This window comes from Leucopleurus acutus (genome assembly GCF_964270905.1).
Source record: "Leucopleurus acutus genome assembly, chromosome: 3".
NCBI classification, from domain to species: domain Eukaryota; kingdom Metazoa; phylum Chordata; class Mammalia; order Artiodactyla; family Delphinidae; genus Leucopleurus; species Leucopleurus acutus.
The window spans coordinates 3,681,786-3,752,022 of NC_139145.1; the positions used below are offsets into that span (position 1 = coordinate 3,681,786).

Here is a 70,237-nt window from a genome sequence, read left to right on the forward strand (position 1 = left end):
ACACATCACCCGCGGCTGCTTTTGAACTGCAAGGGCTAGAGTTGAGCGGTTGCAACAGAGACTGCCTGGCCTACAAAGCCTGAAATATTTACTATCTGGCCCTTGACAAAGTCTGTTGATTTATACGAAAAGCCCAGAATAATCTATGTTATCCCTTGATAGGCGCCTGGCAAAATAAATTGTGGCACATTCACAGGGCAGAACAGAGGGCAGGTATTAAAAAGAGAGACTGGGGAGGGGTTACCTCTCGGGAGGGAGGGCGTATTTTTCCTCTATATTCTTTTGTACTAGTTTGTTTTATTCTTTAAGCCATTAAAAAAAAACTGGACTTTCCGAAAGGATGGAGTGGCTGATGGCACAGGGAGAGGCCACCGTGCTGTTAGAAACTCAAGTACCAAGAGTGCCCTCTGCGCAGGCATGGTCTCTGGTCTCCTAGTCTCTCAGCTGTTAGGACAGACATGAAGAGGGGCACGGCCTGCCGTCCCTTGTCGGTGTGTCCTGACCCCCAACCGCTGAGTCAAGTCTCTGGACAAGGAGAGGTGCAAAAAGAAGTAAGGGCCAGGCACCTCGGAGGCACCCACGGGCTGCCTCAGGACTCTGGGACTGTCCTTACTGGGCCAGTTGGCGCCCCACCCCCCCACTTCACGCCAGGGCAGCACCGCTGAGCAAGCAGCGCCCCCATCCTTCGACTGCAAGGACCGCCTTGCCCTTGGCTAAGCCTCCTCCCAGGACCCCCGCCCACTCAGGGAGCCCCCATCACCAGCCCCAGGGGTTCAGAAGGCACCTCAGGCAGGCGGCGACGCTTCCATCTGGAATCGTTTAATGAGTCTACTTCTTACACGCATAATTATAAAAGAATAAGAATCGACAAAAATATTTTCTTTTCATAATGTGTAGAGGTGGTTCGTCTCTGGTGGGGTGTTTTTTTGTTTTGTTTTTTTGTTTTTTTCCTACCCGCCCCTGGCAGAACTCTCGGCGGGAGGGAAAGGAAGGAGTAAGGATAACCCTGAGGCGGGGAGGGTTCCACTCCCAGCCCTGGAACCCCGGTCTGGGCTGGCGGGCCAGGCAGAAACGTGTGGTGGAGGGCTGGGCTGGGGAGAACGGGGCCGGGTGCGCTTCAGAGCCTGCCTGAAAGCCGGGCCGGAAGGCTGCCCCGCTTCCCTGCACACCGCTCACGGCCTGCCGGGCACGACTCCTGCTGTGGGCTTCGGGTGCCGGCTGGGGTGAACCCTGTGGCCCAGCGGCAGACCCTGAATCTAGATTTAGGCACCCCTTGCTATCTTTCTTTTAAATAATTCATAAAAATGCCCACCCCCAAAAAGAAAAAACGAAACACAAATATGAAGTGGGCGGGTGGGGAGGAAAGGCAACCGCATGCTTCTGCGCCGGTGGCCGGGCTGGGCCTGGGGGTCCCCGGGGCAAAGGCTGGCTCCTCCGAGTCTCTTCTGGCCTCCAGTGCCCAGCGGAGTTGAGGCTCCCGCTCCTGGATGACAGGGAGAGGAGGGATGGCTTGAGGAAGTGCCTCGTGGACGTTGGCTTCATCTCTCCATCCTGGCCACGAAGAAGCAGCAGGCTGAAACCCCAGGAGCGTTAACGAAAACAGTAAAAGGCGTTGGGGCGAAGGCGGCAGCTCCTGGGGCGGGCGGTCTGGCGGGGCCGGTGGGAGGAGGCGCTGCACAGGGCCTGCAGGGCCGCTCAGTCCCTCCGGCAACGGCGGCAGCGAAGCCACTTGTGCTCTGACTGTGCAGGCCCGCACGCGGCGGACCGCGGGCTCAGAGGTATTCCTGTAGAAAGTGCAGCAGTGTGACTTCATAGTGCTCGCCGGACTCGGGGCAGCGGATGCTGTGTCTCTCGTTGGGGTATATCTGGGTGGACAGAGAAGGCAAGGCTGGTGGCACCGAGGCACCCCTGCACCCTGTGCCCTGCTACCCCCGAACCCCTCCACCCCCGGGCTCAGAGTGTCTCTCCTCAGGGCCTCGGTCCCACCCCCGCCCCCCAACCCCCGGGAGGGTGCAGGAAGGGAAGAGGTCTTGCTCCGGCACTGAGGGACCCAGGTTCGAATCCCCCCTCCACGGCCAGCTTGCTGTGTTAATTCTGGGCAAGTGACAGCCTGCCTGACGGCAGCCCCCCATAAAAGCTGAGCGAAGAATTCAGACCCTGTAGGGTCTTTGTGGCCTGGGCAAGCGAAGGTCTCAAACACAGAGGACTTGCACATACGAAAGCCTTAAGAAACTGTGCTGCTGCTCTGTCCCCCAAACCCAGAGAGCTGCAAGGAACCCAGCTCCGTGAGTGGCTGGGGCTTCATGTCTCACAGATGTTTGGTGCCTCCAACTGAGCCACGTTCATTTCGCCAACAGGCCCCATTGGGGATTATACATGCTAAGGCCCCAGGACAGCCTCTCTACCCCAGGCTGTGCCAGGTGTTTTCCTGGGTCTGCTCACCACCTGAGGGGGGTCATCCCCAGAGAGAAACGGCAGCATGCTGGTGCCAAGGGCCATGCCCAAGGAATCACCCAGTCCCTGAGGCCTGGCTGAGCGCATGTCCAGGCTCTTGGGTAGATGGTGACAGGGACGCAGGTCTTGCCTCTGGCTATGAAATGAGGGCTCCTGCACCCCAGCAGTTCTCAGAGGAGCCCTAAGGGCTCATGGGGTAGGCGTGAAACCTGCTCCAGACCCTAGGAATGCACCGAACTGCCCAGAAATCTCCCCTCCTCCACCCTCGCCTTGATGAATCCTTCCTGGATGAATCACAAGTCTGATCATATGGTCCCCAGCTCAGAGGTCCACAAGGACTTGCCAGCCTGAGATCAAGACCTGGACTCCTGGGTCCTGCTGCCCCTACAGCCTCACGGGCCCCACTCCTTCCAGGCCCGGGGCAGCGGCACTGCCTGGGACAGACCCCGCTGCACCCACCCCTTCATGCCACCCTGGGTCTGGTTACTTCTTCCTCCTTCTGGGCTGTGAGGGCAGGAAGAGGGTCCATCTGGCTCCCCACTGTGCTCCCAGCCCCCAGGCCTGACATCTGACAACAAACGTGATGCACCAACAAGCTGGGGCTGTCAGCCTCCAGGCCAACTGCTGCCCGGTGTTTGAAGAGGAAGGTGGGCGTGCTCCATCTCCCCCACTCGCAGCCCCCAAGGGAGTGTCTTGTCTCACCTTCACAAGCCTCTGGGACCCCCTTGTGTGCCAAATGCTTTTCCTGAGAGAACTCATTTGACCCTCACAAGCTCTGGGAGGCAGGGGTTATCACGCCCATTTCACAGATGAGGAGACAAGGCCCAAGGTTAAAGGACCTGCCACCAACGGCCGCATGGGAAGGGAGTGGCTATCCCAGCAGCGAGGCTCAGGGCTTCAGGCTCAGAAGGGACAGGTGAGGATCCATCCTGGCCCCGCCTGACTCCTTTGCTCTGATGTGCAGCTGCCTCTGGCCTGTGTTTGGAGAGCATGTGCAGCTGGGGGGGGGGACTGCCAAGCAACGCCCAACCCAGCTCTTCACCCACAGGGAGCCCCGCCTCCCTCCTGTCCTGTCTGGCAAGCGCATGCCCAGCCACAGGTCCCTGCGGCCTGTCCCTCCTGCCCAGTGACCCTCAGTTTCCCCATTTGTTGAATGGCAACATGTCTTCCCCTGACACCTCAGAGCGCATGGAGGCGTCCAGGAAGCGGAAAGACTGCAGGGCAGCAGCAGGTAATAAAATCTGTCCCTCTCGCCTCCAGCACACCCACCCCCCACTCCTCCGAATCCACCAGACCTCTCGCTCCCCACTCCCGCCCCCTTTCCTTCCGGGACAACTGACTGTGGTTCATGTCCCACTGGCCCCCATGGGCCTCTGTCTACAGGGCTGCCAGAGGGAGGCCTGACACCTCGCCTCACCCTTCGGAACAAAACACAGCCCTCCCCTGAGGCCCACCCCTTACCGCTGAAGCCCCGCCCTCTCACAAGGTTCCGCCCCTTACTGCTGAAGTCCCGCCCATCAGCGGAGGCGTCAGGCGGCTTGCCATGCCGGTCACCACATCCTGCTCCCAGCTGTTCTCCTGCTGGCTCCAGCTACCCTGGTCTCCCGTCCTGGAGCTGCTCCCTCCTACTAATTTCCTGTCTGGTGTCTTCCACAGCCGCCCCCAAGGCCTAGATGAGTCCCCACTTACTCTTTAGCACCCTTAAATGTCACCTCTTCGGGGAATTATTTTCTGACCCCCGTCAAGGGACACCCCCCCCGCCCCGCCCCCAGATGCTTTCAGTATTCTGTACAGTTCCTTCAAAGCAAGGTTCCTGGCGCGCATGCGCAATCATTTCGGTAACATCAGCCTCCCTCCACCGGGCCCAGTTCCCAGGTGTCGCCAGCAGAAGGTGGCGCGGACCCGGAGCGATCAGCGCACGACTGCTGAATGGTGGTCGGGACCCAGGGAGCCGGCTAAGTGTGGAGCCAGGCAGTCAGGTGTGAGGATGGGGGCGCGGCCACGGGTGCCCCAACCCACTGCTGCCCACGCAGCGGGCTCCTGGGAGGAGCCACCCACCTGGAGCTGGTAAGGCTTTCCTGCTCGGATCAGTTGAGAGACGAGGAAGTTTGTGTGGAAAAAGTGCACGTTCTCATCCAGGAAGCCGTGCAGGATGAGCAGGCGGTTGGGCCTGGAAGACAAGGTGGGCGTGAGGGTCTGGGGCGAGACCCCCTTCTCCCGCCCATAGGCAGTCACACCACAGTCCACGCTCAGCCAGGGCTGGGGGCCCAGGGTCCCGTCCCAGCCCCAGGACAGCGAGGGCGGAAGCAGCAGCTCATCAGCAGAACGTGGCGGAACTCAAATCCCGTGCACAGTGCACAACTGGCGGGTCTGGGAGACCCCTCACTTCCTTCCAGGCGAGGAGGGGAGGGGTGGGCGCAGAGGCTGTGCCTGGAATGCCCTGAGCTCGGGGAAGCTTCTGGAGCAGTGCTGCCCACAGGCACTCTGAGACGATGGAACGTTCTAGACCTGCGCCACCCATCGCCACCAGGTGGCTACTGAGTGCCTGACATGTGGCAAGGGTGGTCGAGGAACCTTACTTTTTAAAAATTTGATTTATAAATAAAAATAACTTATTGACGTGACGCACAACCTAAAATTTACTAATTTTAAAGGGATTTCGGGGCATTTGGTGCAGTCACAGTGTCGTGCAGCCATCATGTCTATCCTGAGCTGCAGAGCACTTCCACCACTCTGGAGCAAACCCCTGTGCCCATGAGCAGGCACTCCCCACCCTGGGCAACGACTGGTCATCTGTCTCCACGGTTTTACTGTTCTAGTGAATTGGGATGAATGTGAACGTCAATCGGAGTGGCCATGGAGCAGTGGGTTCTGAGCTTGGCTGCATGACAGCACGCCACTGTGGAGCCCAGGCCACCCTCCAGACTAGAGAGCAGCCTTGCGGGGAGAGGGGCCCTGGCGGGGTCAGCCTGTGACGAGAACCCTGGCACTAAAGGTGGGGCCCAGGTTCACCAGACAGAGCCACACCAGAAACTGGCCACGCCAGTTTCTTTTCAATCGGCGAATCAGAAGCCAATGCCCAAAGCATTGACGTGGGACATCAGAGCTGTTCCAACACACCTACATGTTAGAACCACTGTGGACCTGTGTTCTGAACTACGGTGTCAAAACCCACAAGACAGAGGCCGTTCAGGTTCAAAACTGACTCAGGGGGTCCATGGTGGGCCGCATGTTTGGGGGATGAGGGGAGCCAGCACGTGCAAGGTGTGACTCTAGACCTTCCCTTCTATCTTTCTGGGAGCAGGGCTGGGGGGCTTCCCTCCCTCCTCGCTCCAAGAGAACCCAGGCACCTGCTTTCAGTGAGGAGCGGTGAGGAGGGAGGGCTGCGGGAGCAGAGGGGACCAAGGGGCAGGCACAGTGGGAGGTGCGGAAGCCACGCCCAGCCGGCCACAGGTGGGCCAGCCCTGGCGACCCTGAAGTCAGGGCAGGTGGGGGTCTTACTCATTGGGCAGCTTCTCCACGTGCAGGGCCACGGAACCCGCCTCGTAGCCAAGCTGGTTGTTTTCTGGGACATCCATGTAGCGTTCTGTGTACCCTGTGTCGTAGGCCATCCAGACTGTGACCGGAGCACCTGCGATGGCCACCTGAGGGCCACAGTGGATGGAGCGGGGGGAGAGAGAGAGAAAGAAAGAGAGAGACACATACACACAAAGGTCAGGTCCTGGGAGCCTGCGCTTGGCCGGCTGTCCCGGGGCCTCCCCCAGAGGACGTGAGGAGCGGGCATGCACACGGGGGCTGGCAGGGGAGGGGCCCTCAGACGTGTCTCCCCCGTGGACCGTGCATTGTCTCGGGAGGGTGGGTGAGCTGAATGAGCACGCCGGGGCCGGGATCGGCCCCTCCCTGGGCCCACTGCCTTCCTGCCGCCTCCGCCTCCTCATCGCCGCCCCGCGGTGCCCTGACAGTGCCGCCGGCCTGGGGGCCCCTCCCCCGACGCTCTTCACACCATGCCCCACCTCTGCCCATCCGAGGCCGGGGTCCCGGGCTCAGCCTCCCACAGAGAGCTGCTGGCGGGGTTTTGTGCAGCCGGACGCCATCCTGGGGTCAGCAGTGGCGGGCAATGAGGAGGGGGGCTCGGCCCCATGGGGCTGCTGCGGGGAGAAACAGCCACGTGGCAAGGCCCCTGCCAAGATGCCTCCCCCGGGGGGGCGGGCTCCAAGGGGCACGGGTGGGCGCTGGCAGACAGGAGGGAGGAGGTGGGGACAGGACCCACCTTGAACACCTGGGGCTTGTGGATCAGCCCCATGAGCGAGAGGAAGCCTCCATAGGACCAGCCGTGGATGGCAACCCGGCTCAGGTCAATGAAGCCGTACTTCTCGGCCACGAAGTGCAAGCCCTCCACCTGGTCCTCGATCTCCACCTGGCCCTGGGGGATGAGGCCAGGCACCTCTCAGTGGCCTCCTCCCAGGCACGCGCCCTGCTGTCCCACCTCTTCCCTTGCAGGGAGCCCTCTTCCTCTTGGATCAAAAGCAGCTCTCTGGAAGCTACCCCTCTCTCCAGGCCCCATGCAAATCTGCTGTCTGGGGTGGCGGTCAGACAGGCCTGGCACCAACCCTGCCCCGCCATCCCCTGGCTGACTCTGAGAAAGTCATGTCCCTTCTCTGGGCCTCAGTTTCCTCATCCCCAAAACGAGGACGTCAACATGAATAGGACCGAGTCTACAGTGGGTGTGAGGATGAAACGAGATGCCGAGTGTCCTGTACTCTGAGGCCTGGCGTATGCTGAGGCTTGATGAACAGCTGGTGTCATCACCGTCATCACCACCGCCAGCACCATCCTCATCACCACCACCACCATCATCATCCTCATCACCGTCCTCATCCTCATCACCATCTCCACCTTCATCACCATTATCCTCAGAATCACCACCACCATCACCATCCGCATCACGATCACCATCGTTATTATCACCACCACCACCATCACCACCATCAGCACCACTTCCACAGCCACCAGTGCCTGTCTTGCCCAACCCTTGGGACTTCCTGCTGATCAGGCCTATAATGACGTGTCTGGCTGCATCTGGGTTTTAGGCACCAGGTGGGGCGTGTGTCTACCTGTCTCCCCATAGGCCCAACTCAGAGCTGAGCAACAGAGTGGATGTTCCCTCTGGTTCCAAAGGCCGCCCCACTTATGACTGACATCCTGGCCAGGACCATCTTTGATGAAGGTGCCCCAGGGCCACCCCCAAGCCCCAGGTCCCCCTTCACCACACAGGAAGGGACTGAGAAGAGATGTTACCATTTGGTTTTTCAGGGCCCCTTCAAATCGGAGCCCTCGCTGACAGGAGCCCCTGCCGTCAATCACGACCACGGCGTAGCCCAGAGACGCCAGAGTGTTAAGCCGCAAATACTTGATTCCTTTGAAGGAGTTATTGACCAGCTGCACCTGTGGGGAAGGCGAGATGAGGCGAGTGTGAGAAATACAAGTAAAACACCGGCAGGATGGGCTAGACAGGCGAGACGCCAGCGGGATGGGACGGGGGCTTACAGCCTGAAGACGGGGCCTGTGCTCTATCGTGAAGGCTATGGATGGCCCTGGGCAGGTTGTGGAAGTGGTGGGGAGGGGAAGGTCAGACGGGGGCCCACTGTGCACCAGGCCTTGTGCTTGGGATGTGCTACAGAGAGGAAGGCCCCGGCCAGGCTCCCTTCTCGGCCAGGGACTCTGCCCCAGGCCCTCCATGGAATTACTCCCTTATTTCTTCAGCCTCTTTCTTTTCTACCCTTCAGTTATCTCTAAAAACAGACACAAAAACTGCTGCGGGTGGCGGGCACTGTGTTCCCCAAGTGACGTCACTTACGCTAGTCCCTTATTTGGCACGATGAATGTTTGGGGCCTTATCGTCCTCTGCGGGTAGGGGCATCCCGCTGACTGTAGGGTGTTGACAGCATCCGAGGCCTCTACCCACTAGATGCCAGGAGCATCCCCCACCCTAGCTGCGACAACTACAAACGTCCCCAGACATCACCAAGTACCACCTGGGGGACAGACCACCTCCAGCAGAGAACCGCTCTCTTAGATGGACCTGCTTGCCAACCTGCCTGCCTGGCCTGTCCCCTTCACAGAGAGCTGGGCCCAGGGCCCTTGGCCACCTCTGTCCCCAAGCTGGTGACCAGGGGTGAGAGTGGGTCACTGCTGGGCAGGTGGCCCAGACACACACGCCGGGTTTAGGGGGGCTTCCCAGAGGGACACGGGAGTATCAGCAGGTGAAAGGGTGGCTGTGCCGGAGAGTGCGGTGTGCGGAGAGCCAGGGGCCCCCAAGGACCCCGCGTGGCCAGTGGGGATGGGGAGGGGCACTGGGGGAGGGGGGAGGGTGTGGGGAGCAGGGCAGCGCCCACCTGCGGGCCTCCGTACACAAAGAGGACAGTGGGGTGCTTCTTCCCTGGCTGCACGGCGTGCGGCTTGTAGATCATGCCATAGAGCTGCACATCCGAGCGCGTGTGGAAATGGAAGATTTCCGGGGGCACGTAATCCGGGGGACAGCCTGCGGAGACAGAGTGGCTGTGGCTCCGAGGGCCGGGCTGGGCCGGGGCGGGCCCGGGAAGCCCACCTCGAAGCAGGGCCCATGTCTGGCCGATGCCCACACTCCCCCAGCCCCGGAGGGTGGACCGGAGGCACCCCATCTCCTGTGCTGCCCGACAGTTAAAATCAGAGGCTGAGGGCGGAAGTGACCCTGCACCCTGTGAGCCAGCTCGGGTCAGGCCACAGTCTGGCCGGGACCAACTCCAGAGCCCCGACACTGGCTCATCTAGTACGGAGGTGATGACAACGCTGGGATCTGATTAATGGACAGTTTCATGGCGGGGAGGGGGCTCTCTCTGATTTTCATGGTTACCTGTGTCTTTGCAAAGCAACACTGGTTTTCCAATCCAGTGGTGAAGACAACTCTTCCTTTAAGTTCATTTAGGTTAAACAGAGTGTCCATTTAAGAGGAAAATAAGTAAATAGCGATGTAGGTCAGGGGTCTGCAAATATTTACTGTAAAAAGCTAAGTAGTAAGTATTTTTGGCTTTACACGCAGAACAGCCGTCGTGTGTCTCTGGGTTGTAACCACGCTCGTCGCTCTGTATCCTCAGGGGATTGGCTCTAGGGCGCTCCTCAGATACCCAAACCTGCCAGTGCTCAAGCCCCTCATGTGAAATAGCACCGTATCTGCATATAACCTATGCAAACCTTCCCACGTGCTTTAGCTTTAAGTCACCTCTAGGTTACTTGTAATGCCCGATACCAAACGTTATGTAAATACGATGCAAGCGCTATGTGAACAGCTGCCACGCACAACTCAAGTTTTTCTCTTTGGAATGCTCTGTGGTTGGCTGCGTCCGTGTGGCTGTGGCTAGGGAGGGGCTGACTATACTTGACTCTGCTGCTGCTGCAGCCCCAAAGTCACCACGGGTGATGCCAAAATGACTGGACGTGGCCGGAGTTGGCCCACGGGCCAGCTTGTCAGCTTCTCACAGATGTGGTGAGACTGGACTTTTGGGGCAGCGGTGCCCCCGTCTGCCTGCCTGCACGCCGGGGGCTGGGGATCGGGACACCCGCACCCCCAGTGCTGCCCCACTGGCTGTGCTGGGTGCCTTGGCAGGCCCCTCCCTTCCCTGTTTCCTCTTCTGTGAACCAGGGCCAGAGTTCCCACGCTGTCACGTCCATGGTGACATGGGGAGAGTCAGGGCCTGAGCTGTCAGATGGAGGGGGCTGCTTACTTATTCAGCTTTCGGGGGCAGTGATGTGACAAACTGTTTTCCAGCCCATAAAACCCACCCCAAACTCCAGGGATTCCTATTTCCTACAATGTTCTAGAAATCTGCAAGTGGCAGGGCTGGGCTCAGGAAAGGGCGTCCTCTTTGGTGAGCGCTTCCTATGAGCTAGGCGCTACGTGAGCGCTTGGTTTACATCCCATGGGGGGCCACTGGACCGTTCAGAGGATAAGCAAACATTTCAGCGAGATGAGCTGACTTGCCTTCGCTTCCGCAGCCAGCATTGGAACATGGGGTCAACCGGGCAGAGTCCTGGCACCCCGGAGGCTCCTGGGCAAACTGACAAGCTGCCTCGTGCTCCCCGAGGCCCCTCACGACCTACTCCCAGCTCCTTCCACAAATGAAGGCTCTGGAGCGTCTGCTCTGCACAGGCGCCCTTGGAGACGGCCGCCCCTGAGGACGAGGATGGCCCGTGTAGGGACCCCATCCATCTGGCAGAGTTGGCTCCTGCACCGAGTATGTGCTCCATCCATAACAGCAGCACAGAAACCAGAGACTGTCTCGGGGGGCCCACAGGACAGGTCGGGGCCTGTGGTTATGCTCGACCCGCTCTCGGGGCCGCGCCGCTCAATGCCTTGTGCTCGCCCAGATGGCCCCCTCTCACCTGCCTTATTTACCAGGCCTGCGACGAGCAAGCTGGGGCTCCCCAGGGGAAGGACTCGCTCAGGAGCCCGGGGGCCTGGGGCTACTCACTGGCCGCCTCCATCATGCTGGCCCAGAACCGGGGCTGCTTGTGCAGGGGGTCGTCGTCGGGGCCGCTCAGCTTGTAGACATGCACGCAGGGTGGCGTGCCCACGCTGCTGTAGTGGCTGATGAACATGTCGAAGTTCTGCAGGCGGGACGGGGTGCTGAGACCGCGGGGCGCCTCCCCCTCCCCCTCCCTGCTCGCCCGCCACCTGCATCAACCACATGCCATCTTCACCCCGTGTGGTGTGTTCCCCTGCCTAACTCTGCTGCTGTTACCACCAGCCCTGCCTTGCACATAAGCAGACTGAGGTGAGAGGAGCCTGTCCCCTGGCCAGGGGACCCCAGGCGGAGGCCGCTGGACCCAGCGGGGGTGGGGGTCAGAGCCAGACCTGCCCGATGCCAGAGTGTGCCTATCTTGCTGGTTCTGCAGCCAGCAAACAGCCACTGGCTGCTTGTCCGGGATGGGGGTAGCCCTGTGCTCACGTTCCAGAATGCTGCCTGATCTTCCAGAATGTTCCAAGGGAGAGAGCATCAGGGAGGTGCCCACCTGGCTCATGGAGCAGCTGTGGGAGAAGCCGGGCGTGGTGAGGCGCACGATCTCGCCGGCTGACTCGTAGCTGACCACGTAGAGGTGGTGCTCCAGGGGCGTGTCCTTCGTGCCTTGGAAGTACACCAGCTTCGTCTCCTCGTTGACCCAGATCTGCGGGGGCACGGGGGCTCTTGGTGACAGGGCCGCCCTCCCCACCCCCAGGGAGGGCCCAGCGTTCTGTGGACAGGGGACCCGTTCTCTCCGAGCTGGCTTGAGCCCACAGGCTGGAGAGCTGTCTGGGAGACTTCACAGACCCCGTGGGGCAGGAGCAGACCCCACTAGGGCTGGGCTAACTGCGTGTTCTCCGGTCTGACTTGCAATCAGAACTCCGGGTCTGGACAGCTCCTTCCAGGCAGATCCAGATCAGCCGCTGAGGGGGGCTGAGGCCCCAGTGCTGGGACAGAGGCTGAGGGAGGGCCTGTCCTGGGCCTGCCAGTCCCCGGCCCTGGTCCCCAGTGGGGACAGCCCACCTCTCTGACCCAGGTGCTCAGGGTTAAGAAGTGGTAATTCCCTGCCCCACCGGTTTCCTGGGGGAACGCCCATCAGACCCCTGGCATGGTTCTTAGGCACTGTCCTCAGGAGGTGCAGGAAGGAACCTTGCTCTGGGGCCGGGAACAGGCACTGCCTTGCTGGGGCTGACCACGCAGCACAGATGCTTAAAGAGGCACTTCAAAAAGGCACATCCTCCGAACCGGCAATTACACCCCTGGGAATTGCTCCTGAGGACTCCACCAGAGAGGTGAGTTCAAAACGAAGGCACAAAGGTGCTCCAAGTGGTCTTCAGACTAAAGAGAGGTGACACCCTGAATGCCCAAAAGACGGACTGGCTCCGTAATTACGGCACAGTTCTCCGTGGCCACATAAAGCTGTACTGTCTAAAAAAACCCTACAAATCCTCTAAAATTATGATGCTCCTGTGGAGATGTGTGAAAATAGGAAAGATTTGCAGTGATTTCCCCCCGTGGTCACCTCTGAGGCAGAGTGGGGAGGTCACAGGGGTCTGGGGTGAGGATGGAAGGGGATTATTTAGAACGATTCAATTTTTACAACAAACACTGATGTGTTCGCTGTCACGGTACTTGAAAAATAAATGCTGGTTTTCTAGAAATGGAGGATGTCGTGGGAAAACCCCACACCACAGGTAGTTAAGTCGTGTGCTGCTGTCGTCACAAGGACCGTGTTAGAAGATATGCAGGCAGGAAGGATCTCCAGGTGGGGGACCCACCGAGGCCCGGGGCCATGGCACAGGCCACGTGGAGCACGCGGCCGTGGCGGTGGCAGAGGGCTCTCTTTCCCTTTTTAATTCTTAAAATGCCTTTTTTTTAAAGAAAATTTCTGGGTAAAAAGATAAGGCATGCAGAAGGTAAAACTTTCACGTTAAAGAAAGGTTTGGGGTTTTTTTTTTTTTTTGGCCGCACTACATGGCTTGTGGGATCTTAGTTCCCTGAGCAGGGACTGAACCCAGGCCCTCGGCAGTGAAAGCGCCGAGTCCTAACTACTCGACCGCCAGGGAAGTCCTTAGAGAAAGGACTGTCTTGTGTGTCTGCCAGATGCTGCGCTGAGGGCGTCCAAGTATTTTAAAGCAGGGTCCTCACCCAGGGCTGTTCTGCCCCCCAGGGACGTTTGGCAGCCTCTGGACACATCTGTGGTTGTCATCCCCACGGTGGGGGCCAGGGAGGCTGTTCCACACCCACAGTGCCCATCTCTGGCCCCGAGTGTCCATGGCGCCAAGGGAGAAACTGCTGTGGAGAGGACCAGCGCTATCTGATGGTCCCATCTCACAGGTGAGGAAACTGAGTCTTAGCACCCAGCTAGTGAGGGGCTGAGCGAGGCTATGAGCACAGGGGCCTCCAGTGAGCTTCAACCACAGCAGAGCGACTGAGTAGGGCCAGGTGTGGTCATACGGGAACGGACACAGTTACCTACAGAACCGGAACTCAGCAATAACACTTTTCTCTTGCTCGAGCGTTTTCTAACCACTATTTCCCACTGTATGAAGAGCACAGCAATGCACACTTGCACGTTAACCTCTCGAGTGTGCCCTGGGGTGGCCTCGTAAGGTCCACGCCTAGACCTGGGGCTGCCGGGTCAGGTGAGACATAGGTTGACGCTGTAATAGATGCCGCCTCTGCACCCCAGAAAGGCCGAGCCACGTCCCCTGGCTGCGCTGCCCAGGGGTGCCTGGCCCCCTTCTCTTGGCAGCCCTGGGCAGCACACAGGCAGCCCACCTCTCAACTTTAAAAGGGTTGGCCACAACTCCTCCTGGTTATTTGTATGGTTTAGTTTTTTCCATCTAAGTCTTTGGTCCAGGAGGCCTTTATGCTGGTGTGAGGCAGGGATCCAGGAGGTCTGATTAAGGGGTCTCTTTGGAAAATCTGGAATTCTGTAGACCTGGACCCCGGTGAAGATACTCTGGTCACATTTTTTTTTTTTTGCGGTACGCGGGCCTCTCACTGCTGTGGCCTCTCCTGCTGCGGAGCACAGGCTCCGGACGCGCAGCCTCAGCGGCCATGGCTCATGGGCCCACCCGCTCCGTGGCATGTGGGATCTTCCCAGACCGGGGCACGAACCCGTGTCCCCTGCATCGGCAGGTGAACTCTCAACCACTGCGCCACCAGGGAAGCCCTGGTCTTTATGATGGAGCATCGGTCGGGGAGTGGAAGGTGCACCTCTCAGCCCTGCAGCTGCATCTTTTGTTCCCAAACCTCCCGGGGCAGGCATGGGGGTGGGCCCCCGTTGGAAGCTGCAGGACAGTTCTACGGTGGGCACCACCAGTGTCCCACAGACTCACAGACTGCTGTCCTGGGGACAGGTGGCTTCATGGAGTGGATGGAGGCTACGTGAATGCTCCAGGTGGCACTGAGAATGGGCTGGGCCTCACCCACTAGGATCCAACAAAGGATGCTCAGGACAGCCTGCTTCCTGGACCCAGGGTCTCCAGCGGGTGGGAAGCACAACCCCCGTGGCCCTCGGCGTGCAGAGCAGGAGGGAGTGGCCGGGTGGGGGGGGCGGAGAGAGAAGCCACAGGCCCGGGGGGTCTGGAGGGGGCGGGAGCGCGTGTGCATTGTGTCTGTGCACATATGCGTGTACAAGCATGCATGGAGACTCGGGTACCTTGGAGCCGTGCCTTGCCAAAACCTCCCATTCGCCGCTGGTCAGTGTGATCTCCTCCTTGATGGGGCATTTAAATTCATCTGGAAGAAAGGAAAAGAGGTGAAGGGAGCCCGGGAAGCTATGATGGGGACTCAAAGCACACAACGAATTCTCCACGGAGCCCAGGCAGCCAGGTGATGGGCAGGTACACCGGCTGGGCCCCAGGGATGGTACAAGGACCCGGCACACCACGGCCCAGGGAGCGAGGTGCGAGGTTCCCACCATGTGGATGGGGCGCCAGCATTTCCCCAGAAAAACCAGGGATCTGCATTTTTATCAAAAGCACCCAATCTTCAGGACTTCTCTGGTGGTCCAGTGGTAAAGACTCTGCACTTCCTCTGCAGGGGGCGCAGGTTCAATGGCTGGCTGGGGAACTAAGATCCCATAGGCCATGTGGCCAAAAAAAAAAAAAAAAAAAAGCACCCAATTTTAGAATCCTGCAGGTCAAACCGCGACCTTCCATGCTTGGACCTGTGACTGCTTAGGCCACGTAACCAGATCTTGATTAAACTCTGGGGCTGAGCAAAGGCTCAGTGGAGTTACAGGAGGTTTTTTGGTGGGTAGGCCTCGCTGTTGAATTTTCACCAGGTACATAACAATACGGAATGTGTCTTGCCACATGTTAGAAATTATTAAGACAGTTTATGAGCACTGGCTAAAATTGTTTTCTTTCCTTTTCTTTTTTTTTTTAAATATTTATTTATTTATTGGCCACACTGGGTCTTCGTTGCTGCACATGGGCTTTCTCTACTTGCCGCAAGCAGGGGCTACTCTTCGTTGCAGTGCGCAGGCTTCTCATTGCGGTGGCTTCTCTTTGTTGTGGAGCACGCGCTGTAGGTGCGCGGGCTCAGTAGTTGTGGCACACGGACTTAGCTGCTCCGTGGCACGTGGGACCTTCCCGGACCAGGGCTCGAACCCGTGTCCCCTGCATTGGCAGACAGATCCTTAACCACTGTGCCACCAGGTAAGTCCCTAAAATTGTTTTCTATCCTCTTGGATCTGAAGCAAACTACTGACCACGTCACCTAGGGAGGGACAGATGTCCCCGCACAGATCCACAGGGCTGCACAGTCAGGAACTTCCAGTGCAGAGACCTGGGCCGGGTGACTTGTCACAAGGAGACCCGGGAGGGAGGGCTGTTCCTCCGCCCCTCACTCACCAGGGGCCGGATGTGCCACTTCCTGCCCACTCACGCCTTTGCTGACACCCACTCTGCTGGGCCCAGGTAGGGAGCCCAGTCGCACAGGCCTCCTCTGGGGCCGGCCCTGCCGACACGCCTGCTCCCAGTCCAGTCGCTGTGCCCTCAATTCTCCTGCTGCCCCCAGGAGGCCCCCAGGAGGCCTGGACGATGGCTCAACCTGCTGGTCCCCCTGCCTTGCTCCCACTCGCTCTGACTGCCCTCAGTCGTCTTCTGGGCTCAAGCCCACGCTGCTCACGGCCCAGAGGGTCCCGCAGACCATGCCAGGCTCCTCCCTCCTCCCTTCCCGGCCCCTCGCTGGGGAGCCACCTGTGTCACCTGGACACACTCCTCCTGACCGGGTCCCCCAGCCTCCTGACCGCCCTCCCACTCGGCCGGGACGCCCTTAAGGAACCCACTCCTTTGGCCTCGCCTTCTGGACCGCTCAGTCGCCTGCAGCAGGCGGAGGCCTTGAGGCAGGGCGGTGGGGAGGATGCAGTCGGGGCGCCAAAGGGCGGAGGGGAAACCAGCAGGGCCCACCTCAAAGGCAGGGGTCCCCCGGGGGCACCTGCCATGAGCCCCACTCAACAACCACCAGGCAGAACGAGAGCTCTTGGCTGCCCATTTCAAGAGGGAGGATGAGGATTTCTCCAGTGAGATCTCCAAGGCGAGGGGGTTTCCAAACAGGAAAGCAAATGCTGACGAGTGTCTCTGAGACGGCTCAGCTGGCCTGTGACGGCCGCGCTCAACCCTGAAGGACAACAACGCCCAGACGGTGGTCACTCCTTGGTCCCCATCTCACCTGACGCCCCGGCAGCTTGTGGCTTAGTCTGTTCCTGACCCTCGGGCTCCTGCGGCGCCTGAGCCCCCCGGATACCCCCTCCCTTGGGTGACCGTCTTCACACCGTGGCGGCCTCAGTCTCCTTAGCGGGCATGGCCTTGAAGCCCTGTGGCTCATCCAGGACAGTCCCACCCCCAGGGGACACTGGGTGGTGTCTGGGTTCATCTGTGGTTGTCACAACAGGGGTGCTCCTGGCATCGAGTGGGTGGCGGCAGGGATGCTGCTCCACAGGGCCCCGACACCCCCCAGAGAGTGACTCGGCCCTGATGTCCGCAGTGCCGGGGAGACCCTGCTCCAAGCTCTGAGAGCCCTGTTTGGCACTCAGACCACACCCTACCTACCCAGGCTCCGCCCTTGGTGCCCCAGCCTGTCCCCAGGCTGAGATGCCATCCGTGTGTGAGGACACCCACATTCCCACCGTGGATCCACCCTGGTCCCCAGAACCTGCACGGAGCTTCAACTTGAACACGTCCAAAACCCAGCTCAACAGTTCTCTCCTAAACTGTCCCCTCAGAGTCTTTCTGTCTCAGACTGGAACTCCAAAACCCTTTCAGACGTCCACGCCGTCCCTCCCTCTCTTTCTCTCAGACCCCAGTGCAATCCACCGTGTCAGCTCAGCAGTCAAGTACATCCAGAATCGGGCCCACCTGGATCTAGAGCAGAGTCAGCTCAGCCCCACTGCCTGACCCCAACTTTGTCACCTCCCCCCTCCCTCAGGCTCTGCTCCATGAACAGCCACAAGAATCATTCTAAACCGGCCGAAGGTCAATGGTAAAAGCCCAGGTCCTCCCCGCGGCCCACGAGGCCCTGCGCCACCTGCCCCTTCCCCTCCCTGCCCTCCCCTCCTCCCTGTCTCCCCCTCGCTCACTCTGCTCCAGCCACACGGGCCTCCTGGCTGTCCCTCCAACACGCCAGGCCCAGCCCTGCCCTGCCGCAGGGCCTTTGCACGGGCTGACCCTCGGCCTGGAGCGCCGTGTTGTGGCTGCTTCTGCCTCCACCCGCTCTCTGCTCTGTGGCACGTTATCCACTGCTGTGCCCCTGGCCTCTCACTGTATGTGGATGATGCCTGCCTCCTCCACCAGAGCAGAGGTCTTCGCTTTTCTCTTCCTACAGTGATACCCGCCCCCCCACCCTGACCCCGCACCTAGGGCGGGGCAGCTTTTCCTATAAAGAGCCAGACAGCACAGACTTGGTGTGCAAAGGCCCTAGCATGTAGTCGGCGCTCAATAGATACTGCCGCCTGACTAAGCCGGGAGCCGGCTGTGAGAACCCTGCCAGACCAGGACTGGCACTGGGAAAGGCCGGCCTCTTAGTCACTGGCACCCACTCCCTCTGGGGCAGGACCAGGGAGCAAACCACAGGCTTGAACCACAGGCGATGAGCAAGGTGTTAGTTAGGGTCGCTCACCTTCCCCGGGGCTGAAGGGCTGGGTCCAGTCGTAGCCACGGGGCTTCAAAACAGCGGTGACTTTGTACAAGTGGCAGAAGCCGGTCTTGCACTCGTTGGCGCGGATGAAGCAGAGTTCGTCCTCTCCCTCTGGTTGGGGGAAGGGATAGAAGATGTCGTGAACCTGTCCGGGCAGAGAGAGAGAGAGAGAGGATGTGTCAGAGGCGGGGGCGGGGGTGGTGGGGGGACACATCCCTTTGAGAAAGGGGAGGCGCCGACTGCCTGGCTAGAGGTCAGACCCCACCGACTCTCCCTCCGGAGCTGGCTTCTCCACATCGCCAGCCCCCGTCCCGCTGGGGAGCTGGGGGCGGGGATGCGGGACCCCGGCCCGGGCGGGGCACACACCCCTGCCCTTACGTTGATCCACACGTCGGTGACCTCCTCGTACACCACGTGCGGCTGGGCGCTCCTGGGCACGGCTCTGGCGAAGGCTGCCCGCTGCTCCTCGTTCTCGGCGGTGGGGATGAACAGGGCCGGGGGCAGGAGGACGAGCTGAAGCCGCTGCTGTGGCCGGTCCAGGAACATGGCCCAGGCACTGGGGGGCGAGGCAAGAGAGGACCGGCACCTCAGGGGCCAGCGGAGGCCAGCCAGGGCCCAATGGCCCCCTTTCCACACTTGTGTTTGATCAGAACGGCACCTCCTTTGCCGACCTCACTGACACCTGAGCAGGTGACCCTGCAGCACGCAAAGGGTCCGTAGCCGGCACGTCCGCTCAAGGGGAGACGGGGGTGCTGACAGAACCGTGCAATCCAGCTTGTTCTGAAAACACCTCACATCATTTGTAAACTTGGCCGACTTCTGCCAAATCCTCAGCCTTTATTTATCCTTTGTTTCATATTCTACTCTAAGTGGACAGTTTCTTTTTTTTTTCCCCCCCCAGTCGTGCTGCGTGGCCTGTGGGACCTTAGTTCCCTGACCAGGGATCGAACCCGCACTCCCTGCAGTGGAAGCACAGCGACCTCACCACTGCACCACCAGGGAAGCCCCCAAAATACTCTTCTTTGGATCTCCCCCTGCATCACTGAAAAACGGACAAGCCATTCTTGGCTTGTGGGCTGTATGGTAATGGGCAGCGGGCTGGATTTGGCCCCCGGGTGGCGGTTTGGGGCCCTGGTTTAGAGGTGTCTGCCCCAACTTGGACAGGAGAGGTAGAAAGTGACTGCGAAGGGACACCTTCTGCCTAGTGAGGGAGACGCTCACTATTTGCCGTCGCGTGTCCAGCCGGCCCTGGCGATGTACTCCACCTTCGGGAAGAGCGTGCTGAAGGGTTGCACCAGCTCCTTCTCTTGCGTCGACACAATCTAAAGGCAAAGCAGACTCGGGTCACAGTCCGGCCTGCCCATGTGCTGCCCAGGAGGAGACAGCCACTGTTGGGGGGCACTGTGTCCCCCCCGGCTCCACATGTTGGAGCCCTAACTCCTGGTACCTCAGAAGGGGGCCTTATTTGGAAACAGGGTGGTCGCAGGTGTGACTAGTTCAGATGAGGTCGTACTGGGGTGGGGGGCCCAACCTAACAGGACGGGTGTCCTTATAAAAAGGGACAGAGGCACCACTCAGGCAGAGAACGTCTTGTGACGAGACATAGGGAGCAGGCGGCTGTCTCCAAGCCAAGGGGGGCTGCCTGGAACAGATCTTCCCTCAAGGCCTCGGAAGGAGCCAGCCCTGTCAACACCTTGATTTTGGACCTTTAGCCTCCAGAACCGGGAGATGATGAACTTCAGTGGCTTAAACCTCCCAGTGGTACTTTGCTATGACAGCCTGTTGCCTGGAAACCAAGGGCTCTGGCCTGGGCTGTCACTGAAGAGCCGGGTGGCCTTGGGTAAGACACAGCCTCTGGCTGCTGCAGCTTCCTGGAGGTGACACGGGGCTGGCAGGGCATCTCCCCGGGAGGGGTGACAGGAGAGGCGGGCAGGGCCTCAGCACGGCCCACACCCAGGCTCGCCACCAACCCCCGCCTGCCCCACCTGCCTGTTCAGTGGGCAAAACCCACGCCCGGCTCGGGACCTTGCCTATCCGACGCAGCCAGGAACCATTTACAACAGCTGGTGGGGGCTCAGCAAAGCCACTTAGGACAGATCCCTGTAGAATCTGCCGTAATGTTCTCGTCAAGAGTGCAGAAGGGGTTTGGTTAGGGCCTAATCATGCCCAAACCCAAAACCACCCCCCCAATCATGAAAATAGGTGTATTTAATCTCACGCCTCTTTTATGAAACATTACATGGGAAGCCATTTTGGCAAAAATATGCAGGGGCTTCCCGGCTCGTCCGCCTGCTCCAACCTCTACTGCGAGGGGCGTCGCCCTCTGACATCCCCACGTGGGGCTGGGCATCCCTACAGCCCTTCTCCCCTTAGCCTCCTCTGCCCTCCTGGCTGTGGGGTCCTGAGGAACGACTCCCTGGGCGATGAGGACCCTTGTCTGCGACGACGACCAGCTGACAGAGGGAAGGATGCAGAACAGATGGGGGCCGGTGAAGTGATACGTGAGGAGCTGCTCAGAGGCTGGGGTGGGGCACCCCTGGCCTGAGGTCGGGGTGCTCCAGGCAACTGCTCCCCACCCCTCTGAGCTCCCTGTTCTGGAAGCTCTGCGAGCCACCGCCCTCGCATGCCCGGGCGTCCCCTCCCCACGCCTCGGGGCCACCTGGAGGCAGGTGGGGCTGGGCTCACCACTCCCCGTCTCGGAGTCCAGGTTCAGAGTGATGGGCGGCAGGGCCCAGCCTGGAAGCCGGGGCTCCGGGCAGAAACTCTTCAGGTTCAGTTGGCCAAGAGAAGCACCTGCCATGCAATGGGGGCGAGCCGCCTCCGGACCCGTCTCCCAGCGCATACCCCGGCCCTCCTCTCCTCATCCAGAAGCTTCTCCCGGGCGCCCAGACCCCTCTTACCTTGCCCTGACTGTCGGTCTGAAACTCAGCCAGTTTCAAGGCGATCTTGGGATTCTTGCTGCCTGCAGAAACGAAAGCGAGGTGGATCTGGCAGGTGTCGCCAAGAGGGCTCAGAGCAGGTGTTGGGGGCAGTGGCTGGGGTGGGGGGTGATCCTCACAGGCAGTGACATGGCCGGCGTGGGGGGAGGGGAGGAAGGCGCCAGGTGGCCAAAGGTCTCTCTGTAGGTGCGTCACCCTCTCTGGCCCAGGCACAAAGTCCCCCAGGCAGGACTGTCTGACTTTGGGCCTGGACCTTAGTCCCGACAGTGACGTGGCAACGTCTCTGCTGTTTAAGAACATAGGTCAGGCCTGGGCTGGTGGGAGGGCCGTGAGGGGGACACAAACACGAGGAAGATGCCTCTCTGCCTCTGGAGAGCTTGAATGCTGGCTGCAAAGACAGCACACGCCCGTAACAAAAGCACCAATGATGCAAAAAGGTGGCCCACGTCCCAGTGACACAGCCAGTCTTCAGCTGTCGGGAGGCAGGTGGCCTATAGGCTGGGGTGACCGAGACATGCCCTCCAGGGTGGGATTTGGTTCAGGCCCCTGTTATTCCTACGACGGATCTCAACTCTGGCCCCCGTGGCTCTAGCACCCCAGCAGGTAATGTCTCGGTGCCTCTGTTTCCTCGTCTCTCCAACAGGGGAAGGGAAGGACCGACTTCCCCGTTCACACCAGGGACTGGAAGTTTCCGTAGGAAGGCTCTGCCTAGCACGGCCCACAGTTAGCAAGAACGAGTCTGTCGTAGGCTTCCACGGAGGTCCCAAAGATGCTGAACCTGGCCTGCACGTGTATTTTGTGTGGCTAAGTCTTTTTTTTTTTTTTAAATTGGCCGTGCCACGTGCGGCATGCAGGATCTTAGTTCCCCGACCAGAGATCGAACCCGTGCCCCCTGCAGTGGAAGCGTGGAGTCTTAACCACTGGACCGCTAGGGAAGTCCTGCTAAGTATTTTTAAATGATTCGAGCCACATTTAAGAATTGGTAGATTTCTGGGACTTCCATGTATTTCTGGGCAAACCCTGTATTCTCACAAGGCAGTGAGTGTCTGATGCGCCCCCGGAGGGGGCCCACACCTCCCACTGCCTCCCCAGGGCTCCTACTGTCTCCTGGGCCCCGAGGCAGGACACCAGTCACCACTGACGGTGGCGCTGGCCTGGCTGTTGTTCCCAAGTGCAGCCTGCTTCTCCGGGGCCATCCCTGTCTGGGTCTTGTGGGCCCATCCTGGCTGGTGTCTCACCGTGTTCTATGAGGCTTCAGAGCCGAGCCGCCCTCATGTGTCCTGGGCCCTCACCTGTCCTGGGGTACCGGTAGGAGTCCGTCTTCCTCTCCTCTAGCGCGGGAGAGGGCACGTGAATGATCTCCACCTCGGACTCGTCCACTTCCTCGTACAGGATCCGCAGCGTCTTGCAGCCTTCTGAACCTGGGAGGGGGCAGGGCAGCTGCTGAGGGTGCCGGGTGTCCCCTCTGCCGCCCCGCACCCCCCTGCCCACACGGGGACTCTGCTCTACCATGGCAGGGCCCAGACAAGAATGGTCCCTGGGGCCGGAAACCCAGCTCTGCCGTGTACTAGGCCTGAAGCCAGTCACATGTCCTCCTGGGGCCTCGATTTCCTTCCCTGTAAAACCAGAGCAAGAACGGCGCTCTTCCCAGCACGGGGAGGCAAGGGAGATGGCCACGTGGGGACTTACGGGCTGAACCACACGCCCACCCAACTCCTACATTCAAGTCTCAACCCCTGGACCTCAGATCGGGACTGTATTTGGAGATCGGGGTCTTCAAAGAGGTGATTCGGTTAAAATGCAGCCCTGAGGGTGGCCCTGATACAGTATGACTGCTGTTGCTACAGAAAGAGGTTAGGACACAGACACGCAGAGGGGAGACCACGTGAGGACAGGGGGAGACGGCAGCCGTCTGTAAGCTGAGGAGAGAGGCCTCAGAAGGAGCCAAACCTGCCGACACCTCCATCTCAGACGTCCAGCCTCCAGGCTGTGAGGTCTGAGCTGCCCCATCTGTGGGACGTGGTCACGGCCGCCCGAGCAGACTAACACTTGGGGCAGGGCTCAAGAAGGGGTACAGTGGAAGTTGTCATGAGAAGTAAGCGACTCACTGGGAGCTGACAGCCTAGCAAGGGGCGTGAGCGCTGGCAATGCCAAATCAAGGGGACGGAGCCCATGGCTGTTCCTTTCTCGGCTGCTGAGAAGGGTCCCCACCTGCTTCCTGTACCCTTGCCTGACTCACTAGGACGAACCAATGACATCCGCTGACCTCGGCCAAGCCCACCCTGCCTTCAGGTCTCCACACCTGCTCTATGGGGCGCTGGCAGCCACAGGGCCAAGGCAGTGGAAGTGCTGCAGCTCAGACTCAGCGATAAGGGCTCCTATGTCTGTCCACTGGGCATGGGTTGTTCCAGGGCCCTGAGTTTCCTGGCCAGGAAAGACCCTCTTGGGTTGCTATGGTCATGTAGCTCCACGGGTGCATGCCATGAGTGGGGCTACAGCAAACGGGGTAGACGTCCCTTGGCCTCAGCATTCAGGGGCTCTATCTGAGGGGTTCTGAGCTGTTAAGAATAGCAGAGTGAGTATCTTGATGTCATTGAGACCAGTGGATGGCAACCAGGGGCCATTCTGTGTCCCCAGGGGCCATGTGGCAATGTCTGGGGACATTTGTGGCTGTCACAACTCAGGTGACAGGTGACACACTGAGTCACCAAGGCCCCCCACAGAGAATGACCCAGCCTCCGTGGCCACAGGGCCGAGGGGGAGAGATCTCACTTTATAGGCCGGAAGTCGAAGGGTGGATGGTCACCTGCTTCAGGCACGCAGAGTCACAAGCTGAGTGACCTGACCCAGGACCCTGACTCCTGACCTGGAGCCCTTTTCCCCAGAGACACGGACCACGGGCACACACAGCACTGCGGTGGTGAAAGACCCCGGCCCAGACGAAGGGGGAGCGCGTGCGGCGTCCTCCCCAGGAACGTGCTGATCCCGGCCCCGTCTCGGCAGCACCAGCAGCCCTTAGGCGCCTGACGCTGGCAAGTCATCCTTTACCTGGGCGCTGGCTAGCATGTTCGGTGCTGGTTTCTCTCCGCTGCACGGTTTTCATGCCTAGCTTCTATTCATGGTAGGGCCATGATGTTTTCTTTTCAAATTGATTTAAGGAGAAGACACGCTGAAGTCAAGGCAGGGGTGACTAGCAGACGAGGTGGCACTCGGCTGAGGCGGTGGATGGCCAGGGCCTGGTCCCCAGCATCCTGGCTTGCGTGGCCGCTCGCCCACGGACGCACAGAGGCGCTAAGGCCAGGGAGGACTCTATGCACAGCGGAGGCCTGGCCCACCCCTGCTCGTGCAGCAGAGGGTGTGATGGTACTCACGCACCGCAAGAAACGACTCTCCCCGTGCTCAGGAAACAGACTTTGGTCCACTGAACAGCGGAGATAAGACACCCTCGCCTCACGCACAGCACAGAAAAACAGATACAAAGTGGCCTGCTGATCTGGCTTCTTTCTAACTTGTTGGCAAAACCCATCAAGATTTAAGATGCATGTAGCTTCAATTCATCTCTCTTACAGCTGGGAATTTTCTCTAAGGCAGGATTTTCGACACTTGGCGCTGCAAACATTAGGGCCGGGCCATTCTCTGCGGGGGGCCACCCTGGGGTGGGGTGTGGAGCAGCACCCCTGCCCCCACCCCCTCGATACTGGGAGCACCCCCAGTCGTGACAACCACAGATGTCCCCAGACACGGCCCAGTGTCCCCTGGGCGTGGGGGGTGGGGCAGACCACCCCTGTCTGAGGACCATTAACATACTCCCAGGAGGTCACGAGGATAAATGTAGGAAGATTTCACTGCAGTATTGTTTACAACACCAAAGCAAAACCCAAACCAGAAACTGGCAACAGCTGAAGTGCCCATCAGTGTGGACTTCTTAACTAAACTGTGGTACATCCATGCCCCCAGGACATCCACAGTTAAAGGATTCTCTGGGTGCTGACTGCAATGGACTAAATGTCTGTGTTCCCACAGAATTCAAATGTTAGACCCTACCCCCCAGTGTGATGTATTGGGAGGTGATTAGGTCACGAGGGTGGAGCCCTCATGAAGGGGATCAGTGCCCTTATAAAAAGGAACCCCAGGGCTTCCCTGGTGGCGCAGTGGTTGAGAGTCTGCCTGCTGATGCAGGGGACACGGGTTCGTGCCCCGGTCCAGGAAGATCCCACATGCCGCGGAACGGCTGGGCCCGTGAGCCATGGCCGCTGAGCCTGCGCGTCCGGAGCCTGTGCTCCGCAACGGGAGAGGCCACAGCAGTGAGAGGCCCGCATACCACACACACACACACAAAAAGGAACCCCAGAGAGCTCCCTGACCCTTCACCATGTGAGGACAGGGTGATATGACAGCATCTGTGAACAAGGAAGAGGCCCTCGCCAGACACCGAGTCTGCCTTGGACTTGGACTCCCAGCCCTTGCAACAGCGAGAAATAAATGCCGGCTGTTTATAAGCCGCCCTGGCTGTGGTATTGTCACAGCGGCCTCAAAGGACTGAGACACGGATGTTGATGGGAAGGTTGCTGAGGTTTATCTTAAATGAAAAGAGCAAAGAGCAGACCAGCATGTACACTGTGCTTCTGCTAACAGAAGTGTTTGCAGAAGTGTTTCTAAAAATGGAAAGGCGCTTACCCTCCCAGGAGGCTGTGGGACACCACCAGTAGCCAGTGAAGCGGTCAAATTCTTCCTGGATGACGAAGGTGGCTACACCCGCGGATCTGGGGTCGTCAAGGACACTGGACAAGCCTGGATGGGGAGGGGGCCGGGCGAGAGATGAGGAGTCTGGTTTAGAGCAGGGCTTCTCCCCTGGCACGGCTGACATCAGGGCTGGACCGTTCTCTGTGGGGGCATCCTGGGCGCTGTGGGGTGTGCAGCAGTCTCCCTGGCCGCACCCACTCGATGCCAGGAGCATCCTCACCTCACTGTGACAGCTGAAAATGTCTCACACATGGCCAGTACCCCAGTCGCCCCTGGCTGAGAAGCTCAGGTTTAGTGAGAGGGCACCAGGGCCTTGGGGCAGGACAGGAGGCAGGGATCAGGGTCAGAGGCCACAACCCATGCAGTCCCGCAGATATATCTGCACAGGATTGATGTCACTGTCGACAAGCTGGGGCCTGAGGGGAAGGCCGGGTCTGGTGAGTTCTGGGCTGGAAGAATGGCATGGGGACAGGAGAGTGGAGGCAGGAGGGGCTGAGGGGAGCAGAGGCGCACAAGTGTCCGGCGTGGAGGCCAGGCCCCAGTGGCCGGGGCGATTCACGCAGAGGAAGACCCTGAACCAGGCAGCTGGACTCTTTGTGGGGCCAGAGGAGGAGCCATGGGAGGGGGGCCGTGGGATCACGGTCTGGGAAGGCGCCTGGTGGTCCGGCAGGGAGCACAGTGACAGGGGTGGGAGTCTTTCTAGAAGCTGGACTGGTGGCTGTGATGACAGACCACACCAGGGGTGCCGGTTCCGTCCGCCCCGCCCTCCTCCCGGCGCCCTCCACCCGGCCTCACCCTTGTGGCAGAAGGTCAGCCGCTGCTCCTCGCCCGTCTCGATGTTGGCCACCCACAGGTCGCTGTTGTTGATGAAGGAGAAGAAGGCGGGGTCGGCGGGGCAGATCTTGGGGTCCATCCGGGGCCCGGAACACTGGGTCTTGATTTCCAGGGGCTTCATGGGGGACACCTGGGGACACACAGAGACCCAGCTCAGGGGGCCAGGAGGCCGCCACCTGCCCCGCCTCCCCCCACCAGAGAGCGGGGGCGCACCATGAAGCCGTTCTTGCCGCCGTCCCGGCAGTGAAAGAGACTGTTGCTGGCCTGGAAGAGGAAGAGGCCGCTCTCGCTGTGGAAGTCGTAGGAGGTGATGCCGAAGACGCCCAGGCGCTTCCGCTCCCGCAGGAGTTCCTCTTCCCGGGAGTAGACCCCGTGGTGCGGCGTGGCCTGGGGACACATTGGGCAGGGCCGGGGGGCGGGGCGGAACACCGGCATCAGCAGCTGGAGGCTCCAGCACCCTGGCCACAGAGCGGCACAGACGGGCAGGGCTGCGGGGCTCACCTGTAGTTGCAACCTCCTCACCCCCCACCAAATCGCTCTAGGACACATGAGGCCCTCCTCTGCCCCCAGGGCCACCCTACATCCTACAGACCCCCGCCCTCCCTCCCTGGTCACAGCCTCTTCCTGCGAGAGTATTCGAGCTGAAGCCACCCACCACCAGCCGTTCATGCTCTTGGCATGGGTAGGGGTGGGGCAGATTCCACACCTGACCACCCTAACACCTGACCTTGGGCAGGGCGGGCAGGTAAACTATGGTGGACACCATGCAGCTGCCCCAAGAAGAATTCTGAAGATGATGTGGAAATTCAGAGGAACGTTAAAGGGAAGAAATACATTTTTATTTTCTTAATTTATTAATTTTTTTTTTTTTTTTTTTGTGGCTGTGCTGCGTGGCATGCATGGTCTTAGTCCTCCGACCAGGGATCGAACCTGCGCCCCCTGCAGCAGAAGCGCGGAGTCCTAACCACTGGACCGCCAGGGAATTCCCAGAAATGCATTTTTAAAGAGCAGAATCCAAAGCACAATGAGCCCCACGCTGCGAGGAAAGCCGTGTGAATAGGAGTTGGTCAGCCCGGGACAGGGGACAGGCAGAAGAGAGGGGCTGCACGGGTTCCCTTCCCTGCGTACTGTCATATTTTATTTTTGATCAAAAATAAATCAACATACACCAGTGCACAAAGCACTCTCGCCGCTCACCGGCCGTCTGCCCCTCTGGAAGCGAGGTGACTTTGAGCGGCATCCATTATTAGCTAAATTTCTATAAAAGGGTCTCGGCCCAAGTTACTTGCACGCCGTTGGTGAGGCATTTAAGAGGAAGACGTGCTTCTGACGGGAGCTGTCGCCGCAAGCTACACGCTGGGGCTCGGGTGTGCACCAAAGGGAGGGGGTGGGTGTGGCACAGGTGTCCAGGGCCAGGCGCTCCTCTCTGAGGGGCTGCCGTTAAGCGGGGGATGGGCTGGGACCCCCTCAGGAGGGGTGGGGTGGGTGCAGGGCCCAAGGAAGCTGAGTGAGGCCGAAGAAGGGGCTGCCGTGCGCCCACCTGCCTTGCCCACCGGGAGGGCCCGACTCCCATGGCTCACCTGAAAGTGATCCAGCATCTGCTTCCAGGACAGGAGCAGCAGTGCTTCCTTCCGCACCTTCCTGGGGATCTCGGAGTAGAGGAGGGAGTTCTCTCGGCTGCCATAGGGCATCCCTTGGGAGGAAGAGAGGAAAACCAGAATGGGCGCCCTTGCCAGGGTCGGGGCGAGGGACTCGGGCGGGACCGGCCTCGGGCCCTGACTCCCCATGGCTGGGCCCGGCTGGTTCCTCCTGCTTCTACAGCACCCCGACGGCACACCCCTCCCCAGAGAAGCCACGGACCCTGGGTTACACCCGCCAGCAGGAGCAGCAGGCAATTCCACCTGCGATGTTAGTGCTGAATATCTTAGCCTCAGTTACTGAAGAAATAGCGCACAATGGGGCTTCCCTGGTGGCCAAGTGGATAAGACTCCATGCTCCCAATGCAGGGGGCCCGGGTTGGATCCCTGCTTGGGGAACTAGATCCTATATGCATGCCACTACTAAGAAGTCCGCATGCCGCAACTAAGACCTGGCGCAGCCAAAATAAATAAATGAATAAATAAATAAAAAGAAACAGCACACAAGAGGATGAAAAACAGGGGGTTGGTCAGTGATTCCCAACTCTCCACAGGTTGGGCTCTGGTCCAGGAATTAATCGAGGATCAGAGAACGGGCAAAGCTCCAGAAGGACTGGGAAATGTGTATCCAGTCCAGCCTCTCCCATTCGGTGCTGCGGACACCGGGACCGGTCATCCTCTGGGGGGCAATCCCAGGCACTGGGGGGTGTGGAGCAGCCTCCCTGGCCCCATCCACTGGATGCCAAGAGCACCCCCAGTGTGACAACCACAGACGTCCCCAGACACTGCTGAGCATCATCCCCTGGGGCAGGAGCACCCCGACTGAGAACCGCTGAGCTAATGTAACCTTATCTGTAAAATACAGTAGCTGCCTAGCGAGACCTCTGTGTGGATGAAGTGAGGTAAGAGATAAAAGCACTCAGCACAAACAGCGGCAACTAAAACAAGGACGTATCTTCTAACCAGGTTTCTTTCGGCCACGCCACACCCTGTGTGGGATCCTAGTTTCCCGACCAGGGATCAAACCCATGCCCCCTGCAGTGGAAGCACGAAGTCCTAACCACTGGACTGCCAGGGAAGTCCCAACTGGAAGTGCCTCTGCCTCGATGGATGACGATACTATGGCTGTTAACAAAGTTAATGGCGGGAGCAGAATGGTTCTCGGGAAGCTTTGGGTTCCCCACTCTCTGGGCAACAAGGTGAGGGACTGGGGCAGAGCCCCCCGGCAGCAGGCGGGATGCTCTGCGGTGGCCCAGGAATGCGCTGTGGCCAACAGCGGGTCACAGAAAGCAGGCGTCCCGCTTTGACCCCTCTCAATCCCAAATTTCTCCAGGAGGAAGGCTCGGTTTGGTGCTGGCCTCTCTTCCTCGTAGGCGCTCTCACTTTTTTTTTTTTTTTTTGCAGTACGCGGGCCTTTCACTGTTGTGACTTCTCCCGTTGTGGAGCACAGGCTCCGGACACGCAGGCTCAGCAGCCATGGCTCACGGGCCCAGCCGCTCCGCGGCATGTGGGATCCTCCCGGACCGGGGCACGAACCCATGTCCCCTGCATCGGCAGGCAGACTCTCAACCACTGCGCCACCAGGGAAGCCCCAGCGCTCTCACTTCTAAGAGTGGGAGAACAGGCGGGCCGCCCCGCAAGCTTGGCACCTCCAGAGCTAGATAGAGCTTCATAAATAATACCTATTCCACCACAGTAACTCTTATGGGTAGCTTCTCAATATGGCAAGTGACTCGCGTCTTCCACTCATGACAAAGTTTCCTCATGAAGTATAGTTAGTAAAAAAAGAGTGAAAACGCAAGCTACAAGTGGGAAGCATTCACAATTCGACTTCTAAGGACTCTCTAAGCTACCACAGCTGGAATCATTCCCAGCTAGAGGCACGGATGTGACGCCGCCCGTCTGAGTTGCCAACGGGGCCATCTTCCGAAGTTCACAAGACAAGTTGGGACGAGAATCGTGCAGTGCATGATTCCATTTCTTTCTTTTTTTTTTTTTTTTGGCCACACGGCTTGTGGGATCTTAGTTCCCAGACCAGGGATGGAACCGCGCCCCCTGCAGTGGAAGCGCGGAGTCTTAACCACTGGACCGCCAGGGGAAGTCCCTGTGATTCCATTTCTGTGAAACGTCCAGAACAGGCAAATCCAGAGACAGGAAGCAAGTCAGTGGGTCGCTATGGGCTGGGGGAGGGGGATAGGGAGTGACTGCTAATGGGTACAGGGTTGCTTTCTGGGGTGATGGAATGTTCTGGAATTTGACTGCAGTGATGGTTGCACAATACTGTGACTGTACCCAAAACCACCAAGCTCTCCACCTTTAAGAGAGAATTTTATGGGATGTGAATTACATCTCAATTTAAAAAAAAGCAAACACCACGCAGCGTGGTGGCTGGGAGGGCCAGCGTGGAAAGCTGGGAGGGAGCAGGTGGCCACTCTCGGCCGAGCGCTGTGGGCTCTGGACAGCCCCTGTCCACAGGCTCTCTGGGAGCCGGAGCCTTCCAAACAGGAAATCAACGGGGCAGCCTTGCCAAGGACATCAGAGCTGCCTCCCCCTGCCAACAATTCATAAGCAGTGACATGAAACAGCCCATCCCGGCACATTCCCTGGAGGAGCTGCCCTCGGCAGGCACCTATGCCGGTGTGCACGGCAAGGGTCTGGGACGGCTGACCACGGCCGCTGACTTCTGCTATCACGGTCCCCCCTGCGCCTCCTCTTACCAGCTCCACTCCATCTCTGGGGACAGCACCCCACCCCAAAGCCCACCAGCACGGCAGGTGGCCCAGGCCTGGGCAAACACCGCGTGGCCTGGATGAGGGGCCACGTGGGGCGTGTGACCCTGGACCTGGACACAGGACAAGAGGGACCCCCTAAGGGACTCCCAGTACTGTCTGGGGCCCCGTGCCCTCCTCCACCAAATGCAGGACACCCGTTTGCAGGGGGGAGGAGCCAACCCACTAGGAGCAGTTGAGCCCTGGAACCATCTTCCAGGGACGTGCCCGAGCAGCAGGCACGTTCCCTTTTCTGTTCCATCCCACGTGCACTGGGCTCCCAATGAGCCTTCCCAGAGGACGGTGACTGGCAAGCCTGGGGCCCGCCCAGGAGGCAGGGGTCTCAGGGGAGCAGGGGGCGGGCTGGGCATCGCCCCTAGAGGTCCTTTCTGTTCAATCCATAAATGCTTCTGGCTGCCAGCATTCCCCTGGCACCAGGCTAGTGCAGACAGGTTATAAATACATGGGGGTTCTGGGGAGACCTGCCCCAGGAACTTGGACATGGAGTGAGGTCAAGGGTACTCCGAGGGTGTTGAGTGATGCAGACTGGATCAGCTCAAGGGTGAGCAACGTCACCCCAAGAGAAGTAGGATGGCTTTGGGCTGTTCTAGGCACTTTTTGGAGCCACAGTGGGTCCACAGTCCTTGTCTGGAGCTGCCCCCTACAAGAGTGGGCCCTCAGCACCTGCTATAGATGGCAGGGACCGCCCGCCCCAGGCCAAGGATGACTGGATGAGTGGATGTCTGAGCCAATCATACTCGCTGTCCCAGAAATTCAGAGAAAGCTGGTCCATTTCTGCTGGTGGCTGGAACCAGACGTGCAATCCCGGGAGTGTGGCAGTGGAAGGTAGGTGGGCAGTGAGGGTGGAGCCATGGAGAGAAACATACGAGGGCAGATGCCTGGACTCCATATGGTTGGGCTTCTCAGTGCTGGTCATGAGGCTGGGGGGTTCCCTGACACACCCGTGTCCTTACTATGAGGGGCCCTTGGTGGCTCAAAGTAGCTCGGAGCATTTCTGTCCCTTTCGGCAGCTCTGTGGTTGGCTTAGCAATGGCTACGCTCATGTCCTAATCCCTGGAAACTGTATGTTACCTTCCTGGCAAAAGGGCCTTTGCAGACGGGATGACGTTAAAGACCTCTAGCTGGGAAGATTAGTCTGGATTATCTCAGTGGGCCCTAAATGTAATCTCCTGCTTTATCAGAGGGAGACAGAGAGATTACAGACACACAGGAGAGGAGGAGGCGATGAGACCACAGACGCAAAGACTGCAGTGACGATGAGACCACAGACGCAAAGACTGCAGTGACGCAGCCACAAGCCAAGGAATGCCGGTGGCCGCCAGAAGCCTCAAGAGGCAAAGAACGGATTCTCCCCTAGAGCCTCCGGAAGAAGACTGGCCCTGCGGACACCTTGACTGGCCCAGAGAAACTGATTTCAGACTTCTGGCTTCCGGAACTGAGAGAGAATACGTTTCTGTTGTTTTAAACCACTGAGTCGGTGGGCGTTTGTTTCAGTAGCAGCCCCAGGAAGCTCATATAAGTACCGTGACCAGGACGGCACCTTGAACTTGAGAGAGTGAGAGGTCCAACAGAGACTGCGTTGGGAGAAAGGGATTGGGGGCCACGGAACCACAGGAAAAAAAAGAGAGAGGCAACAGCTCACCACTGTCCCAGAGCCTTGGCCACTTTCGGTCCTAACAGCCAACTCTCCCTTGGGTAAATGAAACTTGAAGCATGCCCTAATCTCTCCTAGGCTAGAGTTGGCAAACATTTTTCTGCAAGGGGCCAGAGACAGTAAGTATTTTTGGCTTTGCGGACCATATGACCTCTGTTGCAATTATGCTCAAAAGCAGCCATAGACGGTCTGTAAACCAGTGGGCATGGCTGTGCACCGGCCAAACTAGATTTCTAAAAACAGATAGCCGTCGCTTGCCGACCCTTCTAGACCATTCCTCTCTCTGCCTCTGCTTGCCAAACTGCCATATGGTTTCCACATGGGCCTCTAGGAGGAGAGACGGCATGGACTCATGGACTGTGGGAAAGGGAGAGCCATCTGGCGTCCATCTCAGTCACTCTCACGGTCCTCGGCGTGGGGTCAGCCTCAGGCAGGGGATGACCTTCACTCATTCATTCACTCCATCACTCGCTTCCAATACTGACGGCGGGCTGACTGGGGGCAGGCTGAGGATACACAGAGAAAGTGCTGGCCTCCAATGTCCAGTGCTGAGGTTAAAAACCTGCTCTGGACCAACAATAACGTGTCAGGCTACTTACAAAGGGACATGCTTGGCACTGTTCCTTTCTGCCCTGGAAGACCTTTAAGCGAAATTCATTTGCTCAACAGGTATTTGCTGTCCCCCTACCAGGAGCCAGGCCCTGGCCCAGCTGCTGAGGCCACAGGTGTACACGACGCCTCATCTGTGCCCCAAAGGCCGGCAGGGAACACAAACACATAAATAATTGCCAATGACGTAGAAAGTGCTGCTCTCAAGGCACATACCGGGAGGCAGACGTGATTAGCCATTCACCTGCTTAGCCGCCAGGGATCTCGGGCAGGGAGAGCAAACCCCAACTGTCAGCCCACGAGGCAAAGGTGCCACCGTGGCACCTTTCCTTGAGCCTCAGGTTCCTTCTTAACGCGTTGCTAGCCGGCAAGCATCTACTTGAGTTACTTTCAACTCCCACTGAGGGGAAGTCAAGTTGTTCACTAGCCAGGCCCAGCCCAGCCCAGGTGGCGGGGAAGTGACTCAGGGGGCGGGCCCCGCTGACGAGGGCTAGAAACAATCTCAGGGCCTCAGACCCACAGGCCAGGCCCGAACCATGGTGCTGCTGTAACACAGATGGAGCAGGACTGCCCTCTGCTCTGGTCACATACACATCTGAGCCCCGTGGGGGACCCTTGCCCCACACTTTCACTGTAAACAGATGTCATCCACAGGTGGCATCGCAACATGGGTAGCACTACGTCATTCATGGGACAGTTTGCCCAGGGCCAGGCCCTCTATTGGGACCTTCTAACTAATTGGACTGGGCAACATCTGGAGACTAGAGGACTTAGTAACAGCTGTCCCAGAAATGCTGCCCGGCTCGAGGGCAGCCGTGGGGGTCCGAGGGGAGCCCGGGGGCTTACCCAGGTAGTAGAGGCGGTGGGAGTGGGGGCCCGACTCGTCCGTCTTCTGCACAAACTGGAAGTCATGTGGAGCTTTGTTGACGATGAGGCCCGAGTTCTTGCGGCTGCCGTGGATGATACTCCGGAGCCCGTCCCACGAGTGCTTCTGCACCTGGAAGCGGGAGGTTGGGTCCTCCATCTCGACTGCGTCACCCCGGTCGGATGTCGGCGCCCCAGTGGCCATCCTCTCCGCCCCCTCGGAATTCAGCGAGAAGCTACGAGGAGGGAGGGACGGGTGGGAAGACAATGAGAAGGTGGGGGGGCGGTACCTAGGTTCCACTTACAAGCTGCCTCCCATCAGACTCTCCAACTCCCCTGGCAGGGCCCCAGCCCCATGCAACCTTCCCTGCCCCGCCTAAGTATTTCTCAAATCGTTCCTCTTCTCTCCATCCACGAATCCTGAGATCCAGGCCACCATCACCTCTCAGCTGAATGACCGCAACCGTCTCTCAGCTTGACTGCACATGCACTGCAAATCGGATCCCCTGACTTAAAACCCTTCCTTGTTTTTCCACACCCTCCAGGGTTAGAAACCAGCGCTCACCACGGCCTTCGATGGTTTCTGCCCTCTGACCTCTGCCAGGCCCTCACACCTCACCCACCTTCATTACTAGGCCTCGGGCAAACTGGCCTTCTCTCAGCTGCCCAAACAGGCCAGACTGCTTCCTGCCCCAGGGCCTTTGCTTGTGCTATCCTTTCTGCCTGGAACACTTTTTTTCCTCTTTCTACTGGACTAACTTCTAATCAGATCTCAGCTTAAGTATCTGTCGGGTCCTCAGGTGAACATCTGTACCAAAACCTGTCTCTCCGTTCACCTTTCACCTGCCACCTGGTTGCCCTGCCCTCCGAGCATTCGTCACAGTGGCTGTTCACGGGTCCCCTTTCTGTCTCCCCCGCGTCTGTCCCGTTCACAGCAGCGTCTCAGCACCTCACACGGCCCCGGCACACAGGAAGCATTCCTCGGAGAGCCACAGAAATCATGGTCTCCCCTACAGCCCGCTGGGAGACACAGTCACTCCCGCACCAAGAACTGAGCGTTAAGCAGTGGGTCTGCAAACCTCCTCACCGGTGCTGTCAGCTTGCTGGCCAGCGGGGGAACCTCTCGTGCCTCACCAGAGGTGCTCAGAGGCCCAGGCAGATATTCGCTGGACATCGGGGGAGCTCCACGTGAGAGGATGGATGTGCAACCCTCCCCCAGAGGCCATCCCACTCTCTCCTCCCCGTCCAGGGGCAGCGGCTGCTGTGCAACGGCTCCCCCCTACCCCCACCCCCGCTGCTCAGCACACTTCTTGACTGAACAGGGCTGGCCAGACAAATATTTGTTTTAGGGAAATCTAAACATGGCCACGGTGACCCGGTTCTGGAAGAGCCAGGGTCGTCTAGCGAGGCCAGCCAATGTGAGTGGGCCGGGCTCGAGTTCCTGCGAGGGCACCGAATGGCTGGAGGCCTCGCCAGACGCTGGGATTCCTCATCCTCTGGGATTAGCGGCTTTGCAGGCACAAGTCTGAGTTCCCTTGCAGGAGGGGACGGCTTTAGAGAAGTCATGGACAGAGCTGGTGCCCCCCTTCCAGTGGGAGGCTTAAGACTCCCAGAAGGCTTTGCCCCTTGCCAATACGAGACCCTGAAGTGACCACCACAGGACAAAGGACCCCTGCCCGCTCTGAGAGGCAAGGGGAGAAAGAGACACGAGGCGGTTCCCATGGTTCCTGAGCACCCACTGCAGGCTGATTATCAGAGTGCCCTTTCCAACCGCGCCCCCTGCTCAGTCCTCCCTGACCCAGCCGGGCTGGGGAAGAGCGGTGGCGGGGCAACAAGCTGGCGTGTCCTGTCCCCCAGACACTTCAGCTCCTCCCACGGCGGCTTTGAAGACACGGATCACAGGCCATCAGAGCCTGCGGGGCCCTCGGGTCAAATAAAGCAAACCCTGGAAGGACAGAAGCCTTGCCGAGGGGCACGCGTGGCCCGTCCCGGCCTGCCGCAGAGCTGCGGTTCACCTCGAGGGCAGCAGGGGCCACGGGCGGTGCTGGGCAGGGGCCGGGCCAGGACCGGCTGAGTGCTGCAGAGCCCACACGGCCCCAAGCGCTGCTGGCACCAAGCCCAGAAAACCAAGGCAGGGGATGTCCTCTAACCCGCCGAGCCCCCCACCGACTCGGCTGCCACAATTCAAGCCCCACTCATGGCAAAAGAACAGACCGTGGCCTCCAGGGCTCCCACGGGGAACCCCAGAAGCGGAGAGGCTGGCGGAAGCACTCCCGGAATCTCACGACTTCTTTCCACAGCAAAGAACGATAAAAATGATCTTGCCTCCGATCCGCGCAGAGAGCCCAGGAAGCAAAAACACGATCCAGGAGATGAGAAACGAGATGAAACATCGGGAGAAAGTCCTAGGAATCTTCTAGATGTGGCCAGGCAGCCCGAGGTCCCAGGCTAAGGCTTGCTGCTACACCCCGGCCCTCCGCTCGCCCCTCTCCTCCCCAGACGCAGAGGGAGCCTCGGAGGGGGAACAGGTGAATGCAATGCAGCCCGTAGGGTGCCGGCCCGTCTCATTCAGTGCCAGCTGGGGCTCGGCTTCTTGCCTCAAGAGTTTACACAGCTGGGGAAATCAAAGTGGATTTTAAGCCACTTAGGCCAGGTCCACCTACGCTCTCCTTCTGCCAATCGGTAGGACGCCTCAAAGCCCACGGTGCCGCCAGTGCACAGCTCGGGACCCGCTGGTGCAGTCACAGGCGAGGCCCGATGGCATTCTGTGATCTGTCTGAGCCAGTGCTTCACGGGCTGGGACCACCCGCCCACAGGGGCACCTGGTGGAGACCCAGGCGGGGCCAGTGATGAGGGAAGCAGATTCTCATAAGGCACAAGGGGAGGGGAGGGGCGGGGCCCGCCACACTCCGGAAATGCCTCAGAGTGGCCCTCAGGGAACTCGCGCATGCCTGCGGGTGCGGTTCCCTGGAAGCAGCAGGCCATCCTCTGCCCTATGAAGGCCATATGCCCTGGCACTGCCTGGGCCTTCAGCTTCTTCAAGTCAGTGTGCAGCCCAGCCCGTGCCCACGTGGTACCTAGCGCACATGAGAGACGAGACTCGGGGTCCCATCACTAACCGACACCCGAATGCACGCACACCACCCGTTTTCAGAGCCCACATCCGGGAAACGAGTGACTGTGCTTAACGTCAGCCCTGTCTTCCAGAACCATCTTCCGTTCCCTTCCTGCCTCCCCGATCCTTGCGCTCCCTAAAAGCAGATGAGCCTGAGGATCAGAAAACTGATAGTGAGAGAGGTCGGCTAGAGTGCGGACTTCCTGTGGTCCCTTCATCCCGCGCCGGGCCCCACACGTGGAACTTACAAGCGCCTGGGCCTTGTGTGGATGATTACGTTTAATCCTCACTGCAACCCTGGTTAGTGAGTTCTGGGTTCGTCCTCATTTGGACTAGAAAGTAGGCTCAGAGGTCATGTGGCTCGCCCAAAGTCACCCACGAGGAAGGACAGGAGCCCCAGTTTGTTGGACCCCAAAACCCACATCCTGACCATCTGGCCAGGGGTTCTCACCTGGGGCTGATCCCGTTCCCAGGGGACACGGGGTGATGTCTGGGGACATCTGTGGTTGTCGTGACGGGTGGGTGATGCTCCACACCCGACAATGCCAGCGCGGGCACTGAATGACCCAGCCCCAGTGTCAAAAATGCCAAGGCTGAACACCCCCTCCCTAGCCCACGCTGCTGCCCACGCAGAACAGCCAGACGCGCACCCTGGGGAAATGCAGAAACGTCGGGGTGGCCAAGGTGCCTTCCCAGACCTAAGACTCTGCTGGAAACTCGGGAACCTCTACCGCGTCCCCACCGACCAGGCTCCCACGGCATGCCCCTTACCTTCTCCAACGTCCTGGGTTTGTGTTGTCCAGCCGCACCTTCTTAACCTTCCGCATTAACCACTCGGCTGACCTCTGGGTGGGTGAGCCTGCGAGGGGGGCAGACCGAAGGGCTGCAGCTCTGGCAGTGTGGGGTTGTGGGCCCCCCTCCCCGCTCCCATTCCTCGAGGCCACCCTCCTGTCTGCGGGGAACACCTGATGCCAAGGGCCTCCTCATGAGGCAGATGGTGCAGGCCTTGTCCTGAAATTCGAAGTTCGAACACCTGTCCGGGCGTTTGCCAGAAACCGGGTGGTTCTCCCAAGGTGAGAGTCCCTGAGATGAGAGTTTCAAACGATTCGGGGGCCACCACCCACGGCACTTGCTGGAAATCAAATAAACCCAAATTCCCCACTGTGGTTGCTCCCTGATGGCCTTCCTGACCCCACCTCCTTGACCATGATCTCCAGACACGCTGGCCTTAATCTCCCCTAAACACGCTGACTCAGTCCTACCTCAGGGCCTTTGCACTTACCATTCCCTCTGCCTAGAACACCCTTGCCCTGCTTTTTGTATGATGTGCTCCCTCTTATCCTTTGGGTCCCAGTATCACCTCTTCAGGGGTCTTTCCTGGCATGAAGTCCGAAGTTGCTACCTTGTTATCCCCATCTCAACATCTGGGCCTTTCTGCAAGCACTCATTCTAAAATGGTAGTTCTCAATGGGGGTGATTTTCCCTCTCTCCCCGCCCCCCGTTCAGGGGACCCTTGGTGATGTCTGTAGACAGTTTTGGCTGTTCCCACTGACTGGGGGAGTGGTGCCACGGCATCCAGTGGGTGGGGCCAGGGATGCCGCTCGTCACCCTACTGTGGCCACGATGGCCCACCCCAGAGAATGATCTGGTCCCAGTGTCCACAGTGCCCAGGGGGAGAAACTCTGTATTCATTGTCTGGGGGAAAGAAATGGAGTTAGATCCTTAGGCTCTAGACACCAAAATAAATCCCCAGTGGTTCAGATGGTATAAATCAGGGTGGCCCCTGGCGTCTGTGAGTCGCCTCCTGTCCCTCCCTCTTGGTTTGTGTGTTTAAATGTGTGCAGCATCCTAGGACCTCTGAGGGTCAGATGGTCATGGAGCGCAGAGTCTCTTGGGGGCGGTCAGAGTCTCTTGGGGGCGGTCAAGCCAGGGGGTCTTGACAAGGGCTGGTGTTCCCAGGAGACGTTTTTGGTTGTCACGACTGGGAGGCATGCTGCTGGCATCTGGGTGGTGGAGACGAGGGATGCTGCTAAGTCCCCCACAATTAGCAGGATGCCCTTCCCCCACCAGAAAGAATAATCTGGCCCCAAATCTCGCTAGTGCTGAGGCTGAGAAGCCCTCTCTGGGTGTGTGAGCACCCCGCACCAGGATGTCAGCTCCATGGAGGCAGGCCCCCATCTGTCCTGTTCCTTTTGTGGCCCCGGCACACAGGAAGCACTCAATACAGCAAACGTCTCAGGTTGAATGAACGAGTCCCTGTACTCACTTGAACGCTGAACAAAGTCAAAGGGACCCCTGGTTTGGTGGGCACCCCACCCCCTTCTTGACGAGACAGGTGCCCTGATGGTTAAAGGAAAAGAAAGCAGCGCCTGGTCCCAGGACAGAGATCTGATGGAAGAAGTGAAGCAAAATGTCACCATAAAGAAGCACTGATTTCACCTCAGTCCAGTGGTGAAAACTGTGGGCTCTGGTGTCAGAGAGGTTTGGGTTCAAATCTTGACTCTGCCACTACTGGGTTATGTGACCTTGGAGAAGCCGCCTAACCTCTCTGTGCTTCAATTTTCCCAGCTACAAAGTGGGACTGCAGGGCTTCCCTTGTGGCACAATGGTTAAGAATCCGCCTGTCAACGCAGGGGACACGGGTTCGAGTCCTGGTCCGGGAAGATCCCACATGCCGCAGAGCAACTAAGCCCGTGCGCCACAACTACTGAGCCTGCACTCTGAAGCCCGTGAGCCACAACTGCTGAGCCCGCATGCCTAGAGCCCGTGCTCCTCAACAAGAGAAGCCACTGCAACAAGAAGCAGCCCCTGCTCGCCGCAACTAGAGAAAGCTCGCATGCAGCAACAAAGAGCCAACTCAGCCAAAAATAAACAAATTAATAAATAAATTTATTAAAAAAAAAAAGTGGGACTGCAGTGCCTACACCTAGGACTACTGTGAGGATTAAGTGAGATGGCACGGGTAAAGCAGCTGACATAGCAGAAACTACGGGCCAGCTAATATTGCCATCTAACCAAGTTACTTAAAATTACACCAAGGGGAGAATTGGACTCAAGTTCCTTTCAGAGCCAGAATCCACACCATTCACAGACTGAGCGCCAGGCACCGTATAAGGTGTGTGTGTGGCGGGGGAGGGGGAGATGCAGCCACACATCCACCAAATCCAGCTGGAATTAGTGCTCCCTCCTTTTTCTCCCCCAGTCCTTCCAGGGCTTCTGTCCGTGGACATCTAGCATACGATGCTAGATAGAAAGAAAAGTCTCCAGCAAGAGCACACGAAGCTGCAGCCCCTGGCCTGGGGCCTGGCTAACTGTCCCCAAGACCAGTCACCCCAGGGCTGCAGAAAACCACTTCCTGCCAAATTCTGTATCCAGGAGCAGGCAAATGAATCCCACCAGCACACACCCAGCCTTCCCGGCCACCCCAGCCCAGCACCACTGACCTTCTAAAGGGTCCAGAGAGCCTCCATTCCAGCTGCAGACGTGGGACACGGACCTTGACAGAGTAAATGTCTTATTAACGCTGTGATTTAATGGAGGGACCGGCTAACTACTCATTTTCCTGCCACTCGGGGAGTCCCCGATGGTTGGGCCTGATTTTCTGTACCCACTAGTTCCTAAGGATGCCTCACAGCCTTGAAGCGCTCTATGAACCACACCAGGGAAGAAAGTCCTGCCACGGGGCCCAATTCGCCCAGGATCCAGCAAGGGACGACAGGGATTGGTGGCCACAGGGCAGTCCTCCTGGGCTCTAGTCCCAGCTCCTGGAAAGGTTTGTTCTTGCCGCTGAGGCAAGTGACTTCCTCGCGGTTGGGGGGAGGGGGTCAGGGATGGGCTCAAAGGGAACGGGCTACTCCTGAAGGCTCAGCTGCCGCATGGATGGGGAAGTGTCAAGGCTGGTCGGAGCCTCTGTGCGAAGAAGGTGGGTGGCTGGACTGGCCTGGGAGCGAAGCTGAGGGAAGGGGCTGGACCTGTGGGGATGTGGGTGGCGGGGAAGCCGAGCGCTGGGGAGGGGTGAAGGGGTGGAGCAGGTCAAGGAAGTGGTCTCTGGTCTCATATAGATAGCGTGGGTTTGGATGGGGACGGGGAGAAGGTGGGGACCTCCAGAGCCGACAAGGAAGGGAAGGCGTTACTGGGTGAGGCCACCCCCGGAAGGGGTCAGAGCCAGGTGGTCTGGGTAGCAACGGGATGGGAGAGGAGGTCGGGAGAGGCCGGGCGTTGGAAAGGCTGAGAGGTGGCCCTGCCGATGGAGGGAACGGGCGGGGAAGGAGTGAGGAGAGGCCGGGGCGGAGGGGAAACGGAGGCGGGGACTGGAGCAACCGCGAGTCTGGGCAATGGCGGGGCCGGTGTGCGCGGAGGCCGAGACGGAGGGTACTGGGGAGGCCGGTCAGTGGAGGATCCAGAGTCGGGACTGAGGTGGGGCCAGTCAATGGCGGGTTCAGGGTCGCGGCCGAGGCCGGACGGGGCGCGCGGGCACTGCTCACCGGGGCTCGAGGCCGGCGCGGGGCGAGGGCCGGGCTGGGCAGGGCGTCCCGGGGCCAGCGGCGTCTCAAGCTCGCGGCTCCATGCCCGGGACTGCAGCCCAGGAAGTGGCGGGCGCAGGGTACAGCGGCGGCAGCGGATACGGGACACCCGGCAGCTCAGGCCCCTTTGACCCGGAAGTCGAGCGGCCCAGGCGGCGGCCTGGGATTGGCCACCTCCCGGCCGGCACCAAGGAGTCCGGGGCGCTGGGGAGGCGAACGCGCCAGCACGGCCCCGCGGCAAGTGGGGTGAAACGTCCTAAACGTGGCGTCTTCCTGTGCGAGCAGGGACGTTGGGAGAGACACCCCCAGTAACTTGGTATTGCCCGGCCTAACCGATAATACTTCTACTAAGGGCTCCTAGAGAAAAACGTGTTCGTCCAAGCGTTGGTGGTATAGTGGTTAGCATAGCTGCCTTCCAAGCAGTTGACCCGGGTTCGATTCCCGGCCAACGCAGGTGTGTTTTACAGCTTTTTCTTAGTTTTACCGTCCACTTAAAACTTTCTCGTCAAACATCGACCTAGAGTTTGTGTTACTTTGCAATAACTTTTTAAATTCCATAATATCTAAAAAAGGCTAGAGAAATAAGAAAAAAGAAAAAGGCACCGACGCTGAATTTCTACTGAAATTACTTTGAAGCAAATTTTAAAATTCTACAGTAAAGATGTAGAAATGTTTCTGCTGGGGATCGAACCGGGGACCTTTCTATTGTGAGGAGAACGTGATAACCGCAGCACTAGGGAAACATGTTAGGGTCGCCCTTCTTAAGCTTATCATAAACAATGTTACGGAGATTGTTACATTGTAGCTCCTAAAATGAACATTATTTGTTTCCTTCCTTCACGGTGGTCTGGGCAGCAACTTCCTGAATATCCGCTCTTACTGAATATCCATCACTCTGCTTGATGCAATGGAAGCTGGAAGGAGGAAAATACAGAATTAAAAAAATCCAATAACCCCCTTCGCAACACGCACAAACACACTATTAAAACAATCCAAGAGAGAAACTGCTCTCAAACCCACCCTGAAGCCCAACAATGTTTCATTAGTTCGTCTCATAGATAGATTTTAAACTCTTGCCTGTCTACAAATGTTGACATTGTTGCTTCAGCCCAAACCACTTTCTACAAGAACTTTCTGCAAGACCGCTGAAGGACGCCAGGTGCAGCAAATTGCGAAGTGAAAAGAAGAAAACCAAAACAAGCCGGACATGGAAAGAAGATAATTTAAATGACTTCTCATCTTATAACCCAGAGTTAACTCATTTTGGACCAATCTTTTTTTTTCTTTCTTTTTTTTTAAGAGAGATAGTAGAAGGAAGGGAGGTAATGGCAAGGAGTTAGGATCAGATTGCTGTAAAATCTGTTTTGTTTGTTTTTCCCCCTTACAGGGCCAGGATTAGAAGGAGAGTGAGGCAATGACCTCAAGTGCAAAAATTAAGGTGGCTCTAAAAAAACTAAATAATATTTTAATGCATTCTTTTTTTTTTTTTTTTGCGGTATGCGGGCCTCTCACTGTCGTGGCCTCTCCCGTTGCGGAGCACAGGCTCCGGACGCGCAGGCTCAGCGGCCACGGCTCACGGGCCCAGCCGCTCCGCGGCATGTGGGATCTTCCCGGCCCGGGGCACGAACCCGCGTCCCCTGCATCGGCAGGCGGACTTTCAACCACTGCGCCACCAGGGAAGCCTGCGTTATTCTAAAATATCAAAATAATGGCAAAAAGCAACCCCATGGTGAACAAAATATCAAAATCTTAAAGCAAGACAGGTTCTGACAGTGTCTTACCAAGCCATATTGGAGTCTGAGGCAAGAGCAAAAACGTGTGCCCCTCTACATCTGTTTTTTGTTTTGTTTTGCTTTTTTAAATTTATTTACTTGGCTGCATACGGTCTTAGTTGCGTTGCACTGGGCTTAGTTGCCCTGCAGCAACTAAGATCTGCCTTTTAATGGAGATCATGATTTAGGCGTAATTCCCCAAAGGAGAAAAGGTCTGTGACACTTTTCTGGAGAAGTTCTGATACAATAGTGAAACTTTTCTACAGTTAGATGTGAAATAACAATGGTAAACATTTTAAAGGAAACCTTAAAAGTCCATGACTATTTAAAGAAAGTAGGATCTTTTTGCGGGGAGGTGTCTGACCACAGAGCAGGAATCATTGCGGAAGGACAGACATACAGACACAGGACAGGTCCCGCCCCACAGAAGGCAGCATCTTAGTTCCCTAACCAGGTATCAAACCCTTGTTCCCTCTATTGGCAGGCGGATTCTTAACCATTGCATCACCAGGGAAGGCCGGAAGGTGGGGGTCTTAACCACTGGGACACAAGGGAAGTCCCATATGTCTGTTTTTACGCATTTTTAATGGTTATTTTCCCCCAGGACATGGTTGAAAATATTGAAACTTAAAAATAGGTATGTTAGAGGGCTTCCCTGGTGGCACAGTGGTTGAGAGTCCGCCTGCCGATGCAGGGGACACGGGTTCATGCCCCGGTCCGGGAGGATCCCGCATGCCCGTGAGCGCCTAGGACCATGAGCCATGGCCGCTGAGCCTGCGCGTCCGGAGCCTGAGCTCCACAATGGGAGAGGCCACAACAGTGAGAGGCCCGCGTACCGCAAAAAAAAAAAAAAAGAAAAAGAAAGAAAAAAAAAAGGTATATTAGAACTCACAACATTAAGAACTTATAATTTTACTTTTCTCTTTTTTATAATTTTACTTTTCTGTGTTTAATGGAAGCAAACATATCGATAATATTCTCAACATATGCTTTTGGGGGGAGGAATTAACTACTAAAAATCACGTAAAACATACCAAGAAGCACACAGTTTTCCTTTTGCCTCAGATCCCAATATGGCTCAGAAGGGCACTGTGACCCAGTAATATATCTTGAAGATCTTCTGTTTTAGTTTTCTACTGCTGCTCCGACAAATTACCATAAACACTGGCTGAAAACAACACAAATTTATCATCTGACAGTTCTGGAAGTCAGAAGTCCAAAAAGTGGTCCAAATGGGGCTAAAATCAAGGTGTCCACAGGGCTGCATTCCTTCTGGAGGTGCTGTTCCTTGAGGATCCAGGAGAATCCATTCCTTGCCTTTTCCAGCTTCTAGAGGCTGCCCACACTTCTGGGTTCATGGTCCCACATCACTCCAACTTCTGGTTCTGTTGTCACATTTCTTTCTTTGATTTTGACTCTCTTGTCTCCTTCTTACAAAGACCCCTTTGTTACATCAGACTCACCCAGATAATGCAAAATAATCTACCCATCTCAAAATCTTTAACTTAATCCCACCTGCAAAGTCCCTTGTGCTATGGAAGGGAGCATCTTCACAGGTTCTGGGGAGTAGGATGTGGACATTGTGGGGGGCATTATTCTAGCGACCACACCTTCCCCCCGTCATCAAACATTCTTCTGTGACATCCTTTTTGACGGCTGCATAGTATTCCATCTATTCATTCATTCATTCAACAAGTATTTACTGACATGTACTATGTGAACTGGGGAAAGTGGAGTGGGTAAGGCAGAAGTCAAGCTGACCCAGAGCTGGTGATGAGTGGGCTGATCTGATGGATTTTTAAATTTTTTTTATTTTTTGGCTGCACTGTGGGGCATGCGGGATCTTAGTTCCCTGACCAGGAATCAAACGCAGTCCCCTGCAGTGGAACTGCGGAGTCCTAACCACTGGACTGCCAGCGAATTCCTTCTTTTTTTTTTTTTCCTGAGGGATATCTGGAACCTAATGTTGACCAGACTTACCAATTCACCCCTACTAAGAGGGCTGTAATCAAGAAAAACAATAACAGGGAATTCCGTGGCGGTCCACTGGTTAGGACTCTGGGCTTTCACTGCGAGGGCACGGGTTCAATTCCCTGGCCAGAAATACATACATACATACATATGTACATACAGGAAAAAGAAAAACAATAATAAGTGTTGCTGAGGATGTGGAGAAACTGGACCCTTTGGACTTTGCTGGTGGGAGTGAAAAATGGGGCAGCTGCTGTGGAAAATGGTCTGGCAGTTCCTCAAAAGGTTAAACAATTATCATCTGAGCCAGCAATCCCACTCCTAGGTATCTACCCAAGAAAAGTGAAAACACATCCCTGTAAAAACCTGTACACACATGTTCATAGCAGCATGATTGACAATAGCCAAAACGTGGAAACAACCCAAGGGTCCATCAATGGATGAATGGATACCCAAAATGTGGACCATCACACAATGGAATATTATTCAGCCATAAAAAGGGGAAATGTATTGGTGACTTCATGTTAAGTTCAGCACCTGACCCAACCGCCCCCTCCTCCTGGGAAATCCTCAGGGACCCTCCTCTCCTCAGTGGCCCCATTGGTTTCCTTCTCTCTCCCTCGTTGGTCCAGGGCTGGGTCCTCAGGTCTTTCCCCTCCCCTCTGGCAGCCTTCTCCTCCTCCACTCCTAGGACGTTAACCCCTTCTATACCCCGATGACACCGAGGCCTCCCCTGAGCTCCAGACTCGGGATCCGACTGCCCCTGGATGTCTGCGCTTGGAGGGCTTGTGGGGGACTCACACTTACCATGGCCCTAACTGAGCTCCTATCTTCCCCAACCTGCTTGCTAAGGACTTAATGTTTGTGTCCCCCTAAAGTTCATATGTTAAACCTAACCCCCTATGTGATGTCTGAGGAGGTGGGGCCTTTGGGAGGTGATTTGCTCATGAGGGTGGAGTTCTCGTGAATGGGATTAGTGCCCTTATAAAAGAGACCCCAGGGAGCTCCCTCACCCCTTCCTCCAATGAGGACACAGCAAGCAGACATCATGTGTGAACCAGGAAGAACACCCTCACCAGACACTGAATCTGCTGTCACCTTGATCTTGGACTTCCAGCAATCCAGAATTGTGAGAAATAAATGTCTCCTGTGTATAAGCCACCCAGTCTATGGTGGTTTGTAACAGTAGCCCAGATGAACTATGAAACTGCTTCTCCCTCCATCTCCTGCCCCAGTAGAGGACAGCTCCTTCCTTCCAGGCACTCAGCAAGAACCTGCTCTCCCACCCCCACCCAATCCCTTAGCAAATCCAGTTGGCGCTGCTTTCAAAATATACCCAGAATCTGATCACTTCTTCCCTCTTTTTTTTTTTTTTTTTTTTTTTTTTTTGCGGTACGCGGGCCTCTCAGAGCACAGGCTCTGGACGCGCAGGCTAAGCCGCCATGGCTCACAGGCCCAGCCGCTCCGTGGCATGTGGGATCCTCCCGGACCAGGGCATGAACCCGTGTCCCCTGCATCGGCAGGCGGACTCTCAACCACTGCGCCACCAGGGAAGTCCCACTTCTTCCCTCTTTGATGGCCATCTCCCTGGTCCTCCCCATCATGGCCCACCTGGACAAGTGCAGTCACCTGTTGTTTCCCGCCCACAGCCTGTTGTTTCCCGCAGCAGCCACTGCACCTGTGAGCACCGGACTCAGGTTCCCTCCCCTCCTCTGCCCGCAGCCCTCCAGGACTCCCACCTCCTTCGAGGTAAAAGCCCAAGTCCTCCCCGAAGCCCACAAGGCCCTGCACGACCTGCCCCATCCCCTCCCTGCCCTCCCCTCCTCCCTCTCTCCCCCTCACTCACTCTACTCCAGACACACAGGCCTCCTGGCTGTTCCTCCAACACACCAGGCACGGTCCTGCCCCAGGGCCTTTGCACGGGCCGTGCCCGCTGGCTTTTCCAAGTTATTTCCAGGGCTCACTCCCTCTCCTCCAAGTCTTGGTTTGAATGTTACCTCCTCAGAGGTGACTTCCCTGAGCCCGGCTAACTTTAATCTTCTCCCCCAACCTTGGCACCCATAAATTCAGTCCCTATCAGTTCATTGTTCTTTCAATGACTTATCAGTCTCTGAGATAATCCCATTTGTAGATGTTTACTTGTTTCTCCTTTGCCTACCCCACTGGGCTGCGAGCTCCACCAGCTCAGGGTTTTTTGTTGTTTGTTTGAATCTATTTTGTTCTCTACGTGTCACTACGGGCTCGGTAAACATTTGTTGAAATTATGAACAAATGAACAGCTGGCCAGTGGAGAGAAAATGCCTGGGAGTGGGGATGGAGTAATACAGGTGGGCTTCCTGGTGGAGGGGGGGAACCTCTGAAAACATGTTCTCTCCCCCATGAGCCCCATCGAGGCCTGAGAGCTCACTTACCTGCAAAACAAAACAAAAAAAACTTCCTTTAAAATTATCTGTTGTGTCCTTCAAACATACTCAAGGCATCCAGTGCGCTGTGTGATTCCCAGAAAGTCGCTCCCCTTCTCTGAGCCTGTGTTTGCCTGTGTGAGGTCTGGTACATCTTCCTGGGGAGACTACAAACTCAGGTTCCCCGATAAAAAAGAAGATAATTCTGTCATTCCACTAGGTGGCAGCAGGAGCCCAGACCCCGGGCATCGCACAGTATCTCCGCCACCCACCCAACATTATCCCCCGACTGCCATCCACCCCATCTTCCCTTCCAGCGCCACTCTGAGCCCCAGACCTCAGCATCTCAGAGTCAGATACCCCTAATATCCCCTCCCCCCGCCCCAGTATTTGCAGAAGCACCCGCTTGTCCCGAAGCAGGTGGCCTCAGCAGGCAGGGTTGCTGGCCTGTCCTACCAAAGTGTCTAGCTTTCCAGGAGCCTTCAGGAAGGTTGGGGGGAAGAAAAGGAAGAGGAAAGAAAGAAGGGAAGGGGGTAAGGATTTAATGTTTCCAGTCTGGGAAACATTTCTTGCAAATGCTGGCTGCAACAGATCCCTTTGTATGTCTGGGAACAGCATGCATAGAATAATGGAAATGCGAGACAATGTCACATTTTAAACTCATTTAGTCCTCCCAACAATCCCGTGATACTGGCGTTATCATCAGCAGCAGCCTCCTTTTAATGGGTGAAGAGACCCAGGCATGGAGAAGTTAGTAACACACTCAAGGAGACACAGAGAGGTTAAATAACTTACTCAAGGTCACACAGCTTATAAGCAGCAGACTAGAGATTCGAAGCCAGATGGTCTTGCTCCAAAGTCCATGGCACAAGACTAGATTGTGTACTACATAGTTGAAGTTCAAGGTAATCAAGATAACTAAACATAAAATAAAAGTCATTGAATCAGAACCAGCCATCGGAACATTCAGCCTGGGCCGTACCAGGGTCATTCACGAGAATATTAAGACAGTGTAGCCCAAGAGCTTTCTGGGCTAAAGAACAGAAACAGCCCAATTGTCCACTCACAGCCATAAAATGAATTAGGAGGCCCTTTGTGCTCTGAGCTGGGACAGTTTGGGGAGGTGTATGTCCTACACCACCATTTATCAGAATAATCACGATCCAGAAAGGATACAAATGTATATGAACACAGTCGGGTGTATCCACGGAATACCCCTGGAAGGAATCCAGGAAATGGGCAGCAGGGGTGGCTGGCCATGACCTTTGGGTGAGGCTCCTGGAGGCTGGGGGCTGCGAGCTTGGGCAAGACTGACTTTCTACTCCTCAACTTGTATCCAAATTGAGGTTCCGTTGTGGAAACCATTCCAAACATACAGAAAAGCTTGTGGGACAGTAGAATCACGGCTCTCATGCAAAAACCTCTTTTCTTCAACAGCTCATTTAAAGAATGGAACCACCCTACCCCATCCCGGGGAATTCCCAGGCGGTCCAGTGCTTGGGACTCCGCGCTTTCACTGCCCGGGGCATGAGTTGGATCCCTGGTCGGGAACTAGGATCCCGCAAGCCGCGCAGCGCGGCCAAATAAATAAATAAAATAAAATAAAGAGTGGTACCCCGCCCCCCCCCGGCGCCCCCGATTTCAGTGGAGCTAGGGAAGGAGCAGAGGGGATGTGCTGATGTAGAAAGACACCCCCCCTCCCCCAGCAACCTCGAGACATTTACAGTTAAAAAGAGCAAACAACAGATGGGTCTCCCCTTTGCATGGGCAGACGCGTGAAAATAGACGTGCTTTGGAAATTGCTAGAATCGAATAGGAGACACCGAGGAAAGTAATTTCTGGCAGTAACTAGACTAGACGGCCTTCTATATAGATAAAATTCAAGGTCATCAAGATAACGAAAAATAAAATAAAAGGCCATCGAATCTTTTTCACAAGGTGGGAGAGAGCCTCGTTGTTCACGGCACACCCTTATGCACTGTTGAATTTTGGTGAGCCACGCGTCATAATTAAAACCTATTAAAATGGTAAGAATATAGGATATTTGCTTTGAGTCTTTTAAAAACAATAAATAAGTCATTTCTGATACAGTTGATGTCCTCTGTGAGCTGGGATCACCTTTTTAATTAAAAATTAATTAAGAAAATCATGATAGTTAACTCCTAGCTAATGAACTGGTTAACTAGTAGTTAAATAATGATAGTTAAGGTGCCACGTCCTGAACTAGTTGTTTTAATCACTTCCTTATCAGAACCCACAGTTATGGGGGTCGGGACTCTCATTATGCCCATTTTACAGACGGGGAAACTGAGTCTTGGCAATTTAAGTTACACAAAAAGCAGTGTATGGGGGGGAGGGGAGGAAGGGAGGGAGGGAGAGGGGGAGAGAGAGAGGGAGAGAGATTAATTTCATAAACAACCTCGCTCACTCCTTTTTTGCTGTTGAGAAATACTTTTAAACTATTTGTTCCCTGGGTGTTGGAACCACAATGATCATGTTTGAATGAATCAGTTCTTTGCCTGATTATCTGGGGATGTTTGCAGTAGCTGGGAACTCAACTGCTCACCTTATCTGTGCAATTTTGATCGATTTATGAAATGAGGCCTTTTCCTCCGCAGCCCATGTGGAGTCCCCCCGCCAACACACAATCCCTGGTGTTTGGGGGTCCTTAAATTCTATCTCACACACCACCATCACCACAACCATAACTGCAGATAACGTTAATCAAAGACCTCGTGGGTGCCCTTCTGACGTATTTCATCCTCCGGCGACGCTGTGAAGTGTGATCATTAATACCATTTTATACATAGGGAAACTGAGGCTGAAAGAGCTGAAGTCACCTGTCAGCCAGCCGGGGAGTGACGATTCTAACCCTGGCATTCTGACTCCGGAACGCAAGTCTCGAAACCTGTCCGCAGCTAGCCCAGTACCTATAAATATAGAAAGGGCCCTCCTAATCAAGAGATGATGACAAAGTTGGCTTGTTATTTTTTTTATGGGGCTGCAGGAATGGTAGATAAGAGAAGAAGCAGCCCTGGGCTGTTGACAGAAGCTACAGATCAGGGAGTCTGGGCGTGGGGGTGGGGGGCATGCATGGATGAGACTTGCCTCCCTGCCTACTTCCTTCCCCCCATCTCTGCCTCTCACCTCCCTGCATCTCCAGGGCACTTTGCCGTTGAGGGTTATTCTTAGCTCTGCACAATCAAACCGTCACTGTCTGAAGGCTAAATGTGGGGGGAGATGGGAAGTGGCGGGGGGGGAGGGGGTGCAGTGATGGAGGGACGTGAGAAAGCTTTTCTCATCCCCATATCTGTCTCCCCCACCCCGACACACACACACACACACACACACACACACACACACACACACACACACACACACCCCCCACTGGAATTTCCCCAGGACTGCGTTTCTGTCTCACTCACTCTTGGCTATCCTGGTAAACTCAGCCTCACTGTGTGATACTGGGCAGGTGGCTTTCCCTCTCTGAGCCTCAACTTCTTCATCTGTGAAATGGGGGTGATAATAATAACGCTCTCTCGTGGAGGGTGATGGGAGGATTAAATAAAATAAAGGCTAACTATGGGGTTGGCACAAAGAAGGTCCTTGATACAGAGCATCCGTGGTGATTTTTATTTGGCCCCAGGGCCCCTCCGGGTGGGGGAACTGGTATGAATCCTGCTGTTGACTGGGAGTGTCATCACACGGACACTTGTCAGTGCCTCAGATCCAACATAGGGATCCTCATCCCTGACGCCGTCTGGAGCCCACCATGAGAAAGAATCCGCCACCCCATCCGTCGACCGGGCTGCACCACCACGTGACAACTCCCACCGTGAATCTTCAGCTGAATTTTCCAGCTCCTTTACTGTCCTCTCTGTGTGCACCAGGCCTACTCCTCACCCCCACCCCTGACACGGCTGCAGAGGCTAAAGACGGATGTGCCAACGAGCGCAGCTGATGCTTACTGGGCTCCGCCTGTGATGCTGGGCAAGGAGGGCCCTGTGACGACCTCAGCGTTCTCATCTGAAAAATGGGGGTGACCATAGCACCTGCCCCCTGGAGTTGTTGCAAGCACTGAGCGGCTCACGGCGACACGCAGGAAGGGTTTCCCACCGCAGGCCCCCGGTCCCCAGGGTGTCAGTGGTGCCCTTTCCCCTGTTGCTCAGCCCAGCCCCCTCCCCAGTTGTGCCCTGACCTGTCCCCACTCAGGCAGGGAAACACCGCCATCTCCAGATTGTCCCTTCAGATGTCTCCTTGTCGTTTCTGCTTTTCCCCAAGCCATGCCCACCTGTCTTAGCCACTGTTCTGTCCACAGTACACAGCCTGTTGTGTTCAGGAAATACATTAATTGTGTGAATGAATGAATGAATGTTTCCTGTCTTCCTTCTAGAAGTCTCTTTCCTTTGTTTGAGGAAGTAAGGCCAACTTGCCCATGAGTTGACTACATTCAAAGTTCTTCCCCTAAATTTTTTTTTTTTAACATCTTTATTGGGGTATAATTGCTTTACAATGGTGTGTTAGTTTCTGCCCTACAACAAAGTGAATCAGTCATACATAAACATATGTTCCCATATGTCTTCCCTGCTTCCCCTAAATTAATTCATCCTCTAAGCTAAGTTCATCCCCGAAGCTACTATATCTTAGTGGTTAGGAACACAGGCACTGGACTCCTGAAGCCTTGGTTCAAATCTCAACCTTGCCCCAGCCTTTTTTTTTGGCCGTGCTGCATGGCTTGCAGGATCTTAGCTCCCGACCAGGGATCGAATCCATGCCCCTTTGCAGTGGGAGTGTGGAATCCTAACCACTGGACACTGGACCACCAGGGAATTCCCTCAACCTTGCCCCTTAATTTCTGTGTGACATCAGACATGCTACTGACCCTCTCGGTGCTTCAAGCCACCATCAAGAGTGGTTTTATGGGACTTCCCTGGTGGTGCAGTGGTTAAGAATCCACCTGCTAATGCATGGGTCACAGCTTCAAGCCCTGGTCCGGGAAGATCCCACATGCCGCGGAGCAACTAAGTCCGTGCGCCACAACTACTGAGCCTGCGCTCTAGAGCCCGCGAGCCACAACTACTGAGCCCACGTACCACAACTACTGAAGCCCGCATGTCTACAGCCTGTGCTCGGCAACAAGAGAATCCACCGCAATGAGAAGCCCGCGCAAGACAACGAAGAGTAGCCCCCGCTCGCCACAACTGGAGAAAGCCCGCGCGCAGCAACGAAGATCCAACACAGCCAAAAAAAAAGAGTGGCTTGATGTCAGGGTTAATCTACGTGACGGGAGGGGTGCCCAGTCTGGTGGGCCCAGAGCCCTTTGCTAGATTCACAAACCATGACCTTGAATTTGGGGGTGGAGTGGAGATTCCATTAAGGAATGGGGCCCACTGGTGTCTCCAGGATATGGGGGAGGGTCGCCGATCTGAGCAGGCTGCTGCCCCCGCCTCCAAGTTGCGGCGGAGACAGGTGGGCACCAGTTCCTGGGGACCAGCGCTATAACCATTTCCTAGATGGCAAAACTGAGGCTTGGAGGGCCTTTCTGTTTCCCGGCCCTCTCCTGGCTGGGGGAGGGGAGAGGAGCTGGGCCGCTGGGGGAGGATGGAAGCGGGGCTGGGGGTGCGGGTGAGACAAAGCAGGGTTGGGGGCCATTTATTAGCTCTAATCGCTGTCTCCCCGGATGAATTAGACCAAATTACAGCAGCCCGCCCTTAAGGACAGCGGGCTCCCAGCATTGTCTGCGGGAGCGAGCAGGCGGCGGTGGGGAGCGCTGGGGGGGCCTCCTCTCGACAATGAAGCCCCCCAATTAGCCAGGCAGGGAGGCGGGAGAGCTGCAGCCCGGCCCCACCTCACAGGGCTGTGCAGAGTCCCAGTGAATTCAGCTCCACGAAAGCCAATTAAAGTCGGCAGGGGGCCCAGTGGGCTGAGGAAGGAGGAGGGAAGAAGTGGGGGAGGGGAGGGGACCACGTGATCCAGGGTCGGGGCACCTAGGCTGGGGCTTCCAGGCCCATGGGTACCTGTACCAGTGGGGGGCAGCTGAAACCCCCCAAAGCACAGAAGGGGCTGAGTTCTGTCCATCGCCATGTCTGTTCCCCCCAGACCTGATTAGGAAGACGGAGATTCACACACACACACACACACACACACACACACACACACACACACACACACACACGCCCCTGTGCCACTCAGAACCTGACTGGCGGCCAGCTTTCCTTGGTAAACCAGGGTCAGCTGGTCAGTCCCTTTGGCCATCTACTCGTGGGGTCCAGGGTCCACTCCTCCAGGTTGGGGGGTGGCGGTGGGAAGGACTCTCCCAGGGGGAAGCAGGCCAGGCCTCCTGGAAGCCTTCTAGGATTGCCGCAGGCCCTCTCTGGGGAGTCCTCAATCCCAGGTGCCCCACCCCTCTTGGAGCTTTCCCCCTCTTGGAGCCCACCTCTGAGACCCCCTCACCTTTGGAGCCCCCTCCCCTTCGCTGAGCCACTCTCTGACTTTGCTCCCTCTCTGTGAGCCCCCTTCCCCACTCGGAGCCCCCTCTCCTCCCTGAGCCCCTTCCCCCCTTCCTCCTCCTCTTGAGCGCCCCCCACCCCCAGCCTGCCTCCCTGGGGACCTGGGGATGGAAGTCCTCAGCTGGGCCTGGCTTGAGAGGCCCCATGATTCTTCCTTGGCCAGGTTTTTGGGGTTTGGGGGGAAGGGGGTTCCCATCCATTTCCCCTTCTCAGTGTCAGAGCAGGCTGCTTGTGGTTCTGCAGTCCACACTGGGTGGGTGAGATGGGGTGGAGGTTGTCATTTGGGACCACAGGGTGACTGTCAGCCGTGGGTGGGTCCACTTCAACGTGAATGATGGCGTGCAAGGCGTCAGCCGCTGCCATGGTGACCCCACCCCCAGGAGCTGCCTTCTATACCAACACACGCCCCTTCACCCACAGCACTGGCTGCCAGGGAGACACAGAGACAGAGACTCAATGACAAGAGACAGAGAGTCATGGGAAAAAGCTGGGAGACCCGGGATGGGGGAGAGAGAGAGGGAGAGAGGATGCTAGCCTGGCCATAAGGCCAAAGAGCTGCATCCACGCAGGGCTCTCCCTCATGCTCAGCTCATGTGCACACACGCTGGTGCATCGCAGCCCCCTCTCACCATGCTCCACACTCAGGTGCCTGGGTTTGGGGTCTTGCCGCTTTCTTCCCTGCCCCCACTGGCATCGGTGCCTGTCGATCTCATCAGTGGTCCCCAGCCATGCACATATAGGAAGCTCCTGCTAGGAACATCAGCTCTTCTGTTTGTCTCCAATGATCGCTTTACCTTTATGCCTATTTCTCTCTCTTTCTCTGCACTCTCTCTCCGACTCTGCTTCTTTTTGTCTCTCTCTCTGCCTTCGTTTGTTTGTTTTTGGCTGTGCACCGCGCGGCATGAAGGATCTTAGTTCCCTGACCAGGGATCGAACCCCCTGGACCAGGGATCCCTCCTGGACCGGGTATTGAGTCCTCGCCCCCTGCAGTGAAAGCGCAGAGTCCTAACCACTGGACCACCAGGGAAGTCCCTCTTTCTCTCTGTCTTTTTACTCCTACCCTATCTCTTGTCTCTCCCCATCTCTGGCTTGAGCCCCTAACCCCGGACTGCTAGGTGCTAGGGGTCACAGGAGGTGACATTCAAGCATACACCTGTGTAACAAGGAGAAGCCGCATGACCATCTGGAGGTGGGGATGGGGCCAGACGATGTGGCTTCAAATTTAGCCCAAACGAATTCAACACTCCATGCCTTATCTTCCCCATCTATAAAATGGGCATAATAAGAGTACCTGCGTCTAAAGGATGTCGGGAGGGAAAGGCAGTCCATGCAGACAAGCTCTATGGTGTAGACTGAGTGCCTGGTGTACCCTGAGCACCCACCACACTGCTGTCATCGTTATGATTATTGTGAGTGTCATCCTCACGGTGATGGGACTCATGGAAAGATTTTAGGTGAGGGAGAACAGGACCAGATTTACCGTTTGAAAGACTTCCTTGGAGCCCCCTCTGGGGAGCCCAGAGTGTTCCATACAAGCAGCTGGATGGTGGTTACACTGTCTACACACATGTATGATCTCAGGGTGCTGAACACACAAGATTTGTCTGCTTCACGTGTGCGGGTGATGTCTCCATCAAAAGTAGAAGAAATACCATCAAAGGTCCTTCTGGCGAATTCATACAACGACAGGTGGCGGGGGGGGGCAGCAGGGAGGAGATGGGACAAGTGTCTCTGGAACCCCAATGTCCCTGCCCTGCTTGGCCACTTTTGTGTCCCCATCCTGAGCTTGGCTGAGGGTTGGAAGTGTCAGAAACCCACAGTGCAGGGGCCTGGAAGCCTGGAGCCTCGAAGACTGGCTCCTTCCCTGGCTGTGTCACTGATGATTTGGGGCGATGATTTGTCACTGATGATTTGGTTCACACTCCCCATCTCGTTGCTGGCTCTGCACTTGGCCCCATCCCGGCCAGAGGACCCAGGCACAGAGCTCTTGGGGCACCAGGCTATGGAGAGCAGGTGAAGGGTCCTCCTTCCTGCCTTTTTGCGCCTAAAAAGCTAACCTTATGTACTGGCTTCAGTGTGTCCCCCCAAAATTCACAGCCACCTGGAACCTCCAAGTGTGACCTTATTTGGAAATAGGGTCTTTGCAGATGTAATTAGTTAAGATGAGGTCATGCTGGATTTGGGGTGGCCCCTAGATCCAATGAATGGTGTCCTTATAAGAGGAGGGGGACCTCCAGGGAGACACAGAGGAGAAGATGATGGTAAGATGGAGACAGAGATTTGAGAGATACATCCACACACCAAGGAACACCAAGGATTTCGGGCAAGCACCAGAAGCTAGGAGAAAGGCATGGGACAGTTTCTCCCCGACACCCTCCAGAAGGAACCCACCCTGCCGACACCTTGGTTTAGGACTTCTGGTCTCCAGAACTGTGAGAGGAGAAATTTCTATTGTTGTAAAGACACCGAATTTGGGATAATTTGTTACAGAAGCCACAGGAGATGAATACACCCTGTTTTCCCCAAAGTGGTAGATATTTGTTGTAGAATCTTCAGAAAATATAGATTCGATTTAGAAATTATAGTTGGGCACACCTGGGCTTCCAGGCTGACCTCCCCCCTCTCTAACTAGTTGGGTGCTCCCGAGGGCAAGTCATTCCACCTCTCTGAGCCTCAGTTTCCTCATCTGCAAAATGGAATAACCAAGCCTGCTGCAGAGGGCAGCTGTCCAGATTAAATAAGATAAAACATGTTCTAAAGGACTCGGTGCTGAGGACACAGCAAACGCTCAGACAGTAAAAGCTGAAAGTCCACAGGTGACAGACACTGAGGTAAGCACATTTTAAAAATAAATTTTAACAATCATTATTACCATCTACAATCAGGAGAAAATAGCAGCCACTCCTAATTCCTTTCCCCACTGGTAACTTTTTGGTGAATATTCTTTTAGATGAAAAAAAAAAAATGTACTCCAGCACCACATGTGGGCTATTTGAAGAAACCAATTGTGCAAAACGTTATGCGTCCTGACAGGCTACTTACTAGTCCATGATATTAAGCTTATTAAAGATTATGGCTAGTTTTTAAAAGAGTGGTGATGATATTGGAATTACACTTTTTATAAAGAGTCCATATCTTTGAGAGATCATTAAAACATTTGTGAATGCTACCTAATGTCTGGGAATGGCTACAACATTGAGACGGGGATGGGAACTCACTATTCTGTCTTCTTCCCTGTGTGTGTGTTTGAAAGTGTCCATAATCAAATGCTTTTACGATGCCATGGCCCACTCTTTCTATCCTACCGAAGAGAAAAGGGAATTTATATGCATACGCAGACTTGTTGTACCTGCATGCTCACAGCAGCTTTACTTGTAATCAACTGTTGTATTATAAAGTATCTGGGCTTTGTCCCAGGTTCCTGAGAGATAACTTCTAAATCCTTGGATTTTCCTTGAGCAATAGGAGTGTTGGTTGCTTGTGCTGGGGCGTGACCACACCTGAGTTTATGCAAATGAGATGACTCAGGATGGGGATTGGTCATGCAGGAAACACCAACCTTAAGATGTCAACCTGACCTTAAGGGATGGGGGGGGGGGGGAAGGTGGCTGCAGATTAAGTTCAATCTCATAGTCAATGATTGGATCAATCATACCTATATAATGAAACTCCAGTAAAAACTCTGAGCACCAAGGCTCAGCAGAGCTTGTTGGTCCGTGAATGCATCTGAAGTGAAGACAGTCTTGTTGGTGACTATGCCCTTAACTTGTGGGGTCTTTCTTAACTCCAGGTGGTTATGTCAGAATTTCATTGTATCGTATCACAAGAAGCCTGGAAAAGCCAGATGTCATTCCAGGTGAATGGATAGACTGTGGTACATCCACACAATGGAATACTACTCAGCAAGAAAAAGGAACGGACTATACATCCACACAACAGTATGGATGAATCACACACAATTATGCTTAGGGAAATAAGCCAGACAAAAGAGTACATACGGTTATAGATTCCATTTATAGAAGACTCCAGAAAGTGCTAACTCATCTATAGTGACAGATAACAGGTCAGTGCTTGCCTGGGGATGGGGAGGGGTAGGAGGGAGGGATGACAAAGGGACAGGAGGAAAGTTTTGGGAGTGACAGATGTGTTCATTATCTTTATGGTGGTGATGGCTTCATGGATGTCAATACCTAGCAAATTGTACACTTTAAATGCAGCTCATTCGATGTCAATTATACCACAAGATAGCTGTTTTTGTTTGTTTGTTTGTTTGTTTTGCGGTACGCGGGCCTCTCACTGTTGTGGCTTCTCCTGTTGCGGAGCACAGGCTCCGGACGCACAGGCTCAGCGGCCATGGCTCATGGGCCCAGCCGCTCCGCGGCACGTGGGATCCTCCCGGACCAGGGCACGAACCCACGTCCCCTGTATTAGCAGGTGGACTCTCAACCACTGCGCCACCAGGGAAGTCCCAAGATAGCTGTTTTTAAATGTATCTATCTGTTCTTTTTTGTCCACCAGTAAATATTTATTGAGCACCTACTGTGTGTCAGTCTCTCTTTTTGGAGCTAGGGGACACAGCTCTGAACAAGAGAGATCAAGACCCCTGCCCATGTGATAGTTTAGCCGGGGAATACAGACAACAATAATGAAATTTAAATACACATTCTTTTTTTTTTGGCCTCGCCACATGGCATGCAGGATCCCAGTTCTCTGACCAGGGATCAAACTTGGGCCCCCTGCGGTGGAAGCATGGAGTCCCAACCACTGGACCGCCAGGGAATTCCCTAAATACACATTCTTTATATAGTCAATCCTCATTATTTTCAGGTTTGGTATATGCAAAATCACCTCGTTGCTAACATTTATTTGTAACTCCAAAATGAATACGTCTGACTTTCACAGTCATTCGTGGACATGTGCAGAATGGTGAAAAAATGTGTCACCCACCACACATTTTCCCTGCTGAGGCTGAACCAGGCGAAGCCCGTCTTCTGATTTCAGCTCAGATTGTGGACAAGTGTCCTTTTCTGGGTGATGTGAGTGTTGTGTTGTCTTTTTTGTGTTGGTGGCAGTGGTGGTGGGGGTTTGGCTCTCTAAAGTGGCCCCAAGCGTCGTGCTGAAGTACCGCCCAGTGTGTCCTAAGCCTATGGGGAAAATACGTGTGTTAGATGAGCTTCATTCAGGCATGAATTATAGTGCTACTGGTTGGGAGTTCAATGCTATTGAATCAACAATATATATTAAATGAGATGTCCCTAAACAGAAACACACGTAAAACAAGGCTATGTATTGACTGGTTGATGAAAATCTTGTGACCCAGAGGCTCACAGGAACCTAACCTTATACTTCCCCCAGGAGCAGTGGTCCAGCATTGGCTAGGTTCGTGTTTGTGGCAACTTTATAAAACAGAACCCCTATGAATAAGTAGAATCAACTATAATACAACAGGAAGGAGTAAGTGAAGGAAGAAAAATTAAGTGGGGCAAGGGGGGAGGTTCTTTTTACAAGGTTTCAGGGAAGATACATTTGTGCGGAGACCTGAGTAGAGGGGATGAGTGAATCGTGTGGGTCTCTGGGGAAAGGCACAGACCCTGAGGGATGTATGTGTATTTCAAACGCACATCAAAAGAATCACCGTACTCACTCTTTTGGAATCTGCTTCTTCGCTTAATGTAGGAGAAACATACTCTCATGTCAATACAGGGCCACCGAGATTTGTTTTCAAATTTAGCTATTTGTCAAAGGAAGATTTCTCACACCAAACATCTCTCGTGCTAAGCCACTGTAGACAACAGTACGGCAGTGCCTCAAAAGATTAAACTGTATGATGCAGTAATCCCACTCCTGAGTATGTACCCCCAAGGAATTGGAAAGAAGGGCTCAAACAGATATTTGCACACCCATATTCATAGCAGTATGATTCACAAGAGCCAAGAGGTGGAATCAACCCAAGTGCCCACTGACAGATGAATGGATAAACAAAACACAGTATATACACAAGAGTGGAGTGTTATTCAGCTTAAAAAGGAAGGAAATCCTGACACCTGCTACAACACTGATGAACCTTGAGGACATGATGCTGAGTGAAATAAGCCAGACACAGAGGACAAATATTGTATGATTCCACTCACAGGAGGTTGGATGATAAAATGGTGGCTGTTGGTCTCATCTCAGCAGAGCTCCTGGTTCCCCTAATGGCCCCTGAACTTGGGCAGTCACATCAGTGGCTGGTTTTATTTTATTTTGTAAACTTTTTATTTTATCTTGGAGTGTAGTTGATTAAAAATGTTGTGGTAGTTTCAGGTATACAGCGAAGTGATTCAGTGATACATGTACCTGTATCTATTCTTTTTCAAGTTCTTTCTTTTCCCATTTAGGTTGTTACATAATATTGAGCGGAGTGGCTGGTTTTAAATTCGGCCCAGAAAGAGTTAAGTTCTTAAAAAGAACTGTGTTTCCCAGGCCTTACCTGCCCCTCCCCACAGGGACTTAATTGGCTCACAAGAGAGACCTGGAGTGGCCTAAAAGAACAGTGGTTTGGGAGGAAACCTGGAAACATTCTTCCCAATTGGAAAGCCATTCTCCCCAGGACCCAGATGTCCCCTCTAGGGACACTGTATTAACCATGCCTTTTTAGTTCTGATGCTTTGACATCTGGGGCCTCACAGACCCTGGAAAATGGCCCCTCCCAGGGCTAGCTAATTCCCAGAGATAGTTAACTTGACCATGAGTGTACTTTTCAAAAACCAACCAACCAATCCAGGGTCCACACCCTCAACCCCCTCCTCTATGGGCTCTTATACTCTGGGTCACTATCCCCCTGCCCTAATGACCCCAGGGCCAGGAACCAGACAACCAGGGACAGCCAAAGTCCATTGAAATTATTCAAAGGAGCCCATCCTAAGCCTGCATACCCTGCCTTGCCTGTTCATTCTCTAGTAAACCACAATAAAGGTTCTGGCCCATACTCTCTCCCCCTCCCTCTGCTTCCTGACTGACACTGGTGCATCCCCATTTGGCCCTGATTGGCATGGAGTGACCCCTCCTCTTGGGAACCGTAACAAACTCTTTTCAATGGCAGTTGTCTCCTGATCTGTTGGCCTTAATATGCCTCAAATTTTCTATTAATGCCATATATATAATGTTTTTTGGCCACGCCATGCATCTTGCAGGATCTCAGTGCCCCAACCAGGGATTGAATCCAGGCCACGGCAGTGAAAGCGCTGAATCCTAACCAGCAGAACACCAGGGAACTCCCCAATGCTATATTTTTAAATATATATAAAAATATTTTTAAAAATATAAAGACTATATTTTTTAAAATTATTTTTACAAAATTTTGGTCAAATACACATAAGATAAAATTTATTTCTCATTGTAACCATTTTTCAGTGTATGGTCCAGGGGCATTAAGTACATTCACACTGTCGTGCAACCACCACCACCATCCATCTCCAGAACTTCCTCATCTTCCCAAACTGAAACTCTGGTCCCGTGAAACACTAATTCCCCATTCCCCCCTTTCTCCAGCTAATATGCTATATTTTAAAACAAACACACCTGCAGGAGTTGTCCCACTCACGTGGGAAGCGGTGGTAACCCAAGATGTAGTTACAGCAACATTCCAAAGCCACCAAAATTCCCCCTCATAGGGAACTGGCTAAATCAATTATGATAGGTCTATACGCTGGGATGTTGAAAAAAATGAAGGCGCTGTGAAATAGGAAGCAGGATGCTTTCACTTAATAGATCTGGAAAAATCTCCAAGATGGATTGCTAAGTTAAAAAAAAAAAAAAAAAGAGCACAGAATGCGTAGAGTGTGCTGGCTTTTATATATTAAAAGGCTGACAATACTGTATCAGATATTTGAAAGTTGCTATGAGAGACATCTTAAAAGCTCTCATCACGGGGAAACTATTTGTTACTATGTGAGGTGACGACGGATGTTAGCTAAACTTATTGGTTGTGGTGATTCAAGTGTCAAATCATATGTTGCATGCCTTACATTAATACAAGGTTCTATGTCATAACAAAACTGGGAGAAAAAGCAAAGGGAATTATACCGCCCCCCTCCAAAAAAAAAAAAAAAGGAGGGAAGGAGTAAGAATAGGTTTTTCCCAAAGCTAAAAAAATTCCTTTCTGGGAACTGGGCAAACACGGACAGAGCTGGGACCCTGGTCACTCATTATATCTCCCTCTCCATCTCTCTATGTATAGATAAATTATACATTTTATATAAAATTCTGTTATATTTTATATAATATATACATATATTCCACATGTATTTATATTCTATATGTATATATTATTTTATCTCTATATTACATAATATATAGGAATATACATTATATATCAAATAATACACATGCCAAGAGTGAAAATTTCTATGTATATTTGTCCCAATAAAACTAAAATCGCAGAAGACAAAATAAACCAGTATCAATGGTCCCTCTGGAAGAGGCATTTGGGTGACAGGGAAAGATTTGCCAACATACACTCTGGAATTTTGTCCCACGGTGCATGGATTGCTTATGCAAAAATAGATCCTATTTTTAAAAAGAGAGTGGTAGATCTATGTGCCCTGATTTGACGTGATATATGAGATAAGTTATATTTAAAAATCAACGAGGGACTTCCCTGGTGGTCCAATGGTTAAGACTCCATGCTTTCAATGCAGGGAGCGAGGGTTCGATCCCTGGTTGGGGAACTAAGACCCCTCATGCCGCGCGGAGCAGCCAAAAAATAAAAAAATAAAAATCAATGAAATGAGGCTTTGTAAAGCAAATCTGTGGGAGGGGAAGAGACTGGGGAGAGAGAGACAGGGAGAGAGATAGATCTGAGTCCCATCAGAAAATGCCCATGACACTCTTCATTCTCTCTGAAAAGTTACTGGTGGGGATGGAGCAAACTCCCGCCCCTTAATTTAAATGCTTTAAACAAATAAGAGAATATGTTAACCTTTTGAGTAGTTTTACCACCCTCTCCCATGTGTTTCTATCCCTTGAAAACCTTTGCTAATAAACACGTTGCTTCTGCAAGCAAGATTGGTAGGGTTTGTAGGGTCCGTAGAGTCCCCTGCAAGTATCACTGGGTCGCATGAATCATGCTGCTATGAACATACATGTACGGGTTTCTGTGTGGACATATGTTTTCATTTTTCCTGAGTAAATAACTAGGAGTTGAACTGCTGGGTCATATGGTGATTCTCTGTCAACTTTTGGAAGAACCTCCAGACTGTTTTCCATCATTTTCCCTTCCCGCCAGCCAGCCATACACGAGGGTTCCAATTTCTCCACAGCCTCGCAGACTTGTTATTGTCTGTTTGTGACCTCGAGCCGTCCTGGTGGAGGTGCTGCAGGTCTCAACTTGCATTTCCTTCATCGATGTCCAGCATCTTTTCTTGTGATCCTTGGCCATCTGTATACCTTCTTTGGAGACATGGCTATTCAAATCCCTTGCTTTTTAAATTCTTTATTCTTTTCATTGTTCTTTTTTTCATTCTTTTATTTATTTTTATTTTTTAAAATTTTTATTGGATTATGGTTGATTTACACTGTTGTGTTAGTTTCTGCTGTACAGAAAAGTGAATCCTATACATACATCCCTATATACATATACATATATCCACTCTTTTTTAGATTCTTTTCCCATATAGGTCTTTACAGAGTATTGAGTAGAGTTCCCTGTGCTATAGAGTAGGTCCCTACTAGTTTTCTATTTTATATATAGTAGTGTGTCTATGTCAATCCCAGTCTCCCAATTTATCCCGTCACCCCTTTCCCTCCTGGTAATTTTCATTCTTTTAATGTTCCCCATCCACCTGCCTGTTAGGGAACTGTTCTCCTCCCCACTTTACAGATGAGGAAACTGAGGCTTGGAGAGGGGCAGTGACTTGCCCACAGTCACAGAACAAGAACCAGTAGCAGCCAGAGATGGGAGCCGGGGTGGGGGTGGGGCTCTGGGATGGGGACCCCACCCAAAGAAGAGGGATAGAGGGGCCTCCATTCAAGAAGATGAAATGAAGACCCAGTTTAGGCAGAGGTGGGTCTCAGAGCGGTCCCTTCTCACCGCCCATCCCTAACATGCATCCTGGGTGCACAGAGCCACACACCCATGTGTCAGCTCATGGCTCACGCTGGCTTGTGGGCAAAGGTACACAGGCAAATGCAGGCACACCAGGCACCCACGCACGAGCGTGTGCGTGCATGCATGCGCGTGTGCGCGCACACACACACACACACACACACACACACATATTCCTCTTCAGATTCTTCAAAATCAAAGCCCCTGCGAGAACCTAACTCAGCCCAATGGGCTTCCTGCCTCTTCCTGGCTGGGGTCCAGGCCACTCGTGTGAATATGTGTGTGCGTGTGACGGAAAGACGGAGAAGGGGTAAGACCCACCAGAGGAGCAGAGGCAGACAGACACGGGGAGATGAAGGGGGCAGGAGGCCCTCCTTCTGTCCCCTGGCTGACTTGGCATCATGCCACGGTCCTCACAACAGGCCCTGGAGAGGAGGACCATTATGATGGAATTTTCCAGAAGACAAGGTAGAGGCTCAGAGCGGCCTAGGGGTTGCTCAGCTATTCATGGTGCGACTAGGGACCCTTTTACAAACTGGAGGCTGAGGTCTAGACCATCAGTTCTCCTGGTTTGGGCTGCACACTCTTTATCTTCTTTTTAAGTGGTTTCACATAAAAATCCGGATCTCCAGCTTCTCTGAGGAAAAAAAATGGGCGGATCAGGCCGGGTTGGGCTTGCTTTTCCGCCTGGTGACACGTGGCCGTGAGCAGAGGCTGGGGTGGACCAACGTGGCTGGCTGTGGTTGTGTGTGTCCTTTGTTACCGATGTCGCTGTTTCTGCGTGTGCTCGTGTGTTTGTGAATCCGTGGATCTTTGTGGCACGGATCGCGCCTGACCATGGCGTGAGGGTGTGTGAAGGGGAATTCGCGGCCCGTGTGTATTTGATGTGGTCGCTCTGTCCCATCTGTGCATCTCCAGCCTGTAAGCGTGTGCCTGGCTGTGTGCGAGACACCTACTTGAGTGCGTGTCCTTTTCAGTTCTCCGTGCGTCTCAATGCTGTGTGTGAGCGTGAGTGTGTGAGTGTGCACGTGACCTGTTCATCTGTGTCCATTGGTGAGGGTCTGTGCCTGTGTCCTGGTGCGTGTTTGTGCTAATGACATCTGTGATCATGGGGGTTGGGGAGACGGGCCGTGGGGTGTCCCTGAGTGGAAAGCCTTGGGTGGTGCTCTCTGGGGTGTGCAACTGTGTGTACAAGGGGGGCCCTGCTCCTGGGGCCCGGGGTCCAGCCTCCTGCCCCTCCCAGCCAGCCCAGTGCATTTTCCCAGGACATCCCAGGCCTGAAACGGAGAGGCATCCTCCTCCCACCTTTCCTCCCTCCCCTCTCCTCCCTCCCCCTCTCACTTCCTTCCCCTTTCTTTCCCTCCCCTCCCCTTCCCTCTCCCCACCTCTCCCCGCTCACTCCCCTCTCCCAGCTCTGCTTGAAAGCAGCAGGGGAGAAGTGGCCGCAGGCTGCCATCAGCTCCAATAGGCTTAAGTGGCCCATTTCCTGGGCCAGCTGTGCGCCCACTGCAGATACCATTAGAGTAATGAGCCCACAGCCCCTCCCCGGCCCCAGCACCCAGGCAACCAAGGTGGGAGTGTCCCCAGATCCGCGGGGCTGCTGTTCCCTGCCTTGTGCACTTAAAGGGGATGGGGGCAGGGAGGTGGGAGGGAGAGCCCCAGAGAGAGGCAGAGACAGCGGACAAAGATGCACACAGGGTCAGATGGAGCAGAAAGGCAGAGACAGAGGTGGAGAGGAAGAGAGAAGGAGAACCAGAGACACAGAAGGTCAGGGACAGAGAGAGAGAAGGAGACAGAGGGGAAGAGATGGAGATAAAGACAGACCAAAAGTCTGGCAGGCAGGGAGAGAGGGAAATGAGAAAAAGGGGGAAGAAACCGACAGACAAAGACAGACACACAGAGTCTCCAAGGGGGAGAATCCCAGAGGACCAGGAGAGAAAGGGCAGAGAGAGGGAGGGGGCGGGGGAGGAGAGAGATACAGGGGGAAAAAGAGAGGGAAACAGAGAGAGTGACAGAGAGGAGAAAGATGCAAACGACCAGACATAAAAAGAGAAAGTGGTCCAGGCCCCGTGAAGAGCCATCAGAAGGGAGATGGGGAGGACAAGAGAGAAAGCCTGGGGGATCCTCCCAGGAAAGGAGGCAGGAGTGGTGATTGGGGAGGAGACCAAAAACAGACTCAGGCAGGGACACAACTGACAGAACCGGCCTAGGACCCCCCCGCCCTGCCCCCAAGTTATTTTCGCAGTAAAACCAGTAGCTACAGGTACCCTGCGTTCACTGTGTGCCAGGCCCTGCGCTAAGCTCCAGATGGGACTCGTTTTGATCTTTAACTCATTTACCCAGCACCTGCTACATTCCAGGCGCTGTGCTAGACCCTAGGACACCTTGGCAGCGAAAAAACAGGGAAATCTCTGTCCTGGTGGAGCTGATCTTCCAGTGGAAGAGGCAAACCAATAATTCCATAAGAAACAGATAATCAGAGACAGCAGTTACAGTTGGCAAGCCTGGGGGCTTGGAGCATCCCCTTCCTCAATAAGTTGCCCCATGATCTGGCAATTCCACTCCTGTGTATACCCAAGACAAATTACAACATACATCTATGTGAAAATGTATACAGCAGGGTTCATAACAGCATTATTCCTAAGAGCCAAAAAGTGCAAGCAATCCACACATCCATCAATGGATGAATGGATACACAAAATGTGGTGCACCCGTACAATAGAATATTATTCAGCCTTAAAAAGGAATGAAGCACTGATGCATGTGACACGTGGGAGAACCTTGAAAACATGACGTTCAGTGAAGGAAGCCAGACACAGAAGGCCAGACACAGAAGGACACAGAATCACACACAAACAGAAGGTGTATGATTCCATTTATATGAAACATCCTGAACAGGCAAATCCACAGGGACCACAAGTGAATTAGTCGTTGCCAGGGGCTGGTGGAGGGGGAATGGGGAGGGTCTGCTGATGAGGACGGGTTTTTCTTCTAGGGGAGTGAAAGTGTTCTGAATTAGATTGTGGTGATGGTTGCACAACTCTGTGAATATACTAAAAACGGACAGAATAAAAACAGTACGAATTGGGCTTCCCTGGTGGCACAGTGATTGAGAGTCCGCCTGCCTATGCAGGGGACACGGTTTCGTGCCCCGGTCCGGGAAGATCCCACATGCCGCGGAGCAGCTGGGCCCGTGAGCCATGGCCGCTGAGCCTGCGCGTCCGGAGCCTGTGCTCCGCAACGGGAGAGGCCACAACAGTGAGAGGCCCGCGTACCGCAAAAAACAAAACAAAACAAAACAAAACAGTATGAATTGTACACTTTAAAGGGGTGAATTGTATGGTGTGTGAATTATATCTTAATAAAGCTGTTAAAAAAAAAAAAAGCATCCTTGCATCCAAGCTGAAGCTCATGAGAATGCCTTGAACACCAGTTTTTCACAGCCCGGGAGACAAGGTCTAGGGGCTGATAGTTCATGTAGGAGCAGAGGAAGCCCCAGGAGGGGTGGGAGGGAAGTGAGACAGAGCAGGGAGGGGGCAACGCAGAAGGTGTTCCTATAGGACATACCTCGGAATTGTCTCTCCCTTTATCCATCAATACCTGACGGTCCCTTCCTGGGGCAATGGCTCCCCCACGTGCTGACCAAGTTCAGTGCCCACCCAGAGAACACCCAAGACTTACAAGATTCAGGAACTGACAATAGGTGATGTCTGAGGTGCGCTGAGGGGATGTGGATGGGGCATCAACTGTGCCTAAGTTAGAAAATTGGGAATTGTCCTGTTGGTTTGATCTTCCACATCTATCCATACACTAAAGTCAGTGGCCAAAGTTTGAGGAGAAGCAGGGTATGTGCATCATCTCACTGAATCTCCCCCAAGATACTTGTGAATTACAAAGGGAAAAATGGTAACCTTCCAGTGGAGACTCCTGGCTGGCACCACTGTAACCAGGTGATCAAGGTTAACATCATCAGTGATGACACACATTGACATCATGTACCTCCCTCTATCAGTTGCCCTGAGAACACATCATTTCTATGGCATCCTTCTCCCAAATGCCTAACTTCAATCTTATCATGAGCAAACATCAGACAAACCCAAACTGAGGGACATTCTACCGAAATATATGACCGGGCTTCCCTGGTGGCGCAGTGGTTGAGAGTCCGCCTGCCGATGCAGGGGACACGGGTTCATGCCCCGGTGCGGGAAGATTCCACATGCCGCAGAGCGGCTGGGCCCGTGAGCCATGGCCGCTGAGCCTGCGCATCCGGAGCCTGTGCTCCGCAACGGGAGAGGCCACAACAGTGAGAGGCCCACGTACCGCAAAAAAAAAAAAAAAAAAAGGTGACCAGTGCTCTTCAAAATTGTCAAGGTCGTGGAAGACAAGACTGGAGGAGATGAAATGCCATGTGGGAGCCTGGACCAGCATCCTATTAATATTTAATAAGATTAAGTTAATAATTATAATAGGATGAATAATCCAATGATACTAATTCCATTAAGAGGAAAAAATGGTGAAATTTGAATAAGATCTATAGTTCAGTTAAATAGTATTCAATAGGACAATCAGGGAAACTTGAATAAGATCTTAAATTAGTTCATTGTGTTGCATCAATGTTCATTTCCTGCAGTTATCAACAATGTTAAATTAAAAGAAGATGGGTCAGGACTTCCCTGGTGGCTCAGTGGTTAAGAATCTGCCTGCCAATGCAGGGGACACAGGTTGGAGCCCTGGTCCGGGAAGATCCCACATGCTGCAGAGCAACTAAGCCCGTGCGCCACAACTACTGAGCCTGAGCTCTAGAACCCGCGAGCCACAACTGCTGAGCCCGTGTGTCACAACTACTGAAGCCCATGCGCTTAAAGCCCGTGCTCCGCAACAAGAGAAGCCACTGCAATGAGAAGCCCACGCACCTCAACAAAGAGTAGCCCCCACTCGCTGCAGCTAGAGAAAGCCCACGTGCAGCAATGAAGACCCAATGCAGCCAAAATTTTAAAAAAATAAATAAATAAAAGAAGATGGGTCAAAGGTAGATGGGACTTCTGTGTACTATTTTTGCAACATTTTATAAGTCTAAAATTATTTCCAAGTAAAATAAACTAAAAGGAAACAAAATCTGACTAGACTCCAGCCTCCTGCCAACAGCTGTGTGAGTAATCTCAGAAGCAGCTCCTCTAGCCTTAGTCAAGCCTTCAGATGACGCAGCTCTGGCCAAGAATCTGACTGTAACATCGCGAGGGACACTGAGCCAGAAACACCCAGCTAAGAGGCTCTGGACTCCTGGCTCACAGAAGCTGTGAAATAATTCATGTTCATTGTTTTAAATGTCTACACTTTGGGATAATTTGTTATGCAGCAATAGGTGACTGATACAGTAAGAAATGGACCAATACATAGGAAGTGTTTCAAAGGCAGCCTCTAAGAGTTTTGGGACACTTAAATATCCATTTGTAGGGGCTTCCCTGGTGGCGCAGTGGTTGAGAGTCCGCCTGCTGATGCAGGGGACACGGGTTCATGCCCTGGTCCGGGATGATACCACATGCCACGGGGCGGCTGGGCCCGTGAGCCATGGCCGCTGGGCCTGCGCGTCCGGAGCCTGTGCTCCACGATGGGAGAGGCCACAACGGTGAGAGGCCCGCGTACCGCAAAAAA

General features: G+C 55.0%; 1 protein-coding gene and 1 pseudogene across 5 annotated transcripts; both read right to left on the reverse strand.

The window, feature by feature from the left end:
• Positions 1 to 792: 792 nt before the first annotated feature.
• Positions 793 to 41,953, reverse strand: DPP9 (dipeptidyl peptidase 9). Of its 4 annotated transcripts, XM_082836390.1 has the most exons (22): positions 41,809 to 41,953; positions 40,768 to 40,820; positions 38,096 to 38,183; positions 34,192 to 34,445; positions 28,237 to 28,349; positions 26,870 to 27,043; positions 26,618 to 26,786; positions 25,757 to 25,870; positions 22,372 to 22,500; positions 21,041 to 21,102; positions 19,362 to 19,462; positions 18,519 to 18,696; positions 18,123 to 18,285; positions 14,659 to 14,738; positions 11,503 to 11,655; positions 10,962 to 11,097; positions 8,850 to 8,995; positions 7,753 to 7,899; positions 6,725 to 6,877; positions 5,956 to 6,098; positions 4,513 to 4,624; positions 793 to 1,865 (listed from the first exon to the last, which is right to left on the reverse strand). In XM_082836390.1, exons 3-22 carry the CDS (start codon positions 38,149 to 38,151, stop codon positions 1,773 to 1,775), a joined length of 2,676 nt encoding a protein of 891 aa, XP_082692516.1. In that variant the 5' UTR covers positions 38,152 to 38,183; positions 40,768 to 40,820; positions 41,809 to 41,953; the 3' UTR covers positions 793 to 1,772. The 4 variants fall into 4 exon arrangements, with proteins under 4 accessions (XP_082692516.1, XP_082692517.1, XP_082692518.1 ...); XM_082836392.1 differs by lacking the exons at positions 793 to 1,865; positions 4,513 to 4,624 and adding an exon at positions 6,468 to 6,602 and having other exon boundaries at positions 5,992 to 6,098; XM_082836391.1 differs by lacking the exons at positions 38,096 to 38,183; positions 40,768 to 40,820; positions 41,809 to 41,953 and adding an exon at positions 35,297 to 35,429.
• On the reverse strand, positions 41,805 to 42,296 carry LOC309959954 (annotated as a pseudogene). Its single transcript has one exon. The product of its transcript is annotated as an uncharacterized misc_RNA (transcript).
• Between the last annotated feature and the right edge of the window lie 27,941 nt (positions 42,297 to 70,237).

Coding starts and splice junctions, on each gene's coding strand:
- DPP9 (XM_082836390.1), bottom strand. CDS start 38,151: ATGCGGAAGGTTAAGAAGGTGCGGCTGGACAACACAAACCCAGGACGT. Junction 18,697..19,361: donor TGGACACGCGACGGCAAATA/GTGAGCGTCTCC, acceptor CTCGCCCCCCAG/TGCCTGGGCCATGTTCCTGG. Junction 11,098..11,502: donor ACAGCTGCTCCATGAGCCAG/GTGGGCACCTCC, acceptor TCCCGCCTGCAG/AACTTCGACATGTTCATCAG.